We start from the raw sequence: 69,450 nt of genomic DNA, 5'->3' as shown, positions 1-69,450 counted from the left end.
GAGGCCGAGGCCGTCTCTACTGCAGGCTGTCCTACACTGTCCCATGCCTGCACCTCTTTCCCTTCAGGCTGCCGACACCCTTCTTGCTTTCCCACCTACCTCTCAGCCCAGCATTTCTGTGTCTTCACTGATGTCTCTCCAGCCATTGTTGGCTTTTCCTTGAAGACAAAGCCATGGGCTGATCCAGACGCCCTCTGGGTGACCTCTTGCACCACAAGGCTACCCTTGGAGTGAGATTTCTTTTTCCTTGCATCCACTCTGAAGCTTCCAAGCTGCAATTTGTGGAGGTTTCCATCTCTTCCCACTACCCAGAAAAGCTCCATTCTCTCGGAAACCATGAGATTTGCATGTGAACATCACATCTCAGGGCAGTAGAAATGATGACTAGAGGGTTTTGTTCCCTGTTAGAAAACCTTGAAAGAGATCACAGGAGCTGATTCAGAGATGGAAGCTGCACAACTCTCTGCACCCCTGTCAAAGGCTCTGGCATCTGAGGGAACATAACATTTCCTACATGATCCTCTCTTTGTTTAGAGTGTTTCTCTAACAAATGGCATTGTAAGGAATGCCTCGCAGAGTCTGAGTGCCTTTCTTACTGGGGACATAACAAACCAGAACCTCCAGGTACAAAACAACCACCAAGTCACGTGTGCCTGCTGCTGGCTATCAGGTTCTCAGCCAGAAGTGAATGTCATGGTCAACAGCCCAGCCCTGTGCCTGCTGATGGCCAATCACTCCAGGAGATTGGAGACTAAAGTGGCCTCACACTCGCCTTCACGGCCACGTGCCTCCTCCTGGCCTATGAGCTTCTCAGACACAGTTGATAACATCATCACATCCCGAGCCATCAGCCTTCTTGTGGCCTATCGGCCGACTCGACAGACTTAACCTCACCGTGGTCTTCCAAGCCACGTGCCTGCTGCTGGCCTTTCAGCTTCTGGGACTGACACGGCCAAGCTGTGTGCCTGCCCCTGCCCCACCAGTTACTCAGGTGGAAAGGAAGTGACAACCCATATCCAACGCCTCTTCCTGGAGAGGCCTCCCAGCCCATTAGGGAAACGGCTTCCCACAATCCACGGTCCAGGCAGGTGCCTTCTGCTGGCCTATCAAGGACGCTGGCAGATGTGAGCCTAACAGCAAATATCCCAGCCATGAGTCAAGGGCTGACCGAGCAGCTACCTCAGAAAGAAGTGACCTCCCCGTCCTTTACCAGCCATGTTCGTGCTGCTGGTCAATCAACTCCAGAGGCAGAAGGGGCATCACAGTCACCTTCACAGCCACGTGCCTCCTGCTGGCCCATGAAATTCTGAGGTACCGCTGACCTCATCATAGCATTCCCACCCCTCTCCTCCTTGAGGCCTGTGAGCTAGTCAGATTCCTCACAGTCCTCTTCCACTGCCTTGAGAATGCTGTGGGACCTCCTGAGCCCTGCTCTTCCCCCAAGGGTCCAAACAGCAGAAGTTCAGGTTTGGAGAGGGGTTGAAACTGAGCAGTTGCATCACATTTTTTTTTCCCCTTCCTCGGTTTTGTTTATTTCTCTCTTTCTCTCTCTCATTGTTTTACTTTCCATCACAATTTATTTTTGTTGTTGTTATTATTTTTATTATTATTATCTTATTATTTCAAGTATGAAATTGTTCTTATCTCAATCCACGAGTTTTCTTACTTTTACTCTTCCACGTCTCTCCCCCCATCCCCTGGGGCGGGGAGGGTGAGCAAGCAGCTCTGTGGTGCTTCGTTGCTGAAGGTGTAAAGCGGGACAGGGACGCTCCCAGAGCTTTCCCACGGGTGACACTGAAGACACCCATCCTCTAAGACAAGAATCTGGAGCTGCCTGGAGAGCACGGTGGTTCTCCAGGGTCATCACATTCCTGAGGTTGTGTTGGGATGGAGGAGGTCGGCAAAGATGGGGACTGGGGCCTGAAGTCCAGGAGATGTGCAGACCTCCTCTGGGCCCTCTCCCGTCCCTCCCCACCCGCCTAGAGCAGGAATTCCCACAGAGGGACACACTAGTGCAGGTGTGGCCACACCACGGCTCCCTGGAGGGGGATGAAAACTCAAGATGTCTGGGTGGCCATGCTCCTCCTAACACATCCCCCTGTGCAGCTGGCCTTGCTCATGGTGAGCATGCACCACTGGCTCATCTGGCGTCCTTCGTAGTGCCCAGGCCCTTCTCCTCAGGGTCACTGCTCAGCTGGTCCGGTTCCCTGATACATGGGGTTGTTATTCCCTGCCGATGCAGGACTGGGCACTTCTCCTTGGAAAACTTCAGGAGTTTTTGTTGGCAGAATCCCAGAGTTTCTCAAGGTCCCCCTGCACTGAAGATCCATTTTGTCACCTCTTCTTGTTTGCATGCAGACGGCTCACCGTGGTTGTGGTGAGCCATCACCACAAGATAACCGCATGAGAAGTTGCAGGGCACTGCAGGTAATTGCAGGATTTACTGGTTCTGTACTGACCAACATAGGAACCAGCACGACGACCCTCTTAGAAACACTTCATGAGGGCACAAAGCAAGCAAAGCCAGGGCCAGTGGGGCAAGAGCAGAGCTGGGCTGTTTGTCGAGGAATGTATGAGGATGATCAAAAAGAAGAATTTGGGAGGGGGAAAGAGGGAAAAGGAAAAGCAAAAGTTCAGCTCAGGATATGATGAGGTGGGTCTGGGGTAACCTGCCTGTCCGCCTTGAGTCAGTGAGTTGAGTGGGACAAAAAAGCCACACCTGAGTGGGTCACACTTATGTCTGTGGTCCTGGGGAACCTGAGTGCTCTCCCTGTCCTCATCAAGGGAAGACCCATGGTGGAAGGAAATGCACACTCACTCATGCTGGAAGGGACCTCGGGAGGTCTCTAGGCCAAGCCAAATCGCAGTCTGTGGAGAAAGGGAAATGAGGGTTGGGCTGTTTGCATGCCAGGCTGTGTTAGTGTGAGATGTATACCTGTATAGACACACAGACAGGACGGACCCCTCCCGGAGCTGGTCTTAGACCCTCCACCTATCTAGGAGCTGGCCTCAAGATTCCCTCATCCCTCCAGGTCCCCCATGCACAGACAAATGGCTCTCTCCAGCACAGAGTCATAGACCATTGAGGCTGGAAGGCAGCCAGCTCCCCCCTTCTCTGTGCTTCCTCTTCATGCTTGACGTTAGTCAGGAGCTCCTTTCTCAGCCATGCCAGCCTCCTGACGCCTTGGCGTGACTTCCTGCATGTTGGGGTGGAGCATTCTGGATCATGGAGAGGTGATCCTTGACCATCAAAGAGCCTTCTGCAGAATCTGCCTGGCCACAGGCATCCCCTGCTCCAAGGTTATCAAAACTTCCCTCCCTAACTCTTAGGCCAATCAGTCTTTATACTATGAAAACGTATTCACTTTCTGAAGATGGAGATATAGCTCACGTTGTATACTGATTTATCACGCTTGAGTAAGCAAACTAAAGGACACCAGCTCATCAGAAGGACCAGAAGGACCAGCCCTGCCCTGGAAATGAGGGCTTTGCTTCTCGGAACCTTAGAGCTGTCCATGAAGGCTGAAAGAGACCCCTGGACAACCAAGATAACGCCAGTACCCTAGTCCCTCTAACACACCTTTGAAACTCTCCCAGTCTCTAGCAGCCCAGATAAGTAACTCTCAATAGACCAGCTCCAGGGACGCCTGGATCAATAGACAAGCAGCGAGAATGCTGATGGCTGATGAGGCTGCAGAAAAATAGTTGCTTTGTGAAGTGTTACTATGATGGTCATCAGTACTGTGTGTGTGTTAATTAGTGATTGGTCAAATCACGTTGTACCTCAATGCTTGACCGGTATAAGAACCCTGTCTAAAACCACATTTAATGTACCCCAATTTCACTCAGACACGTCACGTGCATGAATAAATGCTTACCCTTGTAATTCCGTGCTTTATGTCCGAGCCTCTCTCCTCGGACAGCACGGGCCGGTTGCACATTTTCCTAACACAAGTGATTCATGGCCACTGCACTGTGGCAAGGTCTCTCCCTTCTCCATGCAGGAGATGTAGGGCAGTCCAGGAAGACAAGGCACATCACACCGGGGTCTCCGCTCATGTGCCTGCCCTCTCAAACTGCTGTTTTATCTCTTCCCCAACCTTTACTCACCCCCTTGATTAGACAGTCAGGGAACAGACAAACAATTTTCACAGGGGGCCTCTCAGCAGCACCTTGTCGTTCATGGAGATCACCTTCACCTTTGCCAAGGGCCCTCAGGGGCAGCAGAGGCACCACTGAGAAAAACCTTGTTTCTTGCCAGGGCTGCAGTTCCCAGCCCTGTTTCTCTCTGGCCTTGGGGACAGCAGGATTTGCTCACACTCGGCACTCAATTTCAGCTTGAGCTTCTCTGCTGTGAAGCAAAGCCTTTGCACACAGAAGGATGTCGACGCTCGGTACCAGGTTTCCTTTAAGGCGAGTCAGAGCTTGGCCTGGAGCTACACCTGAGGTGCCACAGCCCAGATGGGCACCCATGCCCTCAGCCAGGGCAGCAGACAAGCGGAGCGAGAGCCTGTGCTTTTTGACATCGATAGAGTAACAGCCACAGCGCGGCTGGACAAGGCACACAGCGTGGAGTGCTGCACTGGATGGGTATCGGCTCTTCAGGAGGGACAGGCTGGAAGGATCAGGAGTGGGGTTCCCTGAAAGTGAAGGCTTTAACGGGATGTATGGAGCTCCTCTGTGGGGCGGGGGAAGAGTTTGGTGATCCCTTGTGAGGGAGGGTCCGAGGAGAGGCCAGTAAAAGTGGCCTCTCATGGTGGGCGATAAGGAACCCGCAGTCAGGGTGAGGAAGCGGGTACAGTCTTTTTGAAGGATCCCAAGGAAGCCTCTGGCTGTAGAAGCCTGGGTCTCCCTGGGGCCTGCAATGACCCTGGCAATTTCTGAAAGGGGAACACAGCAGCATGCACAGTCCAGGCGGTTCCTGGAGTGTCTTGGCACAACGTCTTAGCACAGCGGCCAGATGGGCCAACCAAAATAAAGGCAACCTGGATGTGATACTTGCAAGGAAGGAAGAGCTGGTCAGAGGTGTGAGGATTGGCTGTTGTGACCCTGAAATAGTGGGGTCCCATCACCCGAGGGGAGTGAGGAAGCCAAAAGGAAGAGTGGAGACGTTGGACCTCAGAGGAGCAGACTTGTGCCTCTTCTGGGGAGTTTCAGTGGGGATCCAATAGTCAGCACCACTGAAGGGCAGCAGAGCTCAGTACAGCTGGTCTCCAAGGACAGCATCCTCCAAGCAGAAGATTTGTCTCTATCAAAAATCTCTTTGGAACCTGAAAGCGAATTCCAGGCAATCATAACGAGCTTTTCCTCCTTCAGGAACACTTCCAGGAGAAAACAAAGATACTGACTGGACACTGCTGGATTTAGGAAGAGTAGGTAAAGACAGACCTGAGATCCTCCATGTCCTTTTTGCCTCAGACTTCACCAGCAAGGTCTCCCAGGCCTTTGTGCCTCAAGGCAGGACTCTGGAGGAGAACAGCCAACGGAGGACAGGAATCAACAGGGGCTACTTGAGCAAACTCCACCATTACCAGGACATGGGAATGGCCGGGTCACATCCAGGGGTGCTGAGAAAGTAAGACAATGTCACAGTGAGGCCACTCTCTGTCATCTTTGAAAGGTCATGGAGACTGGCGGGACTCCCTGACAGCTGGCAAAAAGTAGATGCTGCACGCATCTTTCAGAAAGGTCCAGGGAATGAGCTGGGGAGCTAAAGGCTGCTTAGCTTCACTTTAGATGGGGAACGTGTCCCAGAGCATGTCCTCTGGGATTGCATTTCTGGGTGCCTGAAGGAGAAGGTGACTGGGTGAACTCAGGGAACATGTACATCAATGGTGGTCTGGCACGTGGAGGGCCGGGGTGTTATGCCATTGCACAACCCCATAAAGATTTGGCCATCTCCAAAAAAGGGACGGTATGAGGGAAGTGCCAGCAGGTGGGGCCATTGCTTGACAGCAAAGAGATACGAGCAGCATCTACCCAACTTATCCAACCTTCATTGCTCCCAGCTCCATTTAGATATGAGAGGTCGATGTGAAATGTGTTAGAATAAACATGTCCTCAGAACACGGTTTCTCCATGCAAAGTGCTGGGGTGAAATGTGGTTTTGGAAAGGGCTGCATAAACCTGTATTTCCAAAGGGGGTGAGAAAGTGCCATCAGCTTGCTGCTCCGTGTCATGTCCTATGGAAAAATTCACGAGACTTTACAGACCAGCACCAAAGATCTGAAAATGCAGACTTCCTGACCACTTCTCACACCCAGGCCTTTCCTGCATCTGTTTCAACTTCTGCCTAACCTCTTCCTCCAGGGCTTGACTCAGTTGCCCACACCGAGGGGGCAACTTCCTCCAGGATCCGTGGGAGCAGCTGAAGCCTCCACAAGGGACTGGGGAATGTGAGCCAGGACCGACAAGAGCCTTTCTGGAGCAGGAGCTGGTGGACAGACAGGGGAGGCCAGGGCATCTCAGTGGAGACAACCCATTTCTCTCCTTGGACTAGAAAGGTAAGCCTGGGCAATTGCACCCGAGGTGTCCTACACTGTAGCAGGTCACTCTCATCCCTGTCTTCACCTACAATGGAGTCACATGTAACTTACCCTCCAGCGAATGACAAATGAGGGGATCTGCGTGTTCCAGAGTCTACTTGAAGATGCTCCTGAGCCCCTGACATTTTGGGAGCAGTGCAGCTTTAGCTCGTCAAGAGAGAGCATTTCATTCCCTCTGCCTCTTTGCTTGCCTCTGGGAATGGAGGGAGCTTGTGACTCCAACGTGTGACTCGCTGTGTGCAGAGAGCGACTATGGACAGAGTCCGGGGCAGGGAGAGTTTTGGGGGGTCTTGGGGTGATCTGTGCTTGACACAACAATGGGTTTGCGATTAGCCTAAGGCCGTCCAGAATGGAAAGTGAACTTCGGTGGAGGTAACGTGGACTCACCACACAGTTGAGGAAGGTCTTTTGTTTATTGAACTGGGCCTTCCTTTGGTTTTCTTTGTTGGCAATTAAGGAACATCCTTCCGTGTCAGCTCCTTTTCCCAGTAAAGCAGGTGGGAATTGGTGCCCAGGAGCAGAAACATGCAGCTACAGACGTCAGTGGGGAAAGCTCAGGTTGGAACAGGCTGCTCTAAGTCCTAGTTGCCTGGTGAGAGAAATGGTGGGGTTGGGGCAAAGACTGTCCGTAGAGGGTCTGACAGAAAGGGTCTTGACTTCCATATTCAGGCTCCATTAGGAGACGTTCAGGATCAATATTGTCTGGAGATTGCTGATATCACCTAATGTGTGTAAGAAGAAATACAGAGAAAAAATTAAAAAACTCGAGGCATCCTATCTGAACTGAGGGATTAAGGAACACTACGCACAGACACTTGGCTTGTTGGGGCGTTTTGCATGTTAATGAGCCCTCTAGTGGCAAGATCCTGCAGGTCCTGGCAGATTGAACAAGCCTCTAGAGAAGTAAAAGTCAGCAGCCAAACTCGGAGTTCCTGAGGGTGTTGGCAGGCCCCACTGATGCCCATCACTGGAGAGACCGTGTGGAGGGCATGACCAGAGAAGATTCCCGTCCCTGGGGACTGGTGAAGCAGAAAGTCAGAAGCACTGGTTACAGGTGGAAAAGCCAATGTGGAGGTGGCTCTGAAAGCCTTTGATGCATTTCCTCAATCAAGAGAGCAAAGGCCTGAGCCCTGTCCCCTGGGAAAGGGGATTCTTCCCTCATGGGAGTCTCGGGGCTTTTCCTGGGGGCGGTGAGAGGTGGGGGTGTGCAATGCTGAGTGCAGGACGGCGGTAGGACACCTCCCAGCCTCTGTGGAGGTGAGGAGGCCACAAGGCACTGGGAACATAAGGAACTGCTGTCCTCTCATGGGCCCCCCTGGAAGAAGCAGCAGCCATAGCTGAGAGGACAAGGATCTCAGTTCTGTTGGGGGCTGTCCCAGCCCCACCAAGGCCCTTGCTTGTCCCCTCCACAGGCTGTCCTACACTCTCCTATACCTGTGCCTGCTTCCTTGAAACCTTTAAGCACCCCCTTGGTTCCCTGCCTTACTCTGAGCCGGGATCTCCCAAGCTTTACTGGTGTCCCTGTACGCTCACTGGTTGTGTCTTCAAACACAAAGTTTTCTGAGGATTTGCGAGTGCCTCAGAGATCCCAACAACTCACCCAGTTTCTTCCAAAGCCCTGCTAATGCTCCCCTAGCCCCGTGGCTTGCTTGAATCTTCACTCCATCTCCCAGCACTGACCTTGGCCAATCTGGCAGCTGTGCTATAAAGCCCTGTGTCCCAAGCTGGGTCCAGAGCGCCTCCAGGAACCTCCAGGACTCTTTGTACACTCTTGTGGTCTCCTTCCACTGAATACCAGGGTAATTCAAGTCCTCAAGGAAACTTCAATGGGTCTTTGTCTCCCACCACAATGGCACCCTTACCAGTCTCTCCTCTGACCCTCACCCTCAAGGGCTCACCCAATTTCTTCATCCCAGAGAGGAGCTGAACACATCTAAGCAGCTCCTTCACACCCAGGACACCTCCCTCCTCAACTTTCCGGCCTGTCTCTCCTGGTGATCCTGTACCCACCCATCACGGCACCCCAATCCTGTGAGCTGTCCCAACACGCCTCAGCTGGTATTCCCCCCAAGTGGAATGAACAGATTGCACGCAGAGCTCCAGCTCCTCCTGGCTGTGCCCCAGGCTGAGGGCATGGGTGCATGTCTGGGCTGCAGCACCTCAGCTGTGGCACGTGTGGGCTGGGACCAGACTTGGAATGGGGAAACCTGCTATGAGGTGCCCAAGGCCTCAAGTGTGCAAAGGCTTTGCTTCAGGGCAGAGACATGGTGGAGTGGAGAGCAGATGGCAATGTAAAGAAGAAATGAAGTGCCCGCAAAGAAGGCAAAGCCTGCTGTCTCCAAGGCCAAAGAGGAACAGAGCTGGGCTGTGCAGTCCGAGCAGGAGAGGGGTTTGCTGTCTGAGGTGTCTCTGCAGGCTCTGAGGGCTTGTGGTGGAGGTGAAGCTGATCTCAGGAAGGAAGAGATGATGTTGAGAGTGTCCTTGGGTGTGGACCTCCTGCGATACCAGCACAATGAAAATCATTGGCCTGATCCATGATTGTGACATCGAGGGGATGGTTAAACGATGGGGGAGAGAAGAATGGCAGAGATTGAGAGGGAAGGCACACGAGTGGGGGGACCCTGGTGTGATGTGCTTGGCATTCATGCCCTGCCCAGCATCTACTGGATAGAGAAGGGACAGACCTTACGTCGCTGCAGCGGTGGGATTTGGTCATTGATTCAAAGGCCCCGAATTTGTCTGAGATGCCCTGGGTGGTGCTTGTCACACAACTAGTCTGAATGGGGATCGGGTTCTTGTACAGGACCTGTGCTGTCCATGTCAGCTGCATGCAGTTGTGCTGGAGCGCCCTGGCATCTCACATAGCGCTACAGGCCTGTATTTGGAGATTCAATTAAGATTCAGGTGCCCTGAATTAGTTTAGACAATGAGAGTGCAAGGGATGCACTTGACAAAACTGCCATTCTACTGGAAGGACATGTAGAAAATGGAGCTGATGGAGAAGAGAAAGGGAGAGGCTTAGCTCTCCCCATGGCACATGACTCCATTTGGTCAGCTGAATACCTCTCTAGGCTGCCCAGGACATAAGGAATATGTACAGGTTCAGGTATCCTACATGTGGGCATGTGATGTCATTCCACCTGGCACAGTTAATTTCCCAGCAGCCTCCAAGAAGATGCCCCCAGATGCTGCCCTGTCTCTCAGCATTGCTCCACTAGAGCTTGCAGTCACCTGCACACATCTTAGACCACCCCCTGAACCTCAGATGGCACCAGGTGTTGGGGTCTGAACAGCTCCCTCCTGCTCTCTAGCCCCATTCTTGCCATGGGAGCTGAGACATGGAGCTGACATGTAGGTGCCGATTGTGTGCCCACCTGAAGTGATGCAAGAGGAATCCCACCTCCTGTGGGTTGTGGTCTGCATGGGAGGGAGATGAGACCCCTTCTAGCCCCAGGACTACAGACCCAGGATGAGATGCCTCCATTGACTCTGCTGAATCCCTTCCCTCAGCAGGGGTAAAGGAGATCCCTCCCTGTCACTGTCTGGGTGTCCTGCCTGATGATGAGACAAGAAAAAGGGATTATAGGACCTAACTCTGTCCCTGGGAAGAGAACTGACAGAGCAGGAAAGAAGTCTCTCTGCCCAGCTGAGGGAGGGAACATCAGTGATTCCTTCAGCCTGTTTCACAGCAGGTTCCCCTGGAGCCCCAGGGACACCTCCTGGGAGCCCAGAGGAGGCAGGGAAAGTGCTGCCCTGGGCTGGTCCTCTGCTGCTGAGCTGGGCTGGGCTCCTGGGATGGAGGGAGCTCATGGCAAGCGGGCAGCGCTGCCGAGAGCCAGCTCTGCCCAGGAGCAGCTCCTCTGCAAAGCGCAGCAGGGCTGAGGGCACTGCCTGCAGGCACCGAGGGGAGAGGAGCGAGGCAGAGAGAGAAGGCAGCGTGGAGTGGGAGGAGAGCTGAGTGTCCACTGTGGGAGAAATGTTCACAGCCCTTGACACAGTAAGTCTCTGGCTGCAGGGCAACACAGCTGCGGTTCCTGGAGAGATCTCCTAAAGCTGGCACATGACCACAGCTTATGGAATCTGTCAGGAGGACTCTCAGTGTTTCTGTAGCGTAGAGGAGGAGGAGGTGTTGCAGAGCAGGGCTTCCCTGCTGCCCTTTCAGAGGGACAGGGCATGAGGTTTCCCTTCTCCCAGGGAGGGCTGCAGGGCTGTGAAGGTGGGTGTGCAGCCAGGGGTGCCCAGGGCTGTCCTTGCGAGCAGGGTCCCTGCGCCCCAGGGGGCTGTGTGCCAGGGCAAGGGACTCTGCCGCCTGCCAGGGTCAGCACTCAGCCTGCCCGGGGCACTCCCCACGGTGCTTTGGGGAGAAGCTGTGGGTGGAAGGAGCGACCCCCAGCAGGGCAGGGTCCTTCTGCTGTCGAGAGGGTGCTGTGTGGGTCAGGGCTGCTCAGAGCTCCAGATCATTTCTAAGGCATTTCTGAGGAAGTGCCTTAGAGAAGGCCCTGGAGAAGGCCCTGAGACCCCAGTTCTGGTTAGCACTTTTCTGAGCTGCTCCTCAGACCCTGCACACACAGAGATGCCCTTGGGCGGTGTCCTGCTGCCAAGAGGGGTCTGCAGGGCAGAGCGGAGCACACAGCGGGTTGGATGGAGCCTGTGAGCACGGGCAGGGAGGAGACGTGGGGACAGAGAAACATCTCCTGGCAGGGACAGCTCCAGGCAGCAGAGATGGGCAGGGAGTGAGAGGGGAGCTGGTCCCAGCAATGCTGGGGGAAGGGGGATCTGGGCACCTCCCTGCCACCCCCTGCCGGGCCAGACCCCTTCCCTGGAGCAAGCCCCTGATCTCCTCTCCCACACAGCAGAGCTCTAGGGAAAATGAAGTAGATTTTGTTCACACTAGTCTAACATAAATATTTTACTGCCTTTTCCTCCATGGACAGTGCTGATGCCCAGCAGGACCAGATGTCCAATGGCAGCTCCATCACCCAGTTCCTCCTCCTGGCATTCACAGACACGCGGGAGCTGCAGCTCTTGACCTTCTGGCTCTTCCTGGGCATCTACCTGGCTGCCCTCCTGGGCAACGGCCTCATCATCACCGCCGTAGCCTGCGACCACCGCCTCCACACCCCCATGTACTTCTTCCTCCTCAACCTCTCCCTCCTCGACCTGGGCTCCATCTCCACCACTCTGCCCAAAGCCATGGCCAATTCCCTCTGGGACAGCAGGGCCATCTCCTACAAAGGGTGTGCTGCACAGCTCTTTTTCTTTGCCTTCTTGCTAGTAGCAGAGTATTGTCTTCTCACCGTCATGGCCTACGACCGCTACGTTGCCATCTGCAAACCCCTGCACTACGGGACCCTGCTGGGCAGCAGAGCTTGTGCCCACATGGCAGCAGCTGCCTGGGGCAGTGGGTTTCTCCATGCTCTGCTGCACACGGCCAATACATTTTCCATACACATCTGCAAGGGCAATGCCCTGGACCAGTTCTTCTGTGAAATCCCCCAGATCCTCAAGCTCTCCTGCTCAGACTCCTACCTCAGGGAGGTTGGGCTTCTTGTGGTTAGTGCCTGTTTACATCTGGGGTGTTTTGTTTTCCTTGTGGTGTCCTATGTGCAGATCTTCAGGGCCGTGCTGAGGATCCCCTCGGAGCAGGGACGGCACAAAGCCTTTTCCACGTGCCTCCCTCACCTGGCCGTGGTCTCCCTGTTTCTCAGCACTGTGGTGTTTGCCTACCTGAAGCCCCCCTCCATCTCCTCCCCATCCCTGGACCTGGTGGTGTCATTTCTGTACTCAGTGGTGCCTCCAGGAATGAACCCCCTCATCTACAGCATGAGGAATCAGGAGCTCAAGGATGCCCTATGGAAACTGGCCCAATGGACGCTGTTTCACTGACAGTGAAACCTCCCTCCCCTTCTCTGCACATTTCCCAGAGTTTATCTTAGGCCAGGAGTCTGCTGTTTTCCCTTGTGATCATCCTACTTATAGATATTTTCTGGGTTTATACTGCTTCTCTTGAGGCTTGATCTTATTGTGTCTGACCCTTGCACAACGCTGTCTCAAATGTCACCTGTCCACATGCAGCTCTTCAGTAAAAGGTTAGCTGCCAGGTGCAGTGCCTGAAGGCTGAGCTCTTCCTCCAGATCTGCTGCCAAGAAAATGTCCAAGGAATTGGTCTTTTAAAGAGGCTGTTCTCCTTTTGTTCTCAATGGTTTGGGAGTTAAGCTCATGGTACGATTGGGTTCCACTGGACCGAAAGTTCTGGTTTTCAAAGCCCTCTTCTTGGTGTCCAATGGCAGTGGAGATGGTGCATGGGCTCCCAGTTACTGTCTCTGGCTGCTTCACTTATGACAGGATGGATGGCAGATAGTAGTCTCTCTGGACATGAATTTGGAGGGCTCAGGAGAGGACGGGGACTCGCCACGTGCCCTGGAATGGGAGTGAATTGAGACACACAAGGCGAATCACCCTCAGAGGTGAAGTTCCCCCAAAGCAGAACACTAAATTGAGGCACGCACAAAAAAGGACTTTGCCATGGGAGTCAGTGGGGTCCCAGCAAGCAGAGGGAAGGGAGACTGGAGAGATGCGGGAGCTGCCTGCGGAGGCCCAGGACTCTGATGCTGTCCTGGGGAGTGGGGCTGGTGGGGATAGAGAAGGGGGCAAATGCAGTTGGGGACACCCTACAATATGAATGCAGCAGAGCTAGAGGTTGACTGGCCTCTATTTCCTTGGGGCCTTGGGGGCAGCATCAGCCCTGGGGCTGGTGGGGAGGCTGACCCCCGTCTCTGCCCCCCAGGAGCCTTCAGAGGGCTGGGGCTGCAGTTAAGGGCCTAGAGTTCTGCAAGACCCTGCAGTGGACCCTGCCATGGGGTGAGGGAGGTGGAGAGATCTGGGGAGGGGCTGAGCTGGGCCCAGAAAGGCCTGGAAGAGCTTAGGGACATGGTTTAGTGAACATGGTGGTGTTGGGTCGACGGTTGGACTCGATGATGTTAGAGGTCTTTTCCAACCTTAATGATTCTATGATTCTATGATTCTGTGATTCTATTATTATTATTATTATTTTTATTACTATTATTATTATTATTATTATTACTATTATTATTATTATTATTGTTATTATTATATTCTATTTCAATTATTAATCTGTTCTTCTCTCAACCCACGAGTTTTCTCACTTTTACTCTTCTGATTCTCTCCCCCATCCCTCCAGGGTGGGGAGAGTGAGCAAGAGGCTGTGTGGTGCTCAGTTGCCGGCTGAGGTTAAATCACGACACCTAGTCAGCCATCAGCTGCCTGTGTCAAGAAAGGGAGGGGTGAGGCAGGTGAAAGGGACCTGTCTGGGTGCTGGCTCTGAGGACACCTCTGTTACAGCCACCCGACCTGCTGTGGCAGGCAGGAGGGCAGGCCACGCTCATGGACACCCTGCTCAGCCCTATCTCCCCTGGAGCAGACCTGACACCAAGCAGCATGGCACCTCAGAACCACACCTGGGCTTCAGCTTGGCGGGGGTTCGCCTGGGAAGAAGAGCCCAGGAGTGAGCTCATAGCCAGGCTGTGTGGGGGCTGATCAGGTGCCTGGAGGACAAGGCAATGAAGGAACCAAGGGATTTGAAACTGTGGAAGAGTGGAAAGAATCCCAAACAACGGTTGTCTAAAAGAAGGGGAGACAAATCCCAGGTGGAGAGTCCATGGCACATGGGAAGGCACCAGAAGGAGAAACTCCTTGCTGTCCACGAACACCGGGAATGTCTTGAACAGTCACAGGTGGCATTCAGCTTCCCTGAGGCCAGAAACCTATGAGTAGGATCCTAGGATGATACGGTTATTGAGGTTCAGAGTAGACCTTGGGAGGTCTATAGAAAACCCCTCTGCTCAAAGCAGGGTCAGGTATATGGTCAGACCTGGTTTCTCAGGGCTTGGTCCATCTGGGTCTTGAAAACCAGCAAGGACCAAGGACTTCACAAGCTATCAGGGTGACCAACGCTTGTTCCAATGCTTGCTTCCAATGCCTCACGGTGAAAAGATGAGCCTGCCCCACCCCCTGCTGTGGGGTGTCCTTCAGCCATTCCTTCTCCAGGCTGAACAAGCCCAGCTTCCTCAGCCTTTCCTCACAAAGTGATCCAGCCCCCTGACCATCTTCAGGGCCCTTCCCTAAATCTGCCCCAGCTTGCCGGCACCTTTGCAGTACTGGGGCTCCCAAAACTGGACACAGTGTTCTGGATGTGGTCTAACAAGTTCCACGTGGAGGGGGAGAGCCCCTTCCCTCCACCTCCTGGCCGTACTTCTGGTCGTACAGCCCAGGGCCCTGCTGTCCTCCCTTGCTGCCAGGGCACGCAGCTGCCTCCTGTCCAGCTCCCTGCCCACCAAGACCTTTCCCACAGAGCTGCTCCCAGCCAGGCAGCCCCCAGCCTGTGCCATTGCCAGGGTGAGTCCCCTCCAGGGGCAGAACCTGACATCTGTGGGATGTCATGAGGTTCCTGTCAATACGTGCTCTCCTCCTCCTTGAGCCCTTTCACTGAGCAGAGGCCTGGGAGACCTTTTGAGCAAAGCCTCGGGCACTAAAGGCATTGAGTGCCTCAGCCTTGTCTGTGTCTGCTGTTAGGAGCCCTCCCTCATCACTCAGCTGCATGTTCCTTGTTCAGCCTTTTACTGCAGACACAGTGACTGAAGCTCTTCATTTTGCTCTTGATGTTGCCTGCAGCCCCCATCAGCTCCAGGTGAGCTTTGGCTTTCCTAAACGCATACCCGCATGCTCAGGTCATATTTCTAAATTCCCCCTTCGTAGCCTGTGCTTGCTTCCACCTCCTGATCATTGTGTGGTAGCACCCATCTGTGACTTGTCCCTGAGCCAGTGCAGCCCCAAAGCCCAACACATGCCCCCACATCCCCACTCATCAGACACAGCACAGGGCAGGGTATGTTTGGGGTGGGGAAACGTTCCCCCTCCACAAGTCCCTGTGGCAGCCCAGCCTGGGCTGGCCCCATGGCAGTGCCCACCACAGCGTGCTGCAGAGCTCTGGGCGCTCACCGCACAGCCCCAGCCCCTCTGGAGGGCACAGCAGGTGCTGGGGGGCAGAGAAGGGTCAGCCCCCCACCAGCCCCAGGGCTAGAGGCTCACCAGGGAGTGAGAAAATGGAGGTTAGTGAAACTGAAGAACTCCTGGTCCAGTGTCCAGGAGATCCCCACCACAGACTGCCTCTGCCAGCTCAGTGCCAGCCCCTCTCCCCACACCACCACAGGAGTCCTGGTCAGGGGACCGAGCAGCCTGCCCCGAGGGGGTGCCTGCAGAAAGAGGTTTCTCGTTCTCATGGGCTCCTCCCTGCAGGCACAGAAATGCTCCCTTGCTCTTCTCCCTGGACATCCCTTTCCCCAGGTGAGCATGTCCAGGCTGGCCTGGCCAGCCTGTCTTGGTTCCCAGCCCGTGCTCTTCACAGGGCCTTGACCTGGCAGGGCTGCTCTGAAAAGACCACGTCCTGCGGTTGGCCATGGCCATGGCTCCAGGGAAGCAGCAGCCCCGATGTGAAGGTGGCAGAAAGGATCTGTCCGCTGAGGCAGCGAGGGGCAGCCCCAAGGTCCACAAGTGCTGCTCCTCCATGTGGCAGCTGGGCTCATGGCTCCTTGACCTCTCCTGTGTGCTGGGGCTGCACCCCCAGCTCCAGAGGAGATCTAAGAGATGGGAGCAGAGACAAATAATATTCTGCTGGATTCTTTATTGTCTTTACCGACACAGGGAGCCTGGCTCCATATGTACATGAGGTCTTTTGGGTCAGAAAACACTGCTAGAGGGGGAAGAAGATTATTATTTAAGTAGAAGGAATACATGAAGAATAATAAACCAAGAGAAAAACAAGGCACATATGAGCAAAAGAGCATCCGAGCTTTTCCTGAGGATGATGGACACCTTATTGATGCTGCAGTAGTCCGTGTTCACAGAGTTTGCGCAGGGCATCCTTGATCTCCTTGTTCCTCATGCTGTAGAGGAGGGGGTTCACTGCTGGAGGCACCACCGAGTACAGAAACGACACCACCAGATTTAGAACTGGGGAGGAGATGGAGGGGGGCTTCAGGTAGGCAAACATGCCAGTGCTGAGAAACAGGGAGACCACGGCCAGGTGAGGGAGGCACGTGGAAAAGGCTTTGTGCCGTCCCTGCTCCGAGGGGATCCTCAGCACGGCCCTGAAGATCTGCACATAGGACACCACAAGGAAAACAAAACACCCCAGATATAAACAGGCACTAACCACGAGAAGCCCAACCTCCCTGAGGTAGGAGTCTGAGCAGGAGAGCTTGAGGATGTGGGGGATTTCACAGAAGAACTGGTCCAGGGCATTGCCTCGGCAGAGTGGGAGTGAAAATGTATTGGCCGTGTGCAGCAGAGCATGGAGAAACCCACTGCCCCAGGCAGCTGCTGCCATGTGGGCACAAGCTCTGCTGCCCAGCAGGGTCCCGTAGTGCAGGGGTTTGCAGATGGCAACGTAGCGGTCGTAGGCCATGATGGTGAGAAGGAAATACTCAGCTGAGATAAAAAAGACAAATAAAAAGAGCTGTGCAGCACACCCTGGGTAGGAGATGGCCCTGGTGTCCCAGAGGGAATTGGCCATGGCTTTGGGCAGAGTGGTGGAGATGGAGCCCAGGTCGAGGAGGGAGAGGCTGAGGAGGAAGAAGTACATGGGGGTGTGGAGGCGGTGGTCGCAGGCTACGGCGGTGATGATGAGGCCGTTGCCCAGGAGGGCAGCCAGGTAGATGCCCAGGAAGAGCCAGAAGGTCAAGAGCTGCAGCTCCCGCGTGTCTGTGAATGCCAGGAGGAGGAACTGGGTGACGGAGCTGCCGTTGGACATCTGCTGCTTCTGGGCATTCAAACTGCCAAAGGAGATAAACCAGAAAAATTCAGAGAAGCTTCTCTGAGCAAAACTTAATTCATTCATTGTGAAACACCCGAGGGTGCTTTTCTTGCCTGGGGGACTGTTCTGCAGCTCCGAGGCTTCAGCTCTGGTTTGTTGCTTCACCTCTGCTGTGCTAGAGCTCTGGCTGCAGAGGAGGCAACTCCTGCCCTGGACCACGCAGCCTTGAGGGCAGAGGCTCTGCTGGGTGGGAGACGAGACCAGGGCTCTGGCTCAGAGGAAGGCGTCTGCGTTGGAGGGGATGACAGGCAGCTTTCCAAATTCTCCCTCCCGTGACATTTCTGGTCGGAGCTGCGTAGAGCTCTCTGGCCATGTGTCTGCTGCCTGGAGCTATCCCTGCCGCGAACTGTTCCTCTGCCCTCAATGTTTCCCCTGTCTGGGATCACAGACCCCATCAGCAACTACTGTCGGCTCAGCTCTGACCTGAAGAAACCTCCCCGTTTCAGGCACTCTCTAGAGGTTCTCCCCGTTTGCAGGCAGTAAGGAGCAGGTCAGACAAACCCCGATGAGGGCAACAAAGGTGATGCTGGTGCTCTCCGCAGGTAGAGGAGTGGATGAAAGCAGTTTACTTGGCTCCTACCACACCCACTGATCCCTCAGTGTAGCGGCTCAGGACTCTCAGTCTCCCTCTCCAAACATAGCAGCGCCTTTTCCCTGAAAGAGCAGGAAACTGAAAGCGTAGACTCCGGAAAGCTCTTCACCTTTAAGGTATCCCCTGCCTTGATCTTCCTCTGGAAAAGTCTCCTCTGGAAAAGTCCCCTCTGAAATGCCCTGGGCAGCTCTGGGTGCACACCCTGGCTTCACCCCTTCACGCTTGTCTAACATGAGCCCCTGGACTGGGAGTCCTCCCGACGGATCCTGTAGGCTACGATAGCTGTAGGAGACCCTGCCAGGAACCGCAGCTGCATTGCCCTGCACCAAGAGACTTACCGTGTCAAGGGCTGTAACGATTTCTTCCTTTGAGCTCTCCTCTGTCCTCCCACTCCAGGCTGCTTTCAATCTCTCTCTGCCCTACTCCTTTCCTCTGAGCCCTGCCACGCTTTGCAGAGGAGTTGTTCCTTGGCAGAGCCGTCTCTCTGCAGTGCTGCCTGCTTACCCTGAGCTCCCTCCATCCCAGGAGCCTGTCTCAGCCCAGGAGGACAGGACCTGCCCAAGACGTCACTTTCTCTGCCCCCACCCCACGCTGCGCTCCCGCCAGCTGTCCCTGGGGCTCTCCACAGCTGTCCCTGGGGCTCTCCAGGATCCCATGTGGAAAGAGACTGAAGTAATCACCGATGTGGCCTGTCTCACCTCTGCAGAGACATTTCTTCCCAGCACTGTCCTTTCTCCTCTCAGAGACACCGTGAGGTCTGACAATCACCCTGCCTTGTCCCGTCATTAGGCAGGGCACCTGGACACTGACAGGGAGGGATCTCCTTTACCCCTGCTGAGGGAAGGGAATCGGCTGAGTCAGTGGAGGCATCTCGTCCTGGGTGTGTAGTCCTGGGGCTGGAAGGGACCTCAGCTCCCTCCCATGCCTGCCACAAACCCACAGCAGGTGAGATTCCTCTTGCTTCCGCAACGGTGTCTGTTCAAAATAGGCACCTGCACTCCTTTTCTATGGTCCCATGGTCATTGGTGGAGATGGAGAGCAGGAGTTCACACACAAACACCTGGTGACACTGGAGGTGCCAGAGGTAGTCCACGAGAGTGGAGCAGGACTGAGAGAGTGGGAAACACCTGGGGGCATCACCCTGCAGCCTGGTGAGGATGCCAGCTGAAATGACGGCAGATGCCCACATGTAGGACATCAGCGCCTGTCCCTCCTCACGCTCTTCAGGGCCGCCTAAGGAGGTGTTCAGCTGACCAAATGGAGTCATGTGCCCGAGGGAGAGTGAAGGCTTTCTCTTTCTCCCCTCCCTTAGCTGTATTTACTGGCTGTCCCTTGTCTGTAACAATAGCTGTCTCACACGTCCCCACGCAGCCTAACCGAATTCAGGGCAGCCGCTCAGCTAATGGCCACATACAGGCCTGTAGTGCTGTGTGAGACGCCGAGGCTCCCCAGACATCCATAGCCCCGTACTAGCTACTCTGAGGAACATTAACTCTATCCCAGCCAAAACCAGCACACCAGGGTGCCCCTTCGCTGATGTCGGGGAGCGCTCCATGTCTTCCTGACTACAGCAGCCAGTCAAACACAGGCGGTACAGTCAGGGCAACAGGTTTCTTCTCCTGCTGCAGGCTGCACAGAGCAGGTACACAGGGCTGCTGGACTGGGACCCCCAGGCGTCCCCGCCTCATTTTTCAGCCGCACCTTCTACTCCCCCTTTTCCCCTTCTATCCTGACGCTCTACTTTCCGAGCTTTTGGCTGGCACGTTTTCCCTTTATATTCTCACCAGTTTCACCCCAGGCCAACTAGGTTTCTCCTTTCACGGCCTGCCATCTCCAACAGCTTCTCACTTTCTAAAGCGGTGAGTTGCACCTCAAGCCAGGGTTGATGAAGACAAAAGTGAACGAGAGCTTCTGTAAGCAATGAGACGGCAGACACCATCAAAAAATGTCTATCATCTCCACTGCGCACCTTAGAAACCTCGAGAAATCTCTAAAGGCACAAATAAGGAGCAGCTTAGAAGCTGTTCACATCAGTCGGGCAGGTTTGGATCCCAGTGAGATCCATGTGTTTAGAGAAGACTTTTCTGAATGACTCCTCAAGTTCTCCGTCTCTCAGGCTGTGGGTGAGGGCCTTGATTAAAGATGTTAAGGCAGCACAGAGAGACTATTTCTTTCAGGCTTCCTATTCTGACAGTATCTGGTACGCGCTACACACTGTAAGAGTCCCATCGACAACTGTATCCCCAAGCAGGGATTGGAGGAGAGGAGCAGGCGTAAACATCTTCTGCTTCCTGGTGCTGAGAGAGATTTTCAGAGTGGGGGAAAGGACGTAACTGTGAGATGCCAGAAACTGCGGAGATGTGAAGAGAGCACGACACGGAGGGGGAGAAGCAGAGGTCTCGCAGGGAGGTCCTGGGGCCAGGCCTGGGGCGTGTGAACACAGGGCTCTGGGATGAGCCAAAGGGTACAGGAAGGTCCTGAGGGGACATAAAAGCAGATGGGGGCCTGGGGGCACCCCGAGAGGACCCATGGGCCAATGGTGAGCTGGCTCCCTACCCCCTGCAAGTGGACTCCCTGCCCCTTCCAGCCCGGGCGGCGGGTCACAGTGGGGTCCTTTGTGACCCCCCCTCTGTGACACCCCACGGCACCATATATAGCCAGCGGGGCCGTGGCCCTGCAGTGTCTGACAAGACAGCGACGGGACAGGGCAGGAGCACGGAGCTGGCGAGGAGACCCCGAGCGCAGCCCACGTCTTTCCCTGCCGCCCCTGGCAGCCTCGTGCTGCCGAGGTGTTGCCCTTAAGCTGCCCCCCCCCTCCCCCCCGCAAACTTTCCTCCATTTCGCAGGATGGCGGAGAGACCCCCCAGCCACCCCAGGGTGGCCTGGGAAGAGGTGGGGGCTCCCCAGGAGAGCCGCTCTCCGCCAGAGCCCTACGAGGTGTCCACGGTCCAGCCGCTGCAGACCGGTGAGTGAGGGGCCCCCCGGGACTGGCAGAGCCGGGGCCAGCGAGCACGACCGGCTCAACGCCGGGACCCCATTTCCTCGGCACGCTGGCAGCAGGAGTCCCACGGGCAGGGACACAGTGATGCCTGAACGCCAAGGCTGCTCGGGGCTGGGAGCCGTCCCCGGCACAGCCTCCCTCCTCAGCCATGCCGAGCTTTTTCACCGATTGGGAAGCTTGTTGGCAAAGATGCTTTGTCCTACCGACTCTCCTGTGTTTCCCCTCCACGTAGGCGAGACGCTGCCAGAGGAGAATCCAGAGCATCCGGAGCTCCAACTGGGATGGGATTCTGAGAGCACCTGGTTGCTTTCTTCGCTCGACAGCAGCGACATGACCACGGTAATGAGCTCCCCCCTTGCTGGGACTCTTGTCCCTGGCATCCGCAGGAGGCTTGTGTGAGCAAAGGGACCCAGAATCAGTGGGGTTGGCATGGCCTTACTGTCCCTGCTGAGAGGGTTCCTGCTGTCCCCGAGCAGGGACGAGGCGAGGGTGGCACTCCAGTGTCCCAGCAGCAGCTCCAGCCCTTCTGGCCACCAGCCAGCCCTGGTTCTCTCTAGGGCAAACACACGGTGCCCATGATGCCAACCCTCCTCCCTCACCCTGGGGACCCTCTGCTCTCACCCTCTGCCCTGCAGAGACTGCAGCCCCTGCTTCCAGATTTCCTGCAGGCACTGCTGACAGCACTGCCGGGCACCTCTTGCCAGAGCTGCTGGCGGTGCTCAGCCAAGAAGCACCATCAGGGTGCTCGGCGTGACACGTCTTTGCTCCCCTCCTTCCTCCCGTAGGTGTTTGGAGAATACCTCCAGCCTTCTCAGATGACAGACATTCTCCTCGTGGCCATTGAGGCCTTGACAGCAGACGACATCTACGACAGGCAGCTGGGCAGCAACATCCTGGATATGGCCATGAGAGACCCTGCCTCCTGGCTGACGGATGTAAGTGCCCTGCGGCTGGATTGCCCTGCCCGTGAGCCCTGTCAGCCCTTGTTCTTCCCTCCTTCCCTAACCCAGCTCTCTCGGGCACCTGAAGCCATTTCAAGGCAGCAGAGAGGGATGGGAAGGGCAGCAGTTTCAGTGGCAGCTTGGGAAATGGCTGCACTCCAGTGGCAGCACCATCCTCACCTGTGTCCCCTCCAGGTGCCAACGATTGTGAGGTACACCCACAAAAACATGGAGCACATCCGCATGGAGCCAGCCCGGCACAGCCTGGATTCATTCCTGCTCCTGCTGACCAAGCGGTGCCCCAGGGAAGTGGTCAGGAGCCTGTTGAAGATCTCTCCAACATGCGACAGGTACCGGCCCCGATAGCCTTGAGGGCTCGTTCCCTGTGGGGAGAGGGGCCCAGAGACGCTCTGGCTGCCAGGCCCATGGAAAACTGCAGGACATCCCCAAGGAGCAGGGCCCTCCATCCCACCACGCTTCCCAGCCCCGGTGGGTCAGCCAGGCCCGCAGCAGCCAAAGCTGGCCAAGGCAGAGTCCCGCCACCACGCTCCTCCCTGCCCCATGGGGAACACCACCTCAGCCCCCTCCTGCCTAAGCGGGCAGGGTCCCCGGGCACCCCAAGTGAGGGGGGTGGGCAGGGCCAGGGCTGCAGCACCGCCTGGGTCCGGAGAGGCTGGCCTGGGCACGGTGCAGTGGCCGAGGCAGCCCTGCTGACCGAGCGCTCTGGGTCTGCAGCGCTGCCCTGGCCATGTGGGAGGTGATGATCTCTGTGCCTTGGGCTTTGTGGAGTGTCTTGACGGAGCTGCTCAGCGTGCTCCAGGACCAGCGGCTGCGCAAGGTGTTCAGCTGTGCCGCGGAGGACGCCTGCATCTACCCCTTGGCTGTGAGTGACCTTCAGGGCTGTGCCTGCCTCCCCAGGGAAACAGGCACGGCCCCCTCCCCTTCCGTCTGCCTCCAAATGGCCACCTCCTCCAGTACATATGGACACAGCCCCGGAGGGTCAGCAGGGACCTGCCCAGCACCAGCCAGACCCCGTGCCAGACACTTGGGGCCCCCCTGTGCTGTTTTGGCCCCGGTGAGAAAACACGAAGCCTGCCCCTGCCCGGGCAGCACCCTGCTTCCCCGCTGCCTGCATCCCCCTGCCTGCATCCCCCTGCCTGCATCCCCCTGCCCTGCTCTGCAGCCTGGAAACCCGGGGCAGGGGCAGAGAAAGGAGCAGAAGCCCGAGTCAGGCCAGTTGCTGGGCCTGGGGCAGAGGCACGGCCTCTGCGCAGGCTGAGGGGGCTTCAAGTCTGGGGAGAGGAGACACTTACCACCGCCCACGTGTCGTGCCCCCTTTGTGCCAGCGCGGTGGAGGGAGCCCTGCGGGCTCTGCTGGTCTCTCACTGCTGTCTTCGTTTTAGCTGCTGCTCTGCGCCGACGTTGGAACAGAGGAGTTTGCTGCCCTGTACAAAGCCCAGAGGTACCTGAGGCATCCAAGCCCGGTGATGCTCTCGCTGGTGCTGAGGGGCCTCATCACGCTTTCAGAGACACCCGAGACGGTGAGCAGGGTGTAGTCAAGCGGAGCCATGTTGGCAGCCGGGGCCTGGGGCAGGGGGTAATGTGGTGGCTTGGCCTTGGCTGGGAGGCAGGAGGCGGGGTGAGGGCTCCAATCACCCTCCCTGCTATGGAGGGGCCTGGTGGGTGCCTGGGGAGCCCTCCAGGCACAGAGGCTTGCCAATCCACCTGCCCCCTTCAGGCCGGTCGGTTTCAGGGGGTGGCTGAGCAGGGGACACTGCTCTCCTGCACTCCCTTCCCTTCCTCGGGCTCTCCCCGCATCCCCATCCGTGGCCACTGCCTGCCAGGAGGCTGCTGCAGTGACTCCTGGGCCACCTGCTGGGAAGCCGGGCGGGAGGCTGGTGCTCAGCAGCCGGCGCATTTTTGCCAGGGTGCTCGTTCCCTGCTTCACAATAAGGAAACTGTGTGTTTCGTACAGGCAAGAAAAATACCGGTCCTGCTGCCAGACATCATGGAGACCCTGCAGGATGCCAACGCTGATGTCAAGATGAAGGCCCTGGTACTCCTCAGGAACATGATGGGTCACATGAAGAGGGAGGAGGCCAGCGTCATCGCTCTGCAGCTGGCGGAGAAGCTCCTGCCCCTCTTTGATGATGTAAGGCTGCTGTGGGAGCCTGAGCCCTACAGATGGGCACCCTGCAAAGACAGCTGCCCTTCAGCCCAGCCCTGTGGGCAGCACTTGGGCAGGGCTCCCCTCCTCACTCCTCTTGCATGGCCTTTCAGGGCTTTGGGGCTCTTCAGCCGCAGCTGCAGATCTGGCCCACAGCCCCTGTGTTCAGGATCCGACCCCCGAGCAGCCCCCCTCACATCAGACACGCTGATGCCCTTGCTCACTGTGGGCAGGGAGCGGCTGTTGCTCAAGTCCCCCTGTCCTCCTCACCACCAGGTGTCCAGCCAGGTGCGGGAGCTCTCCATCAGCTTCTTCGAAGGCGTGATGAAGACTGTGGTGGGGAGAAACGTGAAAAAGATGAAGAAGAAAGTGCAGAGGGTCCTGCTCCCGCTCTTTCTCCACATGAACGACCAGATCGAGAGCGTGGCGAAGGTGAGTGACCAGCGACCCACTGGGGATGCCGGGAAGGGCGTGCCGACGCTGGCCTGGCATAAGGGGCAAGGGCTGCTGGACGTCAGAGTCTGGGAATGTGTGTCACCCCAGGGTCCCACTGCTCCCCTCCTTCCCTGCCCTGGGCCCACCGCTGCCTTCCTCCTTCCCCCCTGCTGCCTGCTGCCGAGGTGGATGGGGAGCGGGGGTCCCCTCCCAGCCCCGCTCTCCCCACTCAGCCCTCCTCCAGCACAGCCCAGAGGAAGGCTCCCTGCAGACCCAGCACGAGCAGGGCCGGGGAACCTGGCACAGGCATTTCCCAGACCTGCCCTGCCTGGTCCAGCAGGGCTCAGCAGCAGCCCCACGGCCAGCGAGCACACGAGTCCCTACGGGCTTCCCAGCTGTCCCTGCAGGTGTGGGAGGCCAGGGCTTTGAGCCCCAATCCCTGTCCCCCAGGGCTGTGCCCCAGAGACCCCCAAATGTTTGGGCCAGGGCATGTCCCAGCTCCCTGAGGGCAGGATCGCTGCAGAAACAGAGCCCTGCTCACCCCGATGCCCTTGCACGGGGCCAGTGAACTTGGCCTCTGCAGAGGGGTGCAGCACTTAGAAGGGGTGGAGAGCCAGCTTGTTCCCCAGCCTGGGGCAGGGAGAATGGTGGGAAGGGAGGTGCAGCCAGAAGGGGACTGGCCCTGCATCCCGGGATCAAAGCTCTGCTCACCCGGAGCCTGGGTGTGGAGGAGCTGGGGCAGCCCCGGCTGGGGAGCCCAGCGTCCTGCTGGGGGATGCTCCTGGGACGTGCTGCTGGCTCCATCCTGCCCCAGTGTCTCTGGGGCTCCAGCCCTCGCTGCCTACAGCTGTGGGCCCACACCTCCTTTGCCCTTCGGCCTGCCCCCATCCCTGGCAGCAGCTCAGCAGCTCTTGAGGATCTCTGTTCTGTTGGCCGGCAGCAGGAGATACCTGAGGTGGTGGCTGCCCCGTGTCCCTGCCCTGGGCACTGAACCCAGTTCAGACTCTGTCCCCTGCTGCCTCTTCCCATAAGGGGCTGGGAACAGCTCGGAGCCTGGCCAAGAGGAGGAGGATGCCAGGGCTGCTTCCCTGGGCTGTGGTGCCATCTCCCAGCCTCTGCTTCTCTGCAGGCCTCTGGGAACACCCTCCTCGCCTGTGCAAAGTTCCTGGGATGGAGGAAGCTCAGCTACCTGGCCGAGACGCGTCAGACACACCTGATTGGAGAGTGCTTGGTGAGGACAACCCCCAAGCCCCACGGCCGGGCCCCACGTGCCCGTGGGGAGGGCTGTGCAGCTGTGCCTCGCCTGCCCTGCTCCAGCCTGGAGCCCAGAGCCTGGAGCTGCATCCTCCTTCCTTGCCCTCAAGCACGCAGCCCCCAAGGGCTCTTCTCCAGGCCCTTCTCCCCTCCCTGCCCCCAGGGTGCTGAACAAGACCCTGGCACATGTAAGCCCTGGCACTGGGACAGAGGGGTCGCAGCACCCCCAGGCCCCCTGTGCCTGCGGGTTTCTCTGAACCTCAGCCCCACAGGGCTCCGGTAGGAGGGACTGGTCCGGATGGCTGGGGAGGGTCTGTATGAGCCACGTGCCCTTGTGCTCTCTCCAGCTACTGCACAACAGGAGCAGGGTGGAAGAATATCTGTGTCAGAGCCTGCCGTACCTGAAGGACGCTCAGGCCACCCTGCGAGTGGCGGCCATCAGGTTCATCGGTGAGCCACAGCCCCTGGGGTCCCTCTTCTGGCAGCCTGGCCCCGGTCCCCTCCACTGCACCGGCAGCAAGGGACAGCCCTGTGGCTGCCAGAGCCCCGGCTGCCCCGTGCAGGGCCCGCCACGCAGGTGGGCTCGCTGGGAGCCTTGCTCAGTCCCACCGCCCTCGCGTACTGTCCTTCCCTGGGGTCCGCCCTGCTGAGGGGGAGGAGGGGGTGCAGCCAGTCTGGCAGGGCCGGGGGCCGTGCTGCTGGGAGCGTGCTGGGGAGCAGGAGGTCTGACAGGAGCTCTGTGCGTAGGGCTTGCCGCACGGCACCTGAGGAACCGAAGCTTGGAGAAGCTCTTGGCTATCTGCAACGGTGAGTAGGGGCGGTGCTGTGCTGGCCGGGGCTGGCGGGGCAGGGGACAGAGCCGGGGCAGGGTGCTGCCATGGCTGGCCCCGCGCCAGGGCAACGCTCCAGGGGCAGAGGAACGTGTCAGGGGCACATGGGGAATTCCTGAGCAGCAGCTTCCAGCTGGTCTGTTTGTCCCACCTGCTCCTCCTGGCCAGGGCAAGAGATGGGTGGGGCTGGCATGGGCTGGAGGGGACTCCTGGGGGTCTCTGCAGGCAGTGGGGGTTCACGTCCGCTTCGCTTCCTTTCGTTGCAGCCCTCCTGCCCTTGGGGAAGGACACGGAACTCTCGGTCAGCTCCCTGGCAGTTCAGACCCTCTTCATCCTGACAAGAGATGTGCCAACATCAGGATGGAGCCTGCGATCGCTGTGCTGCTGGCCCTGCCGAGCCTTTGAGAGATTACGTTCTCCTCTCAAAAACGGCCGTATTTGAATATCTTCTTTTTAAATAAAGCTGGAACAAGCAGCCCCGTCCCATGGTGTCCTTCCCATGGGGACCACCCTGAGGGTGCTGAGCAGACAGCGTCCTTCCTGGCCTCTGCCGCTGCCTGCAGGACAGCACACCCGGACCCAGGGTGTCCTTGCAGCCAAGCCCCAGCTGCCCCGCTAGACCACAAAGCCCGGAGGGGAGGAGGGGAGAAGCTTTAGCCCAACCTGCCCCTCCTGAGACATCCCAGGGCATGAAAAGGCACCCGTGCTCTGCCAAGCTGGCGAGTCGTCACTTGTCCCGGCATCAAACTCCTCTCTTGTACTGGGAGCTGGGCTGGTTTGGGCTGGGATGGAGTTAAATTTCCCTCGTAGTAGCTGCTACGGGGCTCTGGGTTGGATTTGTGCTGGAAACGGTGTTGATAACACAGGGGTGTTTTCGTCCCTGCTGAGCAGTGCCTACACTGAGTCAAGGACCTTTCTGCTTCCCACCCCGCCCCACCAGCGAGCAGCCTGGGGGTGCACGAGAAGCTGGGAGGGGACACAGCCGGGACAGCTGACCCCGGCTGACCCAAGGGATATTCCACACCATATGACGTCACGCTCAGCAATAGAACTGGGGGGGAGGTTGGCGGGGGGGCCGCTGGCCGGGCATCGGTCACTTGGTGGTGAGCAACGGTTTTCATTTGCATCACTTGTCTTTCCTGGGTTTTATTTCCCTCTCTTTGTCATCTTCCTTTTCATTATTATTATTATTATTATTATTATTATTATTACTTTAGTTCATGTCAATTATTAAACTTTTTATCTCGCGCGTTTTCTCTCTCTTACCCTTCCGATTCCCTCCCCCCATCCCGCCGGGGGGAGTGAGCGAGCGGCCGTGTGGTGCTCGGTTACCGGCCGGGGTTACACCACGACAGTCCTTTCTCCACCCCCTCTTCCGTGCCGATGTCATACCCACATCTTCAATGTCTACTACATTGCTTCCAAGACAATGTCGGAGGACTTGGTGTTTTAACGAGTCTGTTCTCCTTTTGTTCTCAATGTTTTGGGAGTTAAGCTCATGGTACCATTGGGTTCCACTGGACCAGATGTTCTGGATTTCAAAGGTCTCCTCTTGATGTCCAATGGCAGGGGAGATGGTCCATGAGCTCCCCTTCTCTCCTCAGGTTTCTTCATGTACGACAGGACTGATGGCATACGGCAGACTCTCTGGAAATGAATGTGGAGGGGTGAGGAGAGGCGAGGATGGGGACTCGCCACGTGCCCTGGGGTTGGAATGAATGGAGACTCAGAAGGTGCAACACCCTGAAAGGTGAAGTCCCCCCAAAGTAAAGCACTGGATTGAGGTATCCACAAAGGACTCTGCAGTGCCATGGGAGTCAGTGGGGAGCCAGCAGGCACAGGAAGGGGAGACTGGAGAGATGCGGGAGCTGCCTGAGGAGGCCCAGGGCTCTTGTGCTGTCCTGGGGAGTGGGGCTGGTGGGAGCAGAGAAGAGGTCAAATGCAGTTGGGGTTGTGGATCACCAACAAGATGACTGCAGGAGATCCTGGGAGTGACTGGCCTCTGTTTCCTTGTGTCTTTTTTGCAGGCATCAGCCCTGGGGCTGGTGGGGATGCTGAGACTCCCCTCTGCCCCCCAGGACCTGCTGTGCCCTTCAGAGGGGCTGGGGATGTTGCCGCATGGCCAGAGCTCTGCAGCACCCTGCGATGAGCACTGCAGTGGGACCAGCCCAGACTGGGCTGCTCCGCTGGGCTGGGCTGGGCTGGGCTGCTGTCGAGGGCAGGGGAGGTGGGGAGAGGTGGGGAGAGGCTGGGCTGGGCTGGAAAGAGCCCAGGAGAGGGAAACACCAGTGTTCCCAACGCTGTGAGAGTGTGCAGGGTGAGGGCACCCAGCAGGGTGCTCACGGTGCAGAGCCAGGCGTCATGGTGAAGGAAGCAAGGCACCAAAGGTGCAGAAGAGAGGGGCCCGCTCTGTGCCATGTTCCCTGCACACCCCGGGGAAGCTGCCCTGGGAAAACTGTCCCAGATCAGTCCCGCACACCGGCCATTTCCATGTCTGGTGGTACACCCCAGCCCTGAGGAGGGACCTTTGCTGCTGCATGGTCACCTCTGTCCTCATCTGGGGCCCCGTGATACCCAACTCCACCGCACCCATTAATAGAAAGGGAACCAGTTTCCTACTGACTCTTACGACACACGAGTCCCAGAGCTCTGGCCACTGCTGGTCTCTCAGTCAAGCCCTTTCCCAGACAACTCCAAAGAGATCAGGTGCTCATGGCCTTGTCCCTTGGATCTTTCCAACATTGAAAATCTCCATTGACTGAGGTCCCACCAACGGGCCTGGGCCCTTGCTCCAGTGTTTCTCCCTGAACAATTTCTCAAAAACCCCAGCTCTCTCAGCCTCTGCTTCTCCATACTGTGCCCCAGGCCTCAACCATCCTTCTGGCCTCTGCAGGACTCGCTCTAGTCTGTGTAGGGTCTTCCTTGTGCTGGGAAGCCCCGTACTGGACGCAGCAGTCCTGATGCGGCCCTGTGGTGGGTTCACCTTGGCCAGCAGCCAGACAGCCACCCAGCTGCTCACTCCCTCACTCCCCTGACTCAACAGGACAAGGGGAGAAAATAAACCAGGAATCTCATGGGTCAAGACAAAGTCAAGGAGATCAGTTACCAAGTACTGGCACGGGCAAAGAGGTGTGGACTTGCCGAAGATCAATTTAATGTATTGCCAATTAAAAAAGATGTGGATTGTGTGAAGCAATAAAAAAACTATTAAAGACCCTTGCCCTCACACTTTCTCCCAGGCTCAGATTGCTCCATTGCTCCCAATTCATCTACCCTCCCCAACCCCAAGAGGAGCAGGGGTGGTGATGAAGAGGGGGTTAACAGTCAAAGAACATCTCTGCCGCTCCTTCCTCCTCACACTTCTCCCCTGCTCCAGCGTGGGTCTTGTCCATGGGATCCCACCATATTTGTGGTCAAGGCTCTGTGTTGTTCATTTCTTCCTGTCTTACTTCTTTATACTCCCAGAATCGCGGCAATGTTGAGGTTGGAAGGGACCTCTGGAGATCATCTGGTTCAACCCCCCAGCTGACGCAGGCTCAGCTAGAGCAGGTTGCTCAGCACCTTCTCTAGGTGGGTTTCGAATATCTCCCTGGACGGGCACTCCACAACCTCTCCAGGCAACCCGTTCCAGTGACTGACCACCCTCACAGTCTAAAAGCGTTTTCTTGGCTTCAGATGGAATTTTATAGACATTAATATGATCCCTCCAAGACTTTTTTTCTCCAGACTGAACAGACCCACATCTCTCAGCCATTTCCTCCTATGAAAGACGCTACAATCCCTGAAACCAGCTCTGTGGCCCTTTGCTGGACTTGCTTGAGTAGGTCAACAGCTTTCTTGTACTGGGGAGCCCAGCCCTGGACAAAACACTCCAGACGTGGCCTCACCAGTGCTGAGAAGAGGGGACGGGTCACCTCCCTCCATCACCCAGCAATGCTTTTCCGAATGCAGCCCAGGAGGCTGTTGGCCTTTGCCGCGAGGGGGCATTGCTGGCTCGTGCTCCGCTTGTTGTCCTCTGGGAGGCCAAGGTCCTTCTCTGCAGAGCTGCTACCTGGCCAGTCGGCCCCCAGCATGATGTCCACAGTGTGGCTGGATCACAGGCTTTCTTCCCACAGGGACTTTCTCAGCAGCACCTTGTCCTTCTTGGAGATCAGCTCCACCTCTGGCCCAGGCCCCACGGTGCTGCAGGGTCACCTGGGACAGCAAAGCCCTCTCCTGCCAGGGCTGCACAGCCCAGGCCTCTTTCTCTCGGGCCTTGTGGACTCCAGCTTGTGTCCTCCTTGTGGGACCCTCATCCATCATGATGTCGCCACCTGCCATCCACTCCAGCATGCCTCTGCTGGGAAGCAAAGCCTTTCCACGCAAGGGGTCCAAGCTCTGCGCACCAGGTTTCCATGTGACAATCTGCCCTTGGCCACACCTGAAGTGCCACATCTCAAGTGCTGCAGCCCAAATGTCCACCAGAGCCCACAGCCTGGGCCACAGGCAGCAGGAGCCCCGTGTGCCACCACCGAGCTGTGACTTCAGTGGAAGAAGAGCTGAGGTGGGGAAGGACAGCTCCCACGGCTTTTGTGGTGGATGGAGAGACAGCGCCTTGAGGAGAGACCGACACGGAAGACAAGGAGGGAGGAATGCCCTGTGTGATGTCAGGGCAGCTCACCTGTATGGAGATATCCTATCTCCTCTCTGATACAGGCAACAGGTTAGGGGGGAGCTTGTTCAGGGGGGTCAAAGGAGCGACCAGGAAGGATGAGACTGCAGTAGTAGTTCTGTTTGCTTTGACCCCAGCCAGCAGCTAAGCACCACAGAGTCACTTGCTCACTCACCCCTTCCACCCCCAGCAGGATGGGGGAGAGAATCAGAAGTGCCAAAGCGAGAAAACTCTTGGATCAAGGCAAAGATGGTTGAATAAGTGAAGCAACAGCTGTGTGGGCAAGCAAAGCAAAATGAAGCATGCATTCACTACTTCCCCGTGGCAGGCAGACGTTGAGCCATTCCCAGGAAAGCGGGACTTCATCGTGTGTATCGGTGACTGAGGAAGAGAAATGCCAAGACCACAAACCTCCCCCCTTCCTCCATCTTTCCTTGAGACTTTTTGCTGAGCATGACATCATATGGAAGGGAATATCCCTCTGGTCAGTCGGGGTCAGCTGTCCCAGCTCTGTCCCTGCCAACTTCTTGTGCACCCCCAGCCTCCCTGCAGTGGGGGCAGAGCGTGAGAAAGAGAAAACCTTCCTGCTCTGCAAGGACTGCTCAGCCATAGCCAAAACACCCGGTGTGTCATCAGTGCTGCTTTACGAAGAAATCCAAAGCAGATCACCATGTGGTCTGCTGTGAAGAGAATTAACTCCATCCCAGCCAGATCCAGGACAGAGTTACAGGTCGTAGAGGCAGGGTGAGGAATGAACAATGTCTTTTTTAAATGACCTGAGGAAATCTGTGGATCACAGGCCCTGGCTCTTAGGGGGGACTCAGCCTCCCTGGTATTCCCTGGTCAAGTGAGACAGCAGGGTGCAAACCGTCCAGGAGGTTTCTTGTGGTGTTCCTGGAAAAGTTCTTACAGGGCTGCCAAACGGGTCACCCAGTCTGATGCTCCCCTGGACCTGGTACTCCCGAAAGAGGACGAGCTGGTCCGGGATGTGAAGACCAGTGTCAGCCTTGGCTGTAGTGACCATGAAACAGTGGTCTCCCAGATCCCCAGGGACATGGGGAGGGAGATGAGCAGAGAGCAGACCCCTGGACATCAGGGCATGAGAACTTGACCTGCTGAGGGCACTGGCAGGTGGGAACCCGTGGGGGCAGTGTCAGGGCCCTGAGAGCATCCATAGGCCTTCATGGCCCTGAGCAGCATCACCTGGGGCCTCCACCTGCCTCTCTGTCCAGGGGCCCAGGAGACCATTGAAGCAAGGCCTGAGTTTCAGCCCCAGCTTGATCTATGCTGTAGGCGTACGGGTCTCCAGGCACAGCCACAGACACAGCCTTGCCTGTCCATGCACCTTGTTGATTCGGACTTGCACAGTCACTCCCCAGCTTGATTCTTTATCGGGTGGACAATGGAATGACATCGTGGCCCTCCAAGTGCCAGACCCCAGCTGATTGTCAGAGGCCTAGGGCCATTCTGCTTCCTTTCTTCCCATCACTGGGTCAGGTTTTGGGAGGAGAGCAAGGAAAAGCAGGTGAGGTTTCTGGGTGCCAATGACTGAAAGGGGGGAGAAGAGCCATGAAATGTGAAATGATCTAAGGCTCTGCTAGTTCAAAACTGTTATCTTCTGCTCCTTTCTCGGAGGCCTTAAATCTTCTGCAGGAACCTGGAAGCGCTGAGATCCCTCCACCTCCCTCTCTTTTAGCAGTGAAGTTGACAGTACCCAAGTCAGAGGTTTTGTTTCAATTCTGCTTCCAGCCTAAAGCCCCCCATGGTCTGGAGATATGCCAGGAAACTTGCAGGAGTAGCCCGCTCCTCTGGACAAAAACGTGGATGTTCCCAGGAATCTCTGGAGGAATGGTGTCCCGACAGCTGTGTGCACGGAGCTGGTCAAATGCCTGTCTCCTTTTTTTGAATGGGGGCTTAGATGCCAGGTTCATGTGTAAACTCTCTATGTGGATGCTGACATGGACTGAGTGACCTGGTCTGACCTCAGAGCTGGCCCTGCTTGGAGCTGGCCATTGGACTACAGACCACCTGAGCTCCCTCCCTCCCTGAATTGTCCTATGAGCACATGATGTGGAGACCCTCACCTCCAGCTTTGTCTCTTCTTGTACGGTGTGTGGCAAGGCACAGGCTCCTGGAAGGGCTGGTGGGAAAGAGGCTGCTGGGGGTCTCTTGTCCAGCCTCCAGGCTGGCTGTGACGTTGTGGAGCAAAGAAGAGCTCCAAAGGTGGAGATCACAGCAACGCTCCTCTAGTCCATTTTATTTTCCGAAGGCTCAGCCTAAAGCTCCCAAGAGGCCGTTTGTGGCTGTTGCCTCTGCCATATCTTTGGCCACTGCAGAAGAGAGCTTGGCTCCGTCATCGCTCCAGGTATGTGTAGGCTCCTACTAGGTTGCCCCATGCCTCCTTCAGCAGCCTAGAGATGCCCAGTTCCCTCAGACTCTCCTCACAGCTCGTGCTTTAGGCCCCCAGCTCCATCTTGGCAGACCTCCTCTAGACCCTCCCCAGTTTCTCCACTTTCCTTTTGAAATCTGAGGCCCACTGGCTCGTATGGCACCGTCCTGGTGCCCAGGCCCTTCTCCTCAGGGCACTCCTTAGCCAGACAGGTCTCTACCCATCCTGCTGCATAAACTTGTTGTGCAGCATGTGGGCTGAGATCAAAAACAGGCCCCAGCTGTTATTGCTGAGCGTGTCGTCATACGGTATGGAATATCCCTGTGGTCAGTCGGGGTCAGCTGTCCTGCCTGAGGCTGCCCACCAACTTCTTGTCCACCCCCAGCCTACTCGCTGGGAGGGAGCAGAGTGAGACACAGAGGAGGCCTTGACGCTGTGCAGACACTGCTCAGCAACAGCCAAAACGCTTCTGTGTCATAAACACTGGTCGAGGCACAAACGCCAAACACCGCACCACAGGGGCTGCTACGAAGGACGTGAACCCCATCCCAGCCAGACCCAGGACACTTGAACTGGGGCTCCAGAAATGGACACGGTAGTGTACTGGTGGCCGAACAAGGGATGAGCAGGGGCAGACAATCCCTTCCCCCACTCTTCTGGCGAGGCTCCTCTTTACACACTCCAGGACACTGCTGGCCGCCTTTGCCACCACGTCACGCTCCTGGATTTTGTTTTGCCTTCTGTTCCCCAGCACCACCAGGGCCTTTTCCGCAGAGCTGCTCCCCAGCCAGGCAGGCCCCTTCCCCTGCCACTGCAGGGTGTCAGTCTACCTCCCCCAGGCGCAGGACCTGGCCTTTGTCCTTTGTCTTTGCCATGAAGTTCCTGACAGGACAGTCCTCCCGCCTGCCAGGTTCCCCTGAAAGGCATCCCGAAGGCACAGGAATGGTCCTCCCAAGTGAGTATCATTGAAAACTGTGGTGAGAGCTGCCTCCTCCGGGTCATGGATACAGGTGTGAAACTGCACAGGGCTCAGGAGAGTCCCCTGTGCCGCCTCACCAAACCCCAGTATGTCCCCTGGCCTCCAGGTAGAGGATGGCCCCTTCACCACTGCCCTCTCAGCCTCATCATCCAACTGGTGCTTTGCTCGTCTGTTTGTCTATCCGTCCAGACTGTAATGGCCTGACTTGGGTGCAAGAATATTGAGGGAGACCATGCCAAAAGTCTTGCTGAAGTGGAGGCAAACGACATCACCTGGTGTCCCCTCATGCACAAATGCAGCTCCTTCATCGTGAAGGCAGCCAGGTTGGCGAGGCATGGTTGACCCTTGGTCAGTCCAGGACGATGCTCTTCTCTTTTAGGTGCCCAGGGATGTCACCCAAGAGCACTCCTTCAATGGCTCCCTCCTCACCAAAGTGAGCTTGTACAGCCTGTGGTTCCCTGGGTTCCACTGTGGTCCGCTTGCACAGATGAGTGAAACACTTGCTTCTCCTAACTCACAAGAGACCTCTACCAATCCCAGGACCTTTCAAAAGGGATATTCCACAGAAATATCCATCTTGCCCTGTAACTTCATGTCCACTCTTGTTCCTGTGATACGGTGTATTTAGTTTCTCTAATCTTTCTTATCATTCCACCTGTCCTGATACAGTGACCATTTCTAAAGTCATCTCTGCAGGTGCAGACTCTCTAGACAAAGGCCCCTTCCATTATTCTCTCATTTTCTCCTACCCTTTTTCTTTGTTCGCTCAGATAACTCTCACCTACCCAGGTGCTGCTTTGAGCTTCAGGGAGTCAAAACCTTGCCTGTCTTTCCGTTCTCTAATTGTCTCTTCAGCCAAGTCTTTAATTATGTTCATATCTAACTTTTTTGTATCTACCTAAAACATTTCTCCTAAGATTATCCCTTGTGGAAAGGCAACCTCATTAGAGACAGCTTGTGCTTAGCGTGTGGTTGAGGAGGGTGTTTTACTGTTTAGCAAACTTTATCATGCTTTGCTTGTCTTTGCTTGCAAATAGGAAGAATCTTCTGTGGCCTGTGTGCAGCCAGTTCTCGAAGGAGAGCGGGAGGGAGCTGGTGCAACGGAGCTGTAACATTCAGCTCCAGAGTTCAGTGAAGTCTGATGTAAGGCAAACTGACGCAAGTCCCGGGGGGCCAATGAGAACAATGGTGGGGTTGGGGAGGTGAGGAGCGAGGTTGTCCATCCGGCGTCAGACCTCAAAGGACGGCTGTTCCTACCTGCCCAGGCCTCCTGAGGGGACACTCTGCATCGATATCAATTGGAGAATGCTTCTATCACCTCTTCTCTACAATGAAAAGAAATAAAATATCAAATTTTAATTTAAAAAATATTTTTTATTAGGTGCCCTTTGAAATCTTCCTCTTTCACTACACTATGACATGACTCCAATGAGCTGTACAAGCCTGGAAGACCTGAAGAACACTACAGGAAGGGAAAGAGCTCGTTAAGGCTCTCTGTCTTTTAATGAGACCCATGGAGTATTTGGTGCTGAGTCCTTGAAGCTCCCATGATGAGAGGAGATTGAAGAAACCTCTCCAGAAGTCCAAGTCAGAAGCAAAGGAGTACTGAAGTATGACTGGGTCCCCCTGAGGACCATTCCTGACAAAGCCTCCCCATGGACTCGTTAGAGCAGGTAATTGGAGGCTGTGATTGCAGGTAGGCAAAGGCACTGTGCAGGCAGCTGTGATGCTGAGAAAAGCCTTGGTTGTATTCAGAAAGCAGAAAGGCCAAGCCCTGACCCCCAGGCCCTGAGAAGGCCGACCCTGTCCCTCACGCGTGGCTCAGGGCTCTTCCTGGGGGCAGTGGGATGTGAGGGTGAGCAATGCCAGGTGTAGAAAAACCGTACAACCCCTCCCGTCCTCCCCAAGCAGGGGAAAGGAAGAAATGCAGTCCAGAGCCTCAACAGAAAGTTCCTCCTTGTAGGGCTTGGTGGTAGAGGCAACTGCCGTAGCCAAGGGGACAAAGACCTCGGTTTTGATGGGCCTTTCAGCCTTGCCAGAGGCCGAGGCCATCTCTACTGCAGGCTGTCCTACACTGTCCCATGCCTGCACCTCTTTCCCTTCAGGCTGCCGACACCCTTCTTGCTTTCCCACCTACCTCTCACCCCAGTGTATCTATATCTTCACTGATGTCTCTCCAGCCATTGTTGGCTTTTTCTTGAAAGACAAACCATGGGCTGATCCAGACGCCCTCTGGGTGACCTCTTGCACCACAAGGCTACCCTCAGAGTGAGATTTCTTTTTCCTCACCTCCACTCTGAAGCTTCCAAACTGCAAATTGTAGAGGATTCCTTCTCTTCCCACTACCCAGAAAAGCTCCATTATCTTGGAAACCACCCTTCAAGTAGTTGCAGGTTACTACTATAGAGTCCTGAGCCTCTACTTCACCAGGCTAAAGAACCCCAGGTCCCTCAGGCTCTCCACAGAGGCCCCAAATCACATCCTGGCAGATGTCCATGGCAGAGGCCCTGGTTTTCTATTTCTTTTATCCAAGAAGAAATTCCTTTCCTTTCCTTTCCTTTCCTTTCCTTTCCTTTCCTTTCCTTTCCTTTCCTTTCCTTTCCTTTCCTTTCCTTTCCTTTCCTTTCCTTTCCTTTCCTTTCCTTTCCTTTCCTTTCCTTTCCTTTCCTTTCCTTTCCTTTCCTTTCCTTTCCTTTCCTTTCCTTTCCTTGCCTTGCCTTGCCTTGCCTTGCCTTGCCTTGCCTTGCCTTGCCTTGCCTTGCCTTGCCTTGCCTTCCCTTCCCTTCCCTTCCCTTCCCTTCCCTTCCCTTCCCTTCCCTTCCCTTCCCTTCCCTTCCCTTCCCTTCCCTTCCCTTCCCTTCCCTTCCCTTCCCTTCCCTTCCCTTCCCTTCCCTTCCCTTCCCTTCCCTTCCCTTCCCTTCCCTTCCCTTCCCTTCCCTTCCCTTCCCTTCTCCTGACTCGGCACCTTTGCAGCAAAGGCAGACAACGCCATCCTGGGCTGCAGGAGGAAGAGCACTGCCAGCAGCTGGGTGGGGGTGATCCTTCCTCTCTACTCAGCCCTGCTACAAGTGCTCTTGCTCACTTCCCTCAAGCTTTTCTACATTGCCACCTCACGCGCACTGCAGCCAAAGCTGCCCTCCGCATCTTCCACCAGTCCTGCCTTGTCTTCTGGTGAAAAACAAGTCCAGGAGAGCATCCCCCCATGTCGGGTCAGGGATTACCTTCTACCTTCCCTCCTACCGAGGCCTTTTAGCAGAGGTCCATGGTCTTCAAATTCCCCAGCGACTACCAGGTCCTAAAACGGTGTCCCTTCCTCCAGCTGTCTAAAGGAGACCTCACCCTCTTCCTAACCTTCCTCAGGCAGTTCAGGGATCCTGACCATAAGAGCATTGTCCATGGAGGAGTCAGTGATCCACAGAAGAGTAAACCTGAGTAGACCCGGGCCTGTGCTGCGCTGTGCTGGGCTCCACGTGCAGCTTGGTCTTCAGGCTGTGTTGTTCTGAGCATGTCCCTGGGTCACAGGATCAGCTTGATGGCAACAGAGAAATCTGCAGGAAGCTCCCACCTGGGACTGGCCAGGAGGCCCACTGCACGTCCTCACGTTTGCCAAAAACTGCAGCAACAGATTTGCACGTGAACATCACGTCTCAGGGCAGTAGAAATGATGACCAGAGTTCTTTTCCCCTTTAGGAAACCTTGAAAGAGATCACAGGAGCAGATTCAGAGATGGAAGCTGCACAACTCTCTGCACCACTGTCAAAGGCCCTGGCACCTGAAGGGACGTCAGATTGCCTACACGATCCTCTCTTTGTTTAGAGTGTTTCTCTAACAAATGGCATTGTAAGGAATGCCTCGCAGAGTCTGAGTGCCTTTCTTACTGGGGACATAACAAACCAGAACCTCCAGGTACAAAACAACCACCAAGTCACGTGTGCCTGCTGCTGGCTCTCAGGTTCTCAGCCAGAAGTGAATGTCACGGTCACCAGCCCAGCCCTGTGCCTGCTGATGGCCAATCACTCCAGGAGATTGGAGACTAAAGTGGCCTCACACTCGCCTTCACGGCCACGTGCCTCCTCCTGGCCTATGAGCTTCTCAGACACAGTTGATAACATCATCACATCCCAAGCCATCAGCCTTCTTGTGGCCTATCGGCCGACTCGACAGACGTAACCTCACCATGGTCTTCCAAGCCACGTGCCTGCTGCTGGCCTTTCAGCTTCTGGGACTGACACGGCCAAGCTGTGTGCCTGCCCCTGCCCCACCAGTTACTCAGGTGGAAAGGAAGTGACAACCCATATCCAACGCCTCTTCCTGGAGAGGCCTCCCAGCTCATTAGGGAAACGGCTTCCCACAATCCACGGTCCAGGCAGGTGCCTTCTGCTGGCCTATCAAGGACGCTGGCAGATGTGAGCCTAACAGCAAATATCCCAGCCATGAGTCAAGGGCTGACCGAGCAGCTACCTCAGAAAGAAGTGACCTCCCCGTCCTTTACCAGCCATGTTCGTGCTGCTGGTCAATCAACTCCAGAGGCAGAAGGGGCATCACAGTCACCTTCACAGCCACGTGCCTCCGGCTGGCCCATGAAATTCTGAGGTACCGCTGACCTCATCATAGCATTCCCACCCCTCTCCTCCTTGAGGCCTGTGAGCTAGTCAGATTCCTCACAGTCCTCTTCCACTACCTTGAGAATGCTCTGGGACCTCCTGAGCCCTGCTCTTCCCCCAAGGGTCCAAACAGCAGAAGTTCAGGTTTGGAGAGGGGTTGAAACTGAGCAGTTGCATCACATTTTTTTTCCCCCCTTCCTCGGTTTTGTTTATTTCTCTCTCTCTCTATCTCATTGTTTTACTTTCCATTACAATTTATTTTTGTTGTTGTTATTATTTTTATTATTATTATCTTATTATTTCAAGTATGAAATTGTTCTTATCTCAATCCACGAGTTTTCTTACTTTTACTCTTCCACTTCTCTCCCCCCATCCTACTGGGGTGGGGAGGGTGAGCAAGCAGCTCTGTGGTGCTTCGTTGCTGAAGGTGTAAAGCGGGACAGGGACACTCCCAGAGCTTTCCCACGGGTGACACTGGAGACACCCATCCTCTAAGACAAGAATTTGGAGCCGCCTGGAGTGCACGGTGGTTCTCCAGGGTCATCACGTTCCTGAGGTTGTGTTGGGATGGAGGAGGTCGGCAAAGATGGGGACTGGGGCCTGAAGTCCAGGAGATGTGCAGACCTCCTCTGGGCACTCTCCAGTGGCTCCCCACCTGCCTAGAGCAGGAATTCCCACAGAGGGACACACTAGTGCAGGTGTGGCCACACCACGGCTCCCTGGAGGGGGATGAAAACTCAAGATGTCTGGGTGGCCATGCTCCTCCTAACACATCCCCCTGTGCAGCTGGCCTTGCTCATGGTGAGCATGCACCACTGGCTCGTCTGGCGTCCTTCGTAGTGCCCAGGCCCTTCTCCTCAGGGTCACTGCCCAGCTGGTCACGTTCCCTGATACATGGGGTTGTTATTCCCTGCCGATGCAGGACTGGGCACTTCTCCTTGGAAAACTTCAGGAGTTTTTGTTGGCAGAATCCCAGAGTTTCTCAAGGTCCCCCTGCACTGAAGATCCATTTTGTCACCTCTTCTTGTTTGCATGCAGACGGCTCACCGTGGTTGTGGTGAGCCATGACCACAAGATAACCGCATGAGAAGTTGCAGGGCACTGCAGGTAATTGCAGGATTTACTGGTTCTGTACTGACCAACATAGGAACCAGCACGACGACCCTCTTAGAAACACTTCATGAGGGCACAAAGCAAGCAAAGCCAGGGCCAGTGGGGCAAGAGCAGAGCTGGGCTGTTTGTCGAGGAATGTATGAGGATGATCAAAAAGAAGAATTTGGGAGGGGGAAAGAGGGAAAAGGAAAAGCAAAAGTTCAGCTCAGGATATGATGAGGCGGGTCTGGGGTAACCTGCCTGTCCGCCTTGAGTCAGTGAGTTGAGTGGGACAAAAAAGCCACACCTGAGTGGGTCACACTTATGTCTGCTTACTTCTGTGGTCCTGGGGAACCTGAGCGCTCTCCCTGTCCTCATCAAGGGAAGACCTGCGGTGGAAGGAAATGCACACTCACTCATGCTGGAAGGGACCTCGGGAGGTCTCTAGGCCAAGCCAAATCGCAGTCTGTGGAGAAAGGGAAATGAGGGTTGGGCTGTTTGCATGCCAGGCTGTGTTCGTGTGAGATGTATACCTGTATAGACACACAGACGGGACGGGTCCCTCCCGGAGCTGGTCTTAGACCCTCCACCTATCTAGGAGCTGGCCTCAAGATTCCCTCATCCCTCCAGGTCCCCCATGCACAGACAAGCACACACACACACACACAAATGGCTCTCTCCAGCACAGAGTCATAGACCATTGAGGCTGGAAGGCAGCCAGCTCCCCCCTTCTCTGTGCTTCCTCTTCATGCTTGACATTAGTCAGGAGCTCCTTTCTCAGCCATGCCAGCCTCCTGACGCCTTGGCGTGACTTCCTGCATGTTGGGGTGGAGCATTCTGGATCATGGAGAGGTGATCCTTGACCATCAAAGAGCCTTCTGCAGAATCCGCCTGGCCACAGGCATCCCCTGCTCCAAGGTTATCAAACTTTCCCTCCCTAAGTCTTAGGCCAATCAGTCTTTATATTATGAAAACGTATTCACTTCCTGAAGATGGAGATATAGCTCACGTTGTATACTGATTTATCACGCTTGAGTAAGCAAACTAAAGGACACCAGCTCATCAGAAGGACCAGAAGAACAGCCCTGCCCTGGAAATGAGGGCTTTGCTTCTCGGAACCTTAGAGCTGTCCGTGAAGGATGAAAGAGACCCCTGGACAACCAAGATAACGCCAGTACCCCAGTCCCTCTAACACACCTTTGAAACTCTCCCAGTCTCTAGCAGCCCAGATAAGTAACTCTCAATAGACCAGCTCCAGGGACGCCTGGATCAATAGACAAGCAGCGAGAATGCTGATGGCTGATGAGGCTGCAGAAAAATAGTTGCTTTGTGAAGTGTTACTATGATGGTCATCAGTACTGTGTGTGTGTTAATTAGTGATTGGTCAAATCACGTTGTACCTCAATGCTTGACCGGTATAAGAACCCTGTCTAAAACCACATTTGAGGTACCCCAGTTTTGATTGGACACCTCATGCGCATGAATAAATATTTGCCCTTGTAATTCTGTACTTTGTGTCCGAGCCTCTCTCCTTTTGGCACTCAATTTCAGCTTGAGCTTCTCTGCTGTGAAGCAAAGCCTTTGCACACAGAAGGATGTCGACGCTCGGTACCAGGTTTCCTTTAAGGCGAGTCAGAGCTTGGCCTGGAGCTACACCTGAGGTGCCACAGCCCAGATGGGCACCCATGCCCTCAGCCAGGGCAGCAGACAAGCGGAGCGAGAGCCTGTGCTTTTTGACATCGAGAGAGTAACAGCCACAGCGCGGCTGGACAAGGCACACAGCGTGGAGTGCTGCACTGGATGGGTATCGGCTCTTCAGGAGGGACAGGCTGGAAGGATCAGGAGTGGGGTTCCCTGAAAGTGAAGACTTTAACGGGATGTAAGGAGCTCCTCTGTGGGGCGGGTGAAGAGTTTGGTGATCCCTTGTGAGGGAGGGTCAGAGGAGAGGCCAGTAAAAGTGGCCTCTCATGGTGGGAGATAAGGAACCCACAGTCAGGGTGAGGAAGCGGGTACAGTCTTTTTGAAGGATCCCAAGGAAGCCTCTGGCTGTAGAAGCCTGGGTCTCCCTGGGGCCTGCAAGGACGCTGGCAATGTCTGAAAGGGGAACACAGCAGCATGCACAGTCCAGGCGGTTCCTGGAGTGTCTTGGGACAATGTCATAGCTTTTCCTACTTCAGGAACAATTCCAGAAGAAAACAAAGATACTGACTGGACACTGCTGGATTTAGGAAGAGTAGGTAAAGACAGATCTGAGATGCTCCATGTCCTTTTTGCCTCAGACTTCACCAGCAAGGTCTCCCAGGCCTTTGTGCCTCAAGGCAGGACTCTGGAGGAGAACAGCCAACGGAGGACAGGAATGATATCAGGGGCTACTTGAGCAAACTCCACCATTACCAGTACGTGGGAATGGCTGGGTCACATCCAGGGGTGCTGAGAAAGTAAGACAATGTCACAGTGAGGCCACTCTCTGTCATCTTTGAAAGGTCATGGAGACTGGTGGGACTCCCTGACAGCTGGCAAAAAGTAGATGCTGCACGCATCTTTCAGAAAGGTCCAGGGAATGAGCTGGGGAGCTAAAGGCTGCTTAGCTTCACTTTAGATGGGGAACGTGTCCCAGAGCATGTCCTCTGGGATTGCATTTCTGGGTGCCTGAAGGAGAAGGTGACTGGGTGAACTCAGGGAACATGTACATCAATGGTGGTCTGGCACGTGGAGGGCCGTGGTGTTATGCCATTGCACAACCCCATAAAGATTTGGCCATCTCCAAAAAAGGGACGGTATGAGGGAAGTGCCAGCAGGTGGGGCCATTGCTTGACAGCAAAGAGATCCAAGCAGCATCTATCCAACTTATCCAACCTTCATTGCTCCCAGCTCCATTTAGATATGAGATGTAGATGTGAAATGTGTTAGAATAAACATGTCCTCGGAACACAGTTTCTCCATGCAAAGTGCTGGGGTGAAATGTGGTTTTGGAAATGGCTGCCTAACCCTGTATTTCCAAGGGGGTGAGAAAGTGCCATCAGCTTGCTGCTCCGTGTCATGTCCTATGGAAAAATTCACGGGACTTTACAGACCAGCACCAAAGATCTGAAAATGCAGACTTCCTGAGCACTTCTCACACCCAGGCCTTTCCTGCATCTGTTTCAACTTCTGCCTAACCTCTTCCTCCAGGGCTTGACTCAGTTGCCCACACCGAGGGGGCAACTTCCTCCAGGATCCGTGGGAGCAGCTGAAGCCTCCACAAGGGACTGGGGAATGTGAGCCAGGACCGACAAGAGCCTTTCTGGAGCAGGAGCTGGTGGACAGACAGGGGAGGCCAGGGCATCTCAGTGGAGACAACCCATTTCTCTCCTTGGACCAGAAAGGTAAGCCTGGGCAATTGCACCCGAGGTGTCCTACACTGTAGCAGGTCACTCTCATCCCTGTCTTCACCTACAATGGAGTCACATGTAACTTACCCTCCAGCGAATGACAAATGAGGGGATCTGCGTGTTGCAGAGTCTACTTGAAGATGCTCCTGAGCCCCTGACATTTTGGGAGCAGTGCAGCTTTAGCTCGTCAAGAGAGAGCATTTCATTCCCTCTGCCTCTTTGCTTGCCTCTGGGAATGGAGGGAGCTTGTGACTCCAACGTGTGACTCACTGTGTGCAGAGAGCGACTACGGACAGAGTCCGGGGCAGGGAGAGTTTTGGGGGGTCTTGGGGTGATCTGTGCTTGACACAACAATGGGTTTGCGATTAGCCTAAGGCCGTCCAGAATGGAAAGTGAACTTCGGTGGAGGTAACGTGGACTCACCACACAGTTGAGGAAGGTCTTTTGTTTATTGAACTCTGCCTTCCTTTGGTTTTCTTTGTTGGCAATTAAGAAACATCCTTCCGTGTCAGCTCCTTTTCCCAGTAAAGCAGGTGGGAATTGGTGCCCAGGAGGGGAAACATGCAGCTACAGACGTCAGTGGGGAAAGCTCAGGTTGGAACAGGCTGCTCTAAGTCCTAGTTGCCTGGTGAGAGAAATGGTGGGGTTGGGGCAAAGACTGTCCGTAGAGGGTCTGACAGAAAGGGTCTTGACTTCCATATCCAGGCTCCATTAGGAGACGTTCAGGATCAATATTGTCTGGAGATTGCTGATATCACTTAATGTGTGTAAGAAGAAATACAAAGAAAAAATTAAAAGAAGAAGGAATCCTAACTTGTTCTTCTTTAGTATTGAAATCTGTTGGCTTCTGAAATCTCTCAAAAGAACCCCATAAGAACTGAGGAATTAAGGAACACTACGCACAGACACTTGGCTTGTTGGGGCGTTTTGCATGTTAATGAGCCCTCTAGTGGCAAGATCCTGCAGGTCCTGGCAGACTGAAGAAGCCTCTAGAGAAGTAAAAGTCAGCAGCAAAACTCGGAGTTCCTGAGGGTGTTGGCAGGCCCCACTGATGCCCATCACCGGAGAGACCGTGGAGGGCATGACCAGAGAAGATTCCCGTCCCTGGGGACTGGTGAAGCTGAAAGTCAGAAGCACTGGTTACAGGTGGAAAAGCCCATGTGGAGGTGGCTCTGAAAGCCTTTGATGCATTTCCTCAATCAAGAGAGCAAAGGCCTGAGCCCTGTCCCCTGGGAAAGGGGATTCTTCCCTCATGGGAGTCTCGGGGCTTTTCCTGGGGGTGGTGAGAGGTGGGGGTGTGCAATGCTGAGTGCAGGACAGCGGGAGGACACCTCCCAGCCTCTGTGGAGGTGAGGAGGCAACAAGGCACTGGGAACATAAGGAACTGCTGTCCTCTCACGGGCCCCACTGGAAGAAGCAGCAGCCATAGTCGAGAGGACAAGGATCTCAGTTCTGTTGGGGGGGTGTCTCAGCCCCACCAAGGCCCTTGCTTGTCCCCACCACAGGCTGTCCTACACTCTCCTATACCTGTGCCTGTTTCCTTGAAACCTTTAAGCACCCCCTTGCTTCCCTGCCTCACTCTGAGCCGGGATATCCCAAGCTTTACTGGTGTCTCTTTATCCTCACTGGTTGTGTCTTCAAACACAAAGTTTTCTGAGGATTTGCCAGTGCCTCAGAGATCCCAACAACTCACCGAGTTTCTTCCAAAGCCCTGCTAATGCTCCCCTAGCACCCAAGATGTCCCAGCCCCCAGACTTTTTTGAATCTTCACGCCATATGCCAGCACTGACCTGCGCAGCCTCCTTCTTCTGCTGCCTCAACTTATAAGAAATCAACCTACTTCAATTCAGGATGACCCCCACCCTACACTTACCCATGCTATTTCAGATCTCCTTCCTACCCTTAGCACACATGTTGCTACACGTATACCGCTCCCTCACCTGCACTCCCATGTGTCTCACAAATCCTTCCCTCTTCCCCTGCACTGACAGAACCTCATCCCAGGAGGTCTGGGCTTCCTCCAGGCTCACGGATGGTTCCTGAGCTCCGTCCCAGCGTGGGGACTGAAGGAGAAAAAGAGGGCAAGGTCCTTCCTGCCATATTCCCGGGACAAACATTCTCTGCGTCTCCTCTGCCAACAGCCATCAAGTGCCTTCCCTTCCTGGGCTCTGACATGGTTGTGAGGATTTGCTAAAGCCAGCAGCCATCACTTGGATTCTCACTGATGGGCCCCGACTCTCTCTCCCAGACCTCCACACGGGCAAGCACTGCTGCTCAAGGCCGCTTAGGCTTCAGAAGAGGCCTTGAGCTTCCTGGATCGGCCTGGTGCTTACCAACTACCTTCCTGGCTCCCTCCAGCGCTCATGGTGAGGTTTCTTGTCCATAGCAGGGCCTTTATGACCCTCTTTTATGAAATCATTCTCCTTTTATGATCTTCTGTGCAGAAAGAGTAGTCACAGGAAGGCATCAAACACCCCAGAAGGGCTGCCAAGTGAAGTGCCAGTAAGAACCAGGTGAGCAACACCCACGGCTGTGGCTTCCTTGCAGGGAGTCCCTCCTCAGAAGGGGAGCCAGCCTCTGCCAGCCTGGCGAGGGAAATCAGCAGTGGCCATGCCACCTGGGAACACAAAGGGTGTCTTTTGCAAGACCGCCCTTCATCTGAACCGCTTTAGATCTGTACTTTGGGATTGGGTATCATGCTGTATATTGCAAATACTGATCTAATTGGCATTGCCCTAAGTGGCTACCACAGGTGCCCACTGCTCCACTGCCGGTATTTATATTTAGGGACATTAATGCCTTTGTTGTTGTTGATGTTGTTGCAGATACTGGTATTCTTGGGGAAATCGCACCAACTCTTGAAGGTTAATGGAAGGATTACCATCTTAGTGGCCCTCCGGTGAAGTGGCTCCTCTTTGCCAATGTCTCACTGTCGTGGCCCAGGGTCTAAACCTGGGCAAGTATTCTGGGTGTGGTGTCAAAAGCGCTGAGCAGAGGGGGATAATCGCTTCTTCTGGCTGTGGTCCTGCTCCAAGAGCCCAGGATCCTCTGCTGGGTCATGTTTTGCCTAATGAAACTCAAGGACCACCAGAGCCTTTTCCACAGAGCTGCTCCCCAGCCACGCAGCCCCTGGCCTCTGTCACTGCAGCCTGTAATTCCCCTGCTCAGTCCTTGGCTCTCTTTAGAAGAGGTATGCAAGATTTGCCTTTTGCTTTCTCTGGTCATGGTGACCTTCCAAAATGTACCAGAGCAGCCCTGCTATGATATTCGGCTGGTCTCTCAACATCCTTGGATGCATCCCGTCTCAGCCAATGGACTCTTAAGGGTTGACCTTACCTAAGTAACCCCAGATTGATCTCCATCCACTGCTGGATTTTGCCTGGGGTTCTGCCTCGTAGGCACACGGAACTGGGAGACCTTGCTGGTGAAGACAAAGGCCCAGAGTACCTCACACCTATCTACACCTACTCTTACTAAAGTCAGCAGTGCCCACACATGAGATTCATTTCTTCTTTAACTGTTCCTGAAGTAGTAACAGCTCATCATTGGGCCCTTGAACTCCCTTGCAAGTATCAATTCTATGGGAGCTCTGGCTGACTAAAAACCAACCGTATTTCTGAATTGCTCCTTTGTTTCAATCCTTGCATCCACCTCTTGTATGCTTCCTTTTTTCTATGGAGCTTCCCCATGAGTTCCCTGTTTCCCCAAGCTTCTCTCTTGATATCTCTGCTTGCTTTCCTGGCTCTTGGTACGCACACTCTCGTACCTGAAAGGCACTGTCCTCGAAGACCAGCTGTACGGAGTTCTGCTGCTCTTCTGTGCTGCTCATATGGGATCCCCCACTTAAAGTCGCTCTTGCGAGAAGACAAGGTCAAAGCCTCCTCCTCTGAGGTCTAGCATCTGCACTCTTCTATTCTCCTTCCCCGTGGGAGGTGAGACCCCACTGCTTCATGCTCATGACAGCCAAGACTGACGCTGGTTTTCACATCCATGTCCAGTTCTTCCTTCTTTGAGAGTAATGGATGCAGATGAGTGTCACCATTTTTGGCCAACCTGGCAGCTGTGCTATAAAGCCCTGTGTCCCAAGCTGTGTCCCAAGCCCCTCCAGAAACCTCCAGGACAGTTTCCACACTCTTGTGGTTTCCTTCCAGGGAATGCCAGGGCAATTCAGGTCTGCAAGGGGACTTCAATGGGTTCTTTGCCGCCCACCACAATGGCACCCTTACCAGTCTCTCCTCTGACCCTCACCCTCAAGGGCTCACCCAATTTCTTCATCCCAGAGAGGAGCTGAACACATCTAAGCAGCTCCTTCACACTGAGGACACCTCCCTCCTCATCTTTCCAGCCTGCCTCTCCTGGTGATCCTGTACCCACCCATCACGGCACCCCAATCCTGTGAGCTGTCCCAACACGCCTCAGCTGGTATTCCCCCCAAGTGGAATGAAGAGATTGCACGCAGAGCTCCAGCTCCTCCTGGCTGTGCCCCAGGCTGAGGGCATGGGTGCATGTCTGGGCTGCAGCACCTCAGCTGTGGCACGTGTGGGCTGGGACCAGACTTGGAATGGGGAAACCTGCTATGAGGTGCCCAAGGCCTCAAGTGTGCAAAGGCTTTGCTTCAGGGCAAAGACATGGTGAAGTGGAGAGCAGATGGCAATGTAAAGAAGAAATGAGGTGCCCACAAAGAAGGCAAAGCCTGTTCTGTCCAAGGCAAAAGAGAAACAGAGCTGGGCTGTGCAGTCTGAGCAGGAGAGGGGTTTGCTGTCTGAGGTGTCTCTGCAGGCTCTGAGGGCTTGTGGTGGAGGTGAAGCTGATCTCAGGAAGGAAGAGATGATGTTGAGAGTGTCCTTGGGTGTGGACCTCCTGCAATCCCGGCACAATGAAAATCATTGGCCTGATCCATGATTGTGACATCGAGGGGATGGTTAAACGATGGGGGAGAGAAGAATGGCAGAGATTGAGAGGGAATGCACATGAGTGGGGACCCTGGTGTGATGTGCTTGGCATTCATGCACTGCCCAGCATCTACTGGATAGAGAAGGGACAGACCTTACGTCACTGCAGCGGTGGGATTCGGTCACTGGCCCAAAGGTTCCGAATTTGTCTGAGATGCCCTGGGTGGTGCTTGTCACACAACTAGTCTGAATGGGGATCGGGTTCTTGTACAGGACCTGTGCTGTCCATGTCAGCTGCATGCAGTTGTGCTGGAGCGCCCTGGCATCTCACATAGCGCTACAGGCCTGTGTTTGGAGATTCCTTTAAGATTCAGGTGCCCTGAGTTAGTTGAGGCAATGAGAGTGCAAGGGATGCACTTGACAAAACTGCCATTCTACTGGAAGGACATGTAGAAAATAGAGCTGATGGAGAAGAGAAAGGGAGAGGCTTAGCTCTCCCCATGGCACGTGATTCCATTTGGTCAGCTGAATACCTCTCTAGGCTGCCCAGGACATAAGGAATATGTACAGGTTCAGGTGTCCTAGATATGGGCACCCGATGTCATTCCACCTGGCACAGTTAATTTCCCAGCAGCCCCCAAGAAGATGCCCCCAGATGCTGCCCTGTCTCTCAGCATTGCTCCACTAGAGCTTGCAGTCACCTGCACACATCTTAGACCACCCCCTGAACCTCAGATGGCACCAGGTGTTGGGGTCTGAACAGCTCCCTCCTGCTCTCTAGCTCCATTCTTCCCATGGGAGCTGAGACATGGAGCTGACATGTAGGTGCCGATTGTGTGCCCACCTGAACTGATGCAAGAGGAATCCCACCTCCTGTGGGTTGTGGTCTGCATGGGAGGGAGATGAGACCCCTTCTAGCCCCAGGACTACAGACCCAGGATGAGATGCCTCCATTGACTCTGCTGAATCCCTTCCCTCAGCAGGGGTAAAGGAGATCCCTCCCTGTCACTGTCTGGGTGTCCTGCCTGATGATGAGACAAGAAAAAGGGATTATAGGACCTAACTCTGTCTCTGGGAAGAGAACTGACAGAGCAGGAAAGAAGTCTCTCTGCCCAGCTGAGGGAGGGAACATCAGTGATTCCTTCAGCCTGTTTCACAGCAGGTTCCCCTGGAGCCCCAGGGACACCTCCTGGGAGCCCAGAGGGGGCAGGGAAAGTGCTGCCCTGGGCTGGTCCTCTGCTGCTGAGCTGGGCTGGGCTCCTGGGATGGAGGGAGCTCATGGCAAGCGGGCAGCGCTGCCGAGAGACAGCTCTGCCCAGGAGCAGCTCCTCTGCAAAGCGCAGCAGGGCTGAGGGCACTGCCTGCAGGCACCGAGGGGAGAGGAGCGAGGCAGAGAGAGAAGGCAGCGTGGAGTGGGAGGAGAGCTGAGTGTCCACTGTGGGAGAAATGTTCACAGCCCTTGACACAGTAAGTCTCTGGCTGCAGGGCAACACAGCTGCGGTTCCTGGAGAGATCTCCTAAAGCTGGCACATGACCACAGCTTATGGAATCTGTCAGGAGGACTCTCAGTGTTTCTCTAGCGTAGAGGAGGAGGAGGTGTTGCAGAGCAGGGCTTCCCTGCTGCCCTTTCAGAGGGACAGGGCATGAGGTTTCCCTTCTCCCAGGGACGGCTGCAGGGCTGTGAAGGTGGGTGTGCAGCCAGGGGTGCCCAGGGCTGTCCTTGCGAGCAGGGTCCCTGCGCCCCAGGGGGCTGTGTGCCAGGGCAAGGGACTCTGCCGCCTGCCAGGGTCAGCACTCAGCCTGCCCGGGGAACTCCCCACGGTGCTTTGGGGAAAAGCTGTGGGTGGAAGGAGCGACCCCCAGCAGGGCAGGGTCCTTCTGCTGTCGAGAGGGTGCTGTGTGGGTCAGGGCTGCTCAGAGCTCCAGATCATTTCTAAGGCATTTCTGAGGAAGTGCCTTAGAGAAGGCCCTGGAGAAGGCCCTGAGACCCCAGTTCTGGTTAGGACTTTTCTGAGCTGTTCCTCAGACCCTGCACACACAGAGATGCCCTTGGGCGGTGTCCTGCTGCCAAGAGGGGTCTGCAGGGCAGAGTGGAGCACGCAGCGGGTTGGATGGAGCCTGTGAGCACTGGCAGGGAGGAGACGTGGGGACAGAGAAACATCTCCTGGCAGGGACAGCTCCAGGCAGCAGAGATGGGCAGGGAGTGAGAGGGGAGCTGGTCCCAGCAATGCTGGGGGAAGGGGGATCTGGGCACCTCCCTGCCACCCCCTGCCGTGCCAGACCCCTTCCCCGGAGCAAGCCCCTGATCTCCTCTCCCACACAGCAGAGCTCTAGGGAAAATGAAGTAGATTTTGTTCAGACTAGTCTAACGTAAACATTTTACTGCCTTTTCCTCCATGGACAGTGCTGATGCCCAGCAGGACCAGATGTCCAATGGCAGCTCCATCACCCAGTTCCTCCTCCTGGCATTCACAGACACGCGGGAGCTGCAGCTCTTGACCTTCTGGCTCTTCCTGGGCATCTACCTGGCTGCCCTCCTGGGCAACGGCCTCATCATCACCGCCGTAGCCTGCGACCACCGCCTCCACACCCCCATGTACTTCTTCCTCCTCAACCTCTCCCTCCTCGACCTGGGCTCCATCTCCACCACTCTCCCCAAAGCCATGGCCAATTCCCTCTGGGACACCAGGGCCATCTCCTACCCAGGGTGTGCTGCCCAGCTCTTTCTCTTTGCCTTCTTGCTAGTAGCAGAGTATTGTCTTCTCACTGTCATGGCCTACGACCGCTACGTTGCCATCTGCAAACCCCTGCACTACGGGACCCTGCTGGGCAGCAGAGTTTGTGCCCACATGGCAGCAGCTGCCTGGGGCAGTGGGTTTCTCCATGCTGTGCTGCACACGGCCAATACATTTTCACTCCCACTCTGCCGAGGCAATGCCCTGGACCAGTTCTTCTGTGAAATCCCCCACATCCTCAAGCTCTCCTGCTCAGACTCCTACCTCAGGGAGGTTGGGCTTCTTGTGGTTACTGCCTGTTTACTCTTCGGCTGTTTTGTTTTCCTTGTGGTGTCCTATGTGCAGATCTTCAGGGCCGTGCTGAGGATCCCCTCGGAGCAGGGACGGCACAAAGCCTTTTCCACGTGCCTCCCTCACCTGGCCGTGGTCTCCCTGTTTCTCAGCACTGTGGTGTTTGCCTACCTGAAGCCCCCCTCCATCTCCTCCCCATCCCTGGACCTGGTGGTGTCATTTCTGTACTCAGTGGTGCCTCCAGCAGTGAACCCCCTCATCTACAGCATGAGGAATCAGGAGCTCAAGGATGCCCTGTGGAAACTGGCCCAATGGACGCTGTTTCACTGACAGTGAAACCTCCCTCCCCTTCTCTGCACATTTCCCAGAGTTTATCTTAGGCCAGGAGTCTGCTGTTTTCCCTTGTGATCATCCTACTTATAGATATTTTCTGGGTTTATACTGCTTCTCTTGAGGCTTGATCTTATTGTGTCTGACCCTTGCACAACACTGTCTCAAATGTCACCTGTCCACATGCAACTCTTCAGTAAAAGGTTAGCTGCCAGGTGCAGTGCCTGAAGGCTGAGCTCTTCCTCCAGATCTGCTGCCAAGAAAATGTCCAAGGAATTGGTCTTTTAAAGAGGCTGTTCTCCTTTTGTTCTCAATGGTTTGGGAGTTAAGCTCATGGTACGATTGGGTTCCACTGGACCGAAAGTTCTGGTTTTCAAAGCCCTCTTCTTGGTGTCCAATGGCAGTGGAGATGGTGCATGGGCTCCCAGTTACTGTCTCTGGCTGCTTCACTTATGACAGGATGGATGGCAGATAGTAGTCTCTCTGGACATGAATTTGGAGGGCTCAGGAGAGGACGGGGACTCGCCACGTGCCCTGGAATGGGAGTGAATTGAGACACACAAGGCGAATCACCCTCAGAGGTGAAGTTCCCCCAAAGCAGAACACTAAATTGAGGCACGCACAAAAAAGGACTTTGCCATGGGAGTCAGTGGGGTCCCAGCAAGCAGAGGGAAGGGAGACTGGAGAGATGCGGGAGCTGCCTGCGGAGGCCCAGGACTCTGATGCTGTCCTGGGGAGTGGGGCTGGTGGGGATAGAGAAGGGGGCAAATGCAGTTGGGGACACCCTACAATATGAATGCAGCAGAGCTAGAGGTTGACTGGCCTCTATTTCCTTGGGGCCTTGGGGGCAGCATCAGCCCTGGGGCTGGTGGGGAGGCTGACCCCCGTCTCTGCCCCCCAGGAGCCTTCAGAGGGCTGGGGCTGCAGTTAAGGGCCTAGAGTTCTGCAAGACCCTGCAGTGGACCCTGCCATGGGGTGAGGGAGGTGGAGAGATCTGGGGAGGGGCTGAGCTGGGCCCAGAAAGGCCTGGAAGAGCTTAGGGACATGGTTTAGTGAACATGGTGGTGTTGGGTCGACGGTTGGACTCGATGATGTTAGACGTCTTTTCCAACCTTAATGATTCTATGATTCTATGATTCTGTGATTCTATTATTATTATTATTATTATTTTTATTACTATTATTATTATTATTATTGTTATTATTATATTCTATTTCAATTATTAATCTGTTCTTCTCTCAACCCACGAGTTTTCTCACTTTTACTCTTCTGATTCTCTCCCCCATCCCTCCAGGGTGGGGAGAGTGAGCAAGAGGCTGTGTGGTGCTCAGTTGCCGGCTGAGGTTAAACCACGACACCTAGTCAGCCATCAGCTGCCTGTGTCAAGAAAGGGAGGGGTGAGGCAGGTGAAAGGGACCTGTCTGTGTGCTGGCTCTGAGGACACCTCTGTTACAGCCACCCGACCTGCTGTGGCAGGCAGGAGGGCAGGCCACGCTCATGGACACCCTGCTCAGCCCTATCTCCCCTGGAGCAGACCTGACACCAAGCAGCATGGCACCTCAGAACCACACCTGGGACTTCAGCTTGGCGGGGGTTCGCCTGGGAAGAAGAGCCCAGGAGTGAGCTCATAGCCAGGCTGTGTGGGGGCTGATCAGGTGCCTGGAGGACAAGGCAATGAAGGAACCAAGGGATTTGAAACTGTGGAAGAGTGGAAAGAATCCCAAACAACGGTTGTCTAAAAGAAGGGGAGACAAATCCCAGGTGGAGAGTCCATGGCACATGGGAAGGCACCAGAAGGAGAAACTCCTTGCTGTCCACGAACACCGGGAATGTCTTGAACAGTCACAGGTGGCATTCAGCTTCCCTGAGGCCAGAAACCTATGAGTAGGATCCTAGGATGATACGGTTATTGAGGTTCAGAGTAGACCTTGGGAGGTCTATAGAAAACCCCTCTGCTCAAAGCAGGGTCAGGTATATGGTCAGACCTGGTTTCTCAGGGCTTGGTCCATCTGGGTCTTGAAAACCAGCAAGGACCAAGGACTTCACAAGCTATCAGGGTGACCAACGCTTGTTCCAATGCTTGCTTCCAATGCCTCATGGTGAAAAGATGAGCCTGCCCCACCCCCTGCTGTGGGGTGTCCTTCAGCCATTCCTTCTCCAGGCTGAACAAGCCCAGCTTCCTCAGCCTTTCCTCACAAAGTGATCCAGCCCCCTGACCATCTTCAGGGCCCTTCCCTAAATCTGCCCCAGCTTTGCAGTACTGGGGCTCCCAAAACTGGACACAGTGTTCTGGATGTGGTCTAACAAGTTCCACGTGGAGGGGGAGAGCCCCTTCCCTCCACCTCCTGGCCGTACTTCTGGTCGTACAGCCCAGGGCCCTGCTGTCCTCCCTTGCTGCCAGGGCACGCAGCTGCCTCCTGTCCAGCTCCCTGCCCACCAAGACCTTTCCCACAGAGCTGCTCCCAGCCAGGCAGCCCCCAGCCTGTGCCATTGCCAGGGTGAGTCCCCTCCAGGGGCAGAACCTGACATCTGTGGGATGTCATGAGGTTCCTGTCAATACGTGCTCTCCTCCTCCTTGAGCCCTTTCACTGAGCAGAGGCCTGGGAGACCTTTTGAGCAAAGCCTCGGGCACTAAAGGCATTGAGTGCCTCAGCCTTGTCTGCGTCTGCTGTTAGGAGCCCTCCCTCATCACTCAGCTGCATGTTCCTTGTTCAGCCTTTTACTGCAGACACAGTGACTGAAGCTCTTCATTTTGCTCTTGATGTTGCCTGCAGCCCCCATCAGCTCCAGGTGAGCTTTGGCTTTCCTAAACGCATACCCGCATGCTCAGGTCATATTTCTAAATTCCCCCTTCGTAGCCTGTGCTTGCTTCCACCTCCTGATCATTGTGTGGTAGCACCCATCTGTGACGTGTCCCTGAGCCAGTGCAGCCCCAAAGCCCAACACATGCCCCCACATCCCCACTCATCAGACACAGCACAGGGCAGGGTATGTTTGGGGTGGGGAAACGTTCCCCCTCCACAAGTCCCCGTGGCAGCCCAGCCTGGGCTGGCCCCATGGCAGTGCCCACCACAGCGTGCTGCAGAGCTCTGGACGCTCACCGCACAGCCCCAGCCCCTCTGGAGGGCACAGCAGGTGCTGGGGGGCAGAGAAGGGTCAGCCCCCCACCAGCCCCAGGGCTAGAGGCTCACCAGGGAGTGAGAAAATGGAGGTTAGTGAAACTGAAGAACTCCTGGTCCAGTGTCCAGGAGATCCCCACCACAGACTGCCTCTGCCAGCTCAGTGCCAGCCCCTCTCCCCACACCACCACAGGAGTCCTGGTCAGGGGACCGAGCAGCCTGCCCCGAGGGGGTGCCTGCAGAAAGAGGTTTCTCGTTCTCAAGGGCTCCTCCCTGCAGGCACAGAAATGCTCCCTTGCTCTTCTCCCTGGACATCCCTTTCCCCAGGTGAGCATGTCCAGGCTGGCCTGGCCAGCCTGTCTTGGTTCCCAGCCCGTGCTCTTCACAGGGCCCTGAGCTGGCAGGGCTGCTCTAGTAAGACCAGATCCTGCGGTTGTCCATGGCCATGGCTCCAGGGAAGCAGCAGCCCCGATGTGAAGGTGGCAGAAAGGATCTGTCCACTGAGGCAGCGAGGGGCAGCCCCAAGGTCCACAAGTGCTGCTCCTCCATGTGGCAGCTGGGCTCATGGCTCCTTGACCTCTCCTGTGTGCTGGGGCTGCACGCCCAGCTCCAGAGGAGATCTAAGAGATGGGAGCAGAGACAAATAATATTCTGCTGGATTCTTGATTGTCTTTACCGACACAGGGAGCCTGGCTCCATATGTACATGAGGTCTTTCGGGTCAGAAAACACTGCTAGAGGGGGAAGAAGATTATTATTTAAGTAGAAGTAATATATGAAGTATAATAAACCAAGAGAAAAACAAGGCACATATGAGCAAAAGAGCATCCGAGCTTTTCCTGAGGATGATGGACACCTTATTGATGCTGCAGTAGTCCGTGTTCACAGAGTTTGCGCAGGGCATCCTTGATCTCCTTGTTCCTCATGCTGTAGATGAGGGGGTTCACTGCTGGAGGCACCACCGAGTACAGAAACGACACCACCAGGTCCAGGGATGGGGAGGAGATGGAGGGGGGCTTCAGGTAGGCAAACACTGCAGTGCTGAGAAACAGGGAGACCACGGCCAGGTGAGGGAGGCACGTGGAAAAGGCTTTGTGCCGTCCCTGCTCCGAGGGGATCCTCAGCACGGCCCTGAAGATCTGCACATAGGACACCACAAGGAAAACAAAACACCCCAGATATAAACAGGCACAAACCACAATAAGCCCAACCTCCCTGAGGTAGGAGTCTGAGCAGGAGAGCTTGAGGATGTGGGGGATTTCACAGAAGAACTGGTCCAGGGCATTGCCTCGGCAGAGTGGGAGTGAAAATGTATTGGCCGTGTGCAGCAGAGCATAGAGAAACCCACTGCCCCAGGCAGCTGCTGCCATGTGGGCACAAGCTCTGCTGCCCAGCAGGGTCCCGTAGTGCAGGGGTTTGCAGATGGCAACGTAGCGGTCGTAGGCCATGACAGTGAGAAGATAATATTCAGCTGATATAAAAAAGACAAATAAAAAGAGCTGTGCAACACACCCTGGGTAGGAGATGGCCCTGGTGTCCCAGAGGGAATTGGCCATGGCTTTGGGGAGAGTGGTGGAGATGGAGCCCAGGTCGAGGAGGGAGAGGCTGAGGAGGAAGAAGTACATGGGGGTGTGGAGGCGGTGGTCGCAGGCTACGGCGGTGATGATGAGGCCGTTGCCCAGGAGGGCAGCCAGGTAGATGCCCAGGAAGAGCCAGAAGGTCAAGAGCTGCAGCTCCCGCGTGCCTGTGAATGCCAGGAGGAGGAACTCAGTGATGGAGCTGCCGTTGGACATCTGCTGCTTCTGGGCATTCAAACTGCCAAAGGAGATAAAACAGAAAAATTCAGAGAAGCTTCTCTGAGCAAAACTTAATTCATTCATTGTGAAACAGCCGAGGGTGCTTTTCTTGCCTGGGGGACTGTTCTGCAGCTCCGAGGCTTCAGCTCTGGTTTGTGCTGGCTGAGGGCGCTGCGCAGAGCAGTGCCCTCTACCCGTGGGCTCCTTCAGGGTCAGCCCTGCTTTACAGCAATGACACATGGAGGTAGCAACAGCCCAGATAATTTGGAGGGAGGGTTCCCGGGGAGGAGTTCCCTGGGCTGCACCAGAGCGGAGGGTAAAAAGCTCAGAAGGATGCTTTCTTCCACAGAGGAGGGGGGGAGATGACGTGCAGCAAATGTGTCTCGTTACACTGTGTTTTAGACTTCAGACACCCCCATCCCACTCGGGAGATGTTATTGGAAAGGGTGAAATCCCCCCGTTGCCCCTTTGCTCTCAGTGTAAACCTCCGTCAGTGCTCACGTCCAGGAGGGCTGCTCTGTCCATCAGCCGGGTGCCCAGCTGCCCTGTGCTCGCACCGCTCTCAGCTGGAGGAGGACCACACACAGAGGTTGCTCTGAAAAAGAAACCGGACTGTACTGGGAGCAGAGGGGTCCTGTTCAACGTGGAGATTTAAAACCACCTCTCCTTGCCAGCAGAGCTATGCAGAGTGTGATGAAGAGGACAGGACAGGGATGCTGATTCGCATGGGCAGATCAGGTGCTCTCAGACATCACAGAGGTCCGACAGGAGAGCGATGCCCTTCTGGAGTGATGCTCACAGCCTCGCAGGACTCCCTGTCCAGCATAGTCAGGTGCCTTAAGGTGGTGCCTGCTAAGGGAAGCAGCGTCTCATTGCCCAACCTCGGACTGCAGTGTCTCCAGCCTGGACAATTAAGAGAGGGCTTGGGCACCTTGGTCCCATGGAGACACCTCCAGGGCAGCGCCCTCCAGGGCAGCGTCAGAGCAGGCACTCAACACCCCCACCCCTTGCGCCACACCACCACTGTTCTGGCCAGGGACCCCAAGAGCAGGAAGAAGAGCAGCACAACCAGGTGGAGAAACAAAGAAAGACTCTGTGACTCTCCTCCTAAGGGAAGCAAGGAGAGGAGAGGTGGCCGGGCACTCGGCAAAGCCTTCTCCTTACCCAGCAGAGCGCAGCCCCTCCCAGTTAGCAAAATCCCAGGGCAGTCGCTCTCAGCCCCTTTGCTCTGCAGAGGCAAGTGGCCACGTGTCAGGAGAGATGCACCTCTGCCGTGCTAGAGCTCTGGCTGCAGAGGAGGCAACTCCTGCCCTGGACCACGCAGCCTTGAGGGCAGAGGCTCTGCTGGGTGGGAGACGAGACCAGGGCTCTGGCTCAGAGGAAGGCGTCTGCGTTGGAGGGGATGACAGGCAGCTTTCCAAATTCTCCCTCCCGTGACATTTCTGGTCGGAGCTGCGTAGAGCTCTCTGGCCATGTGTCTGCTGCCTGGAGCTATCCCTGCCGCGAACTGTTCCTCTGCCCTCAATTTTTCCCCTGTCTGGGATCACAGACCCCATCAGCAACTACTGTCGGCTCAGCTCTGACCTGAAGAAACCTCCCCGTTTCAGGCACTCTCTAGAGGTTCTCCCCGTTTGCAGGCAGTAAGGAGCAGGTCAGACAAACCCCGATGAGGGCAACAAAGGTGATGCTGGTGCTCTCCGCAGGTAGAGGAGTGGATGAAAGCAGTTTACTTGGCTCCTACCACACCCACTGATCCCTCAGTGTAGCGGCTCAGGACTCTCAGTCTCCCTCTCCAAACATAGCAGCGCCTTTTCCCTGAAAGAGCAGGAAACTGAGAGCATAGACTCCGGAAAGCTCTTCACCTTTAAGGCATCCCCTGCCTTGATCTTCCTCTGGAAAAGTCCCCTCTGAAATGCCCTGGGCAGCTCTGGGTGCACACCCTGGCTTCACCCCTTCACGCTTGTCTAACATGAGCCCCTGGACTGGGAGTCCTCCCGACGGATCCTGTAGGCTACGATAGCTGTAGGAGACCCTGCCAGGAACCGCAGCTGCATTGCCCTGCACCAAGAGACTTACCGTGTCAAGGGCTGTAACGATTTCTTCCTTTGAGCTCTCCTCTCTCCTCCCACTCCAGGCTGCTTTCAATCTCTCTCTGCCCTACTCCTTTCCTCTGAGCCCTGCCACGCTTTGCAGAGGAGTTGTTCCTTGGCAGAGCCGTCTCTCTGCAGTGCTGCCTGCTTACCCTGAGCTCCCTCCATCCCAGGAGCCTGTCTCAGCCCAGGAGGACAGGACCTGCCCAAGACGTCACTTTCTCTGCCCCCCACCCCACGCTGCGCTCCCGCCAGCTGTCCCTGGGGCTCTCCAGGATCCCATGTGGAAAGAGACTGAAGTAATCACCGATGTGGCCTGTCTCACCTCTGCAGAGACATTTCTTCCCAGCACTGTCCTTTCTCCTCTCAGAGACACCGTTAGGTCTGACAATCACCCTGCCTTGTCCCGTCATTAGGCAGGGCACCTGGACACTGACAGGGAGGGATCTCCTTTACCCCTGCTGAGGGAGGGGAATCACCTGAGTCAATGGAGGCATCTCATCCTGGATGTGTAGTCCTGGGGCTGGAAGGGACCTCAGCTCCCTCCCATGCCTGCCACAAACCCACAGCAGGTGAGATTCCTCTTGCTTCCGCAACGGTGTCTGTTCAAAATAGGCACCTGCACTCCTTTTCTATGGTCCCATGGTCATTGGTGGAGATGGAGAGCAGGAGTTCACACACAAACACCTGGTGACACTGGAGGTGCCAGAGGTAGTCCACGAGAGTGGAGCAGGACTGAGAGAGTGGGAAACACCTGGGGGCATCACCCTGCAGCCTGGTGAGGATGCCAGCTGAAACGACGGCAGATGCCCACATGTAGGACATCAGCACCTGTCCCTCCTCACGCTCTTCAGGGCCGCCTAAGGAGGTGTTCAGCTGACCAAATGGAGTCATGTGCCCGAGGGAGAGTGAAGGCTTTCTCTTTCTCCCCTCCCTTAGCTGTATTTACTGGCTGTCCCTTGTCTCTAACAATAGCTGTCTCACACGTCCCCACGCAGCCTAACCGAATTCAGGGCAGCCGCTCAGCTAATGGCCACGTACAGGCCTGTAGTGCTGTGTGAGACGCCGAGGCTCCCCAGACATCCATAGCCCCGTACTAGCTACTCTGAGGAACATTAACTCTATCCCAGCCAAAACCAGCACACCAGGGTGCCCCTTCGCTGATGTCGGGGAGCGCTCCATGTCTTCCTGACTACAGCAGCCAGTCAAACACAGGCGGTACAGTCAGGGCAACAGGTTTCTTCTCCTGCTGCAGGCTGCACAGAGCAGGTACACAGGGCTGCTGGACTGGGGCCCCCAGGCGTCCCCGCCTCATTTTTCAGCCGCACCTTCTACTCCCCCTTTTCCCCTTTTATCCTGACGCTCTACTTTCCGAGCTTTTGGCTGGCACGTTTTCCCTTTATATTCTCACCAGTTTCACCCCAGGCCAACTAGGTTTCTCCTTTCACGGCCTGCCATCTCCAACAGCTTCTCACTTTCTAAAGCGGTGAGTTGCACCTCAAGCCAGGGTTGATGAAGACAAAAGTGAACGAGAGCTTCTGTAAGCAATGAGACGGCAGACACCATCAAAAAATGTCTATCGTCTCCACTGCGCACCTTAGAAACCTCGAGAAATCTCTAAAGGCACAAATAAGGAGCAGCTTAGAAGCTGTTCACATCAGTCGGGCAGGTTTGGATCCCGGTGAGATCCATGTGTTTAGAGAAGACTTTTCTGAATGACTCCTCAAGTTCTCCCTCTCTCAGGCTGTGGGTGAGGGCCTTGATTAAAGATGTTAAGGCAGCACAGAGAGACTATTTCTTTCAGGCTTCCTCTTCTGACAGTATCTGGTACGCGCTACACACTGTAAGAGTCCCATCGACAACTGTATCCCCAAGCAGGGATTGGAGGAGAGGAGCAGGCGTAAACATCTTCTGCTTCCTGGTGCTGAGAGAGATTTTCAGAGTGGGGGAAAGGACGTAACTGTGAGATGCCAGAAACTGCGGAGATGTGAAGAGAGCACGACACGGAGGGGGAGAAGCAGAGGTCTCGCAGGGAGGTCCTGGGGCCGTGCCTGGGGCGTGTGAACACAGGGCTCTGGGATGAGCCAAAGGGTACAGGAAGGTCCTGAGGGGACATAAAAGCAGAGGTGGGCCTGGGGGCACCCCGAGAGGACCCATGGGCCAATGGTGAGCTGGCTCCCTACCCCCTGCAAGTGGACTCCCTGCCCCTTCCAGCCCGGGCGGCGGGTCACAGTGGGCTCCTTTGTGACCCCCCCTCTGTGACACCCCACGGCACCATATATAGCCAGCGGGGCCGTGGCCCTGCAGTGTCTGACAAGACAGCGACGGGACAGGGCAGGAGCACGGAGCTGGCGAGGAGACCCCGAGCGCAGCCCACGTCTTTCCCTGCCGCCCCTGGCAGCCTCGTGCTGCCGAGGTGTTGCCCTTAAGCTGCCCCCCCCCTCCCCCCCCCAAAACTTTCCTCCATTTCGCAGGATGGCGGAGAGACCCCCCAGCCACCCCAGGGTGGCCTGGGAAGAGGTGGGGGCTCCCCAGGAGAGCCGCTCTCTGCCAGAGCCCTACGAGGTGTCCACGGTCCAGCCGCTGCAGACCGGTGAGTGAGGGGCCCCCCGGGACTGGCAGAGCCGGGGCCAGCGAGCACGACCGGCTCAACGCCGGGACCCCATTTCCTCGGCACGCTGGCAGCAGGAGTCCCACGGGCAGGGACACAGTGATGCCTGAACGCCAAGGCTGCTCGGGGCTGGAGCCGTCCCCAGCACAGCCTCCCTCCTCAGCCATGCCGAGCTTTTTCACCGATTGGGAAGCTTGTTGGCAAAGATGCTTTGTCCTACCGACTCTCCTGTGTTTCCCCTCCACGTAGGCGAGAGGCTGCCAGAGGAGAATCCAGAGCAGCCAGAGCTCCAACTGGGATGGGATTCTGAGAGCACCTGGTTGCTTTCTTCGCTCGACAGCAGCGACATGACCACGGTAATGAGCTCCCCCCTTGCTGGGACTCTTGTCCCTGGCATCCGCAGGAGGCTTGTGTGAGCAAAGGGACCCAGAATCAGTGGGGTTGGCATGGCCTTACTGTCCCTGCTGAGAGGGTTCCTGCTGTCCCCGAGCAGGGACTAGGCGAGGGTGGCACTCCAGTGTCCCAGCAGCAGCTCCAGCCCTTCTGGCCACCAGCCAGCCCTGGTTCTCTCCAGGGCAAACACACGGCGCCCATGATGCCAACCCTCCTCCCTCACCCTGGGGACCCTCTGCTCTCACCCTCTGCCCTGCAGAGACTGCAGCCCCTGCTTCCAGCTTTCCTGCGGGCACTGCTGACAGCACTGCCGGGCACCTCTTGCCAGAGCTGCTCGCGGTGCTCAGCCAAGAAGCACCATCAGGGTGCTCGGCGTGACATGTCTTTGCTCCCCTCCTTCCTCCCGTAGGTGTTTGGAGAATACCTCCAGCCTTCTCAGATGACAGACATTCTCCTCGTGGCCATTGAGGCCTTGACAGCAGACGACATCTACGACAGGCAGCTGGGCAGCAACATCCTGGATATGGCCATGAGAGACCCTGCCTCCTGGCTGACGGATGTAAGTGCCCTGCGGCTGGATTGCCCTGCCCGTGAGCCCTGTCAGCCCTTGTTCTTCCCTCCTTCCCTAACCCAGATCTCTTGGGCACCTGAAGCCATTTCAAGGCAGCAGAGAGGGATGGGAAGGGCAGCAGTTTCAGTGGCAGCTTGGGAAATGGCTGCACTCCAGTGGCAGCACCATCCTCACTGTGTCCCCTCCAGGTGCCAACGATTGTGAGGTACACCCACAAAAACATGGAGCACATCCGCATGGAGCCAGCCCGGCACAGCCTGGATTCATTCCTTCTCCTGCTGACCAAGCGGTGCCCCAGGGAAGTGGTCAGGAGCCTGTTGAAGATCTCTCCAACATGCGACAGGTACCGGCCCCGACAGCCTTGAGGGCTCGTTCCCTGTGGGGAGAGGGGCCCAGAGACGCTCTGGCTGCCAGGCCCACGGAAAACTGCAGGACATCCCCCAGGAGCAGGGCCCTCCATCCCACCACGCTTCCCAGCCCCGGTGGGTCAGCCAGGCCCGCAGCAGCCAAAGCTGGCCAAGCCAGAGTCCCGCCACCACGCTCCTCCCCGCCCCATGGGGAACACCACCTCAGCCCCCTCCTGCCTAACTGGGCAGGGTCCCCGGGCACCCCAAGTGAGGGGGGTGGGCAGGGCCAGGGCTGCAGCACCGGCCTGGGTCTGGAGAGGCTGGCCTGGGCACGGTGCAGTGGCCGAGGCAGCCCTGCTGACCGAGCGCTCTGGGTCTGCAGCGCTGCCCTGGCCATGTGGGAGGTGATGATCTCTGTGCCTTGGGCTTTGTGGAGTGTCTTGACGGAGCTGCTCAGCGTGCTCCAGGACCAGCGGCTGCGCAAGGTGTTCAGCTGTGCCGCGGAGGACGCCTGCATCTATCCCTTGGCTGTGAGTGACCTTCAGGGCTGTGCCTGCCTCCCCAGGGAAACAGGCACGGCCCCCTCCCCTTCCGTCTGCCTCCAAATGGCCACCTCCTCCAGTACATATGGACACAGCCCCGGAGGGTCAGCAGGGACCTGCCCAGCACCAGCCAGACCCCGTGCCAGACACTTGGGGCCCCCCTGTGCTGTTTTGGCCCCGGTGAAAAAACACAAAGCCTGCCCCTGCCCGGGCAGCACCCTGCTTCCCCCCTGCCTGCATCCCCCTGCCTGCATCCCCCTGCCTGCATCCCCCTGCCCTGCTCTGCAGCCTGGAAACCCGGGGCAGGGGCAGAGAAAGGAGCAGAAGCCCGAGTCAGGCCAGTTGCTGGGCCTGGGGCAGAGGCACGGCCTCTGCGCAGGCTGAGGGGGCTTCAAGTCTGGGGAGAGGAGACACTTACCACCGCCCACGTGTCGTGCCCCCTTTGTGCCAGCGTGGTGGAGGGAGCCCTGCGGGCTCTGCTGGTCTCTCACTGCTGTCTTCGTTTTAGCTGCTGCTCTGCGCCGACGTTGGAACAGAGGAGTTTGCTGCCCTGTACAAAGCCCAGAGGTACCTGAGGCATCCAAGCCCGGTGATGCTCTCGCTGGTGCTGAGGGGCCTCATCACGCTTTCAAAGACACCCGAGACGGTGAGCAGGGTGTAGTCAAGCGGAGCCATGTTGGCAGCCGGGGCCTGGGGCAGGGGGTAATGTGGTGGCTTGGCCTTGGCTGGGAGGCAGGAGGCGGGGTGAGGGCTCCAATCACCCTCCCTGCTATGGAGGGGCCTGGTGGGTGCCTGGGGAGCCCTCCAGGCACAGAGGCTTGCCAATCCACCTGCCCCCTTCAGGCCGGTCGGTTTCAGGGGGTGGCTGAGCAGGGGACACTGCTCTCCTGCACTCCCTTCCCTTCCTCGGGCTCTCCCTGCATCCCCATCAGTGGCCACTGCCTGCCAGGAGGCTGCTGCAGTGACTCCTGGGCCACCTGCTGGGAAGCCGGGCGGGAGGCTGGTGCTCAGCAGCCGGCGCGTTTTTGCCAGGGTGCTCGTTCCCTGCTTCACAATAAGGAAACTGTGTGTTCCGTACAGGCAAGAAAAATACCGGTCCTGCTGCCAGACATCATGGAGACCCTGCAGGATGCCAACACTGATGTCAGGATGAAGGCCCTGGTACTGCTCAGGAACATGATGGGTCACATGAAGAGGGAGGAGGCCAGCGTCATCGCTCTGCAGCTGGCGGAGAAGCTCCTGCCCCTCTTTGATGATGTAAGGCTGCTGTGGGAGCCTGAGCCCTACAGATGGGCACCCTGCAAAGACAGCTGCCCTTCAGCCCAGCCCTGTGGGCAGCACTTGGGCAGGGCTCCCCTCCTCACTCCTCTTGCATGGCCTTTCAGGGCTTTGGGGCTCTTCAGCCGCAGCTGCAGATCTGGCCCACAGCCCCTGTGTTCAGGATCCGACCCCCGAGCAGCCCCCCTCACATCAGACACGCTGATGCCCTTGCTCACTGTGGGCAGGGAGCGGCTGTTGCTCAAGTCCCCCTGTCCTCCTCACCACCAGGTGTCCAGCCAGGTGCGGGAGCTCTCCATCAGCTTCTTCGAAGGCGTGATGAAGACTGTGGTGGGGAGAAACGTGAAAAAGATGAAGAAGAAAGTGCAGAGGGTCCTGCTCCCGCTCTTTCTCCACATGAACGACCAGATCGAGAGCGTGGCGAAGGTGAGTGACCAGCGACCCACTGGGGACGCCGGGAAGGGCGTGCCGACCCTGGCCTGGCATAAGGGGCGAGGGCTGCTGGACGTCAGAGTCTGGGAATGTGTGTCACCCCAGGGTCCCACTGCTCCCCTCCTTCCCTGCCCTGGGCCCACCGCTGCCTTCCTCCTTCCCCCCTGCTGCCTGCTGCCGAGGTGGATGGGGAGCGGGGGTCCCCTCCCAGCCCCGCTCTCCCCACTCAGCCCTCCTCCAGCACAGCCCAGAGGAAGGCTCCCTGCAGACCCAGCACGAGCAGGGCCGGGGAACCTGGCACAGGCATTTCCCAGACCTGCCCTGCCTGGTCCAGCAGGGCTCAGCAGCAGCCCCACGGCCAGCGAGCACACGAGTCCCTACGGGCTTCCCAGCTGTCCCTGCAGGTGTGGGAGGCCAGGGCTTTGAGCCCCAATCCCTGTCCCCCAGGGCTGTGCCCCAGAGACCCCCAAATGTTTGGGCCAGGGCATGTCCCAGCTCCCTGAGGGCAGGATCGCTGCAGAAACAGAGCCCTGCTCACCCCGATGCCCTTTCAGGGGGCCAGTGAACTTGGCCTCTGCAGAGGGGTGCAGCACTTAGAAGGGGTGGAGAGCCAGCTTGTTCCCCAGCCTGGGGCAGGGAGAATGGTGGGAAGGGAGGTGCAGCCAGAAGGGGACTGGCCCTGCATCCCGGGATCAAAGCTCTGCTCACCCGGAGCCTGGGTGTGGAGGAGCTGGGGCAGCCCCGGCTGGGGAGCCAAGCGTCCTGCTGGGGGATGCTCCTGGGACGTGCTGCTGGCTCCATCCTGCCCCAGTGTCTCTGGGGCTCCAGCCCTCGCTGCCTACAGCTGTGGGCCCACACCTCCTTTGCCCTTCGGCCTGCCCCCATCCCTGGCAGCAGCTCAGCAGCTCTTGAGGATCTCTGTTCTGTTGGCCGGCAGCAGGAGATACCTGAGGTGGTGGCTGCCCCGTGTCCCTGCCCTGGGCACTGAACCCAGTTCAGACTCTGTCCCCTGCTGCCTCTTCCCATAAGGGGCTGGGAACAGCTCGGAGCCTGGCCAAGAGGAGGAGGATGCCAGGGCTGCTTCCCTGGGCTGTGGTGCCATCTCCCAGCCTCTGCTTCTCTGCAGGCCTCTGGGAACACCCTCCTCGCCTGTGCAAAGTTCCTGGGATGGAGGAAGCTCAGCTACCTGGCCGAGACGCGTCAGACACACCTGATTGGAGAGTGCTTGGTGAGGACAACCCCCAAGCCCCACGGCCGGGCCCCACGTGCCCGTGGGGAGGGCTGTGCAGCTGTGCCTCGCCTGCCCTGCTCCAGCCTGGAGCCCAGAGCCTGGAGCTGCATCCTCCTTCCTTGCCCTCAAGCACGCAGCCCCCAAGGGCTCTTCTCCAGGCCCTTCTCCCCTCCCTGCCCCCAGGGTGCTGAACAAGACCCTGGCACATGTAAGCCCTGGCACTGGGACAGAGGGGTCGCAGCACCCCCAGGCCCCCTGTGCCTGCGGCTCGCTCTGAACCTCAGCCACACAGGGCTCCTGCCTGGGAGGGAGGGAGGGAGGGAGGGAGGGCACCGGTAGGAGGGACTGGTCCGGATGGCTGGGGAGGGTCTGTATGAGCCACGTGCCCTTGTGCTCTCTCCAGCTACTGCACAACAGGAGCAAGGTGGAAGAATATCTGTGTCAGAGCCTGCCGTACCTGAAGGACGCTCAGGCCACCCTGCGAGTGGCGGCCATCAGGTTCATCGGTGAGCCACAGCCCCTGGGGTCCCTCTTCTGGCAGCCTGGCCCCGGTCCCCTCCACTGCGCCGGCAGCAAGGGACAGCCCTGTGGCTGCCAGAGCCCCGGCTGCCCCGTGCAGGGCCTGCCACACAGGTGGGCTCGCTGGGAGCCTTGCTCAGTCCCACCGCCCTCGCGTACTGTGCTTCCCTGGGGTCTGCCCTGCTGAGGGGGAGGAGGGGGTGCAGCCAGTCTGACAGGGCCGGGGGCCGTGCTGCTGGGAGCGTGCTGGGGAGCAGGAGGTCTGACAGGAGCTCTGTGCCTAGGGCTTGCCGCGCGGCACCTGAGGAACCGAAGCTTGGAGAAGCTCTTGGACATCTGCAACGGTGAGTAGGGGCGGTGCTGTGCTGGCCGGGGCTGGCGGGGCAGGGGACAGAGCCGGGGCAGGGTGCTGCCCTGCCTGGCCCCGCGCCAGGGCAACGCTCCAGGGGCAGAGGAACGTGTCAGGGGCACATGGGGCATTCCTGAGCAGCAGCTTCCAGCTGGTCTCTTTGTCCCACCTGCTCCTCCTGGCCAGGGAAAGAGATGGGTGGGGCTGGCATGGGCTGGAGGGGACTCCTGGGGGTCTCTGCAGGCAGTGGGGGTTCACGTCCGCTTCGCTTCCTTTCGTTGCAGCCCTCCTGCCCTTGGGGAAGGACACGGAACTCTCGGTCAGCTCCCTGGCAGTTCAGACCCTCTTCATCCTGACAAGAGATGTGCCAACATCAGGATGGAGCCTGCGATCGCTGTGCTGCTGGCCCTGCTGAGCCTTTGAGAGATTACGTTCTCCTCTCAAAAACGGCCGTATTTGAATATTTTCTTTTTAAATAAAGCTGGAACAAGCAGCCCCGTCCCATGGTGTCCTTCCCATGGGGACCACCCTGAGGGTGCTGAGCAGACAGCGTCCTTCCTGGCCTCTGCCTCTGCCTGCAGGACAGCACACCCGGACCCAGGGTGTCCTTGCAGCCAAGCCCCAGCTGCCCCGCTAGACCACAAAGCCCCGAGGGGAGGAGGGGAGAAGCTTTAGCCCAACCTGCCCCTCCTGAGACATCCCAGGGCACGAAAAGGCACCCGTGCTCTGCCAAGCTGGCGAGTCGTCACTTGTCCCGGCATCAAACTCCTCTCTTGTACTGGGAGCTGGGCTGGTTTGGGCTGGGATGGAGTTAATTTCCCTCGTAGTAGCTGCTACGGGGCTCTGGGTTGGATTTGTGCTGGAAACGGTGTTGATAACACAGGGGTGTTTTCGTCCCTGCTGAGCAGTGCCTACACTGAGCCAAGGCCCTTTCTGCTTCCCACCCCGCCCCACCAGCGAGCAGCCTGGGGGTGCACGAGAAGCTGGGAGGGGACACAGCCGGGACAGCTGACCCCGGCTGACCCAAGGGATATTCCACACCATATGACGTCACGCTCAGCAATAAAACTGGGGGGGAGGTTGGTGGGGGGGCCGCTGGCTGGGCATCGGTCACTTGGTGGTGAGCAACGGTTTTCATTTGCATCACTTGTCTTTCCTGGGTTTTATGTCTCTCTCTTTGTCATCCTCCTTTTCATTATTATTATTATTATTATTATTATTACTTTAGTTCATGTCAATTATTAAACTTTTTATCTCGCGCGTTTTCTCTCTCTTACCCTTCCGATTCCCTCCCCCCATCCCGCCGGGGGGAGTGAGCGAGCGGCCGTGTGGTGCTCGGTTACCGGCCGGGGTTACACCACGACAGTCCTTTCTCCACCCCCTCTTCCGTGCCGATGTCATACCCACATCTTCAATGTCTACTACATTGCTTCCAAGAAAATGTCGGAGGACTTGGTGTTTTAACGAGTCTGTTCTCCTTTTGTTCTCAATGTTTTGGGAGTTAAGCTCATGGTACCATTGGGTTCCACTGGACCAGATGTTCTGGATTTCAAAGGTCTCCTCTTGGTGTCCAATGGCAGGGGAGATGGTCCATGAGCTCCCTTCTCTCCTCAGGTTTCTTCATGTACGACAGGACTGATGGCATACGGCAGACACTCTGGAAATGAATGTGGAGGGGTGAGGAGAGGCGAGGATGGGGACTCGCCACGTGCCCTGGGGTTGGAATGAATGGAGACTCAGAAGGTGCAACACCCTGAAAGGTGAAGTCCCCCCAAAGTAAAGCACTGGATTGAGGTATCCACAAAGGACTCTGCAGTGCCATGGGAGTCAGTGGGGACCCAGCAGGCACAGGAAGGGGAGACTGGAGAGATGCGGGAGCTGCCTGAGGAGGGCCAGGGCTCTTGTGCTGTCCTGGGGAGTGGGGCTGGTGGGAGCAGAGAAGAGGTCAAATGCAGTTGGGGTTGATGGTCACCAACAAGATGACTGCAGGAGATCCTGGGAGTGACTGGCCTCTGTTTCGCTGTGGCATTTTGGCAAGCATCATCCCTGGGGCTGGTGGGGAGGCTGAGACCACTCTCTGCCCCCCAGGACCTGCTGTGCCCTTCAGAGGGGCCGGGGCTGTTGCCGAATGGCCAGAGCTCTGCAGCACCCTGCGATGAGCACTGCAGTGGGACCAGCCCAGA

The 69,450-nt window shown here is 56.4% G+C and overlaps 2 protein-coding genes across 2 annotated transcripts in view; both read left to right on the top strand.

Annotated features, from left to right (window-relative positions):
- Nucleotides 1-22,311: 22,311 nt before the first annotated feature.
- On the top strand, nt 22,312-53,613 carry LOC143173505 (maestro heat-like repeat-containing protein family member 7). The gene is made up of 5 exons (XM_076363770.1): nt 22,312-22,320; nt 23,374-23,511; nt 23,946-24,122; nt 24,414-24,569; nt 53,446-53,613. Exons 1-5 carry the CDS (start codon nt 22,312-22,314, stop codon nt 53,611-53,613), a joined length of 648 nt encoding a protein of 215 aa, XP_076219885.1.
- Nucleotides 53,614-62,903: 9,290 nt separating this feature from the next.
- The window catches only part of LOC143173504 (maestro heat-like repeat-containing protein family member 7), a 24,694-nt gene continuing 18,147 nt past the window's right edge, over nt 62,904-69,450 (top strand). The window contains exons 1-4 of the mRNA XM_076363769.1: nt 62,904-62,912; nt 63,967-64,104; nt 64,539-64,715; nt 65,007-65,162. Coding sequence (XP_076219884.1) covers nt 62,904-62,912; nt 63,967-64,104; nt 64,539-64,715; nt 65,007-65,162 — 480 coding nt within the window. The remainder of the gene's footprint in view (nt 62,913-63,966; nt 64,105-64,538; nt 64,716-65,006; nt 65,163-69,450) is intronic.

The sequence above is a fragment of the Aptenodytes patagonicus genome, unplaced genomic scaffold (genome assembly GCF_965638725.1).
Source record: "Aptenodytes patagonicus unplaced genomic scaffold, bAptPat1.pri.cur scaffold_92, whole genome shotgun sequence".
NCBI classification, from domain to species: domain Eukaryota; kingdom Metazoa; phylum Chordata; class Aves; order Sphenisciformes; family Spheniscidae; genus Aptenodytes; species Aptenodytes patagonicus.
Note: the sequence above shows the minus strand (reverse complement) of the source record. Positions and strands in the feature narration are given on the sequence as shown.

Excerpts from the sequence above, each read along its gene's own strand:
- LOC143173505 (XM_076363770.1), top strand. Across the intron at positions 23,512-23,945 it reads TTTCAGAGACACCCGAGACG|GCAAGAAAAATACCGGTCCT; the intron begins GTGAGCAGGGTG and ends TGTTTCGTACAG. Across the intron at positions 24,570-53,445 it reads AGATCGAGAGCGTGGCGAAG|CCACCCGACCTGCTGTGGCA; the intron begins GTGAGTGACCAG and ends CCTCTGTTACAG.